Here is a 66,474-nt window from a genome sequence, read left to right as displayed (position 1 = left end):
TTTTTAATCTGTGAGTATCTTTTTGAATTAAATGTGTTTCTTGTATACTCCATATTATTAGGTTTTGTTTCTTGATCCATTCTGCCAATCTGTGACTTTTGCTTGGAGAACTGAGACCATTCATACTAAGAGATATTAATGACTGTTAAGAGACATTAATGACTGTCATGGCATTATTTTCCTGTTGCTGATTTCTTCATTTTTTTTTCCATTTTGTTTACTTGCTTATCCTGGCAGATATATTTATTCTTTTTGACATATTGATGTTGTCTGCTTCACTGTCTGTTTTTAAAATATCCTTAAAATTTTTGGAATGCTAGTTTGGTGGTCATGAATTTTTTGAGGTACTCCTTGTCATGGAAATATCTTACTTGTTCATCAATTTTAAAGGGAAGTCTTCCAGATACATAAGATAAGGTTGAAGTTATCTTTTGGGATTGAAACACTTCACGCAAAGCCTTCCTGTTCTTCAAATTTTCTATAGTAAAGTCTGCCATGATCCTAATCAATTAACTTCTATGTATGATTCATTGCCTTTCTTTCACAGTTTTAAAAATTTTGTCTCTAGGATGAACATCTGGAATTTTGAGTATAATGTAGAGTGGAGTTCTCTTTTGGTCATGACTATTTGGGGTTCTATATGCCTCACTTATTGTGTGTTTACTTATTTCCCTATATTTGAGAAGTTTTCTGCCAATATTTCTATGAACAGGTTTTTATGTCTTTTGTGCTATTTTCTCATTTTTCACTTACTCCAATTATTCTTAGATTAGTCTTCGCTGCATCATCTATCAATCTTTGGATCCACTTTTCATGTGCTCTTGTTTTTAAGATGTCTTTGATGTCATTGTCTTCTATATCTGAGATTCTGTCCTCACATTGGTCATTTCTACTGTCCATACTTTCAATATGGTTTTTAATCTCTTGGATTTCTTATTGAAACCTTTTCATGGACTCTAATTCTTTGGTAAACTAGTCATTCATGTTATATTTAGTTCATCTAGCTTTTTATTAGTGTCCTCTGAAAGCTCCTGCATCTTTTTGGTTATAACTTCCATTATCTGTTCAGTTATAGCTTCTCTAATTCTAATGGCTATTTCTGTGAGCTGCTTTCTAACTTCTCTGCTACCCTTTTAATTAATTTGGATGTATAGTTTATGGTATTCTTCCCTTTGGGACCCTCTGCATTGACTTTGGGGGATTTGGGACTTTGGGGAGGCATTTTATCTATTTTTCTTTTCATGTGTCTATTGTTTTTGTTTGTGCTTGTTTTGTGGTGAGGTTTGTGGATGCTTATAGTCTGAAGACTTTGTCACCAGCATAGAGATCTCTTTGGTTGCTTTCCAGTAATGTACTTTGGGTGTGTTTGACTACATTCCTTGGCCAAAGCCCCAAAATTTAACTGTGTTGGTCTATTTGAGACATGAGGATGTAGTGTAGTTAGCCCAGCATCCAAGTTCTCTGGGAATGTACTCTAGTATTGTTAATGTCATGAAGGTAATCTGAATGTTGGTTTACAGAGTGATAGCAACAAGTCTATGTCCCTGTTAATATCATGTGAGTCAACTACAATAGTGCCACTGACGGTACTGGTAGCCCTGAAATAAAGCTAACCCATGGCCACTCTGATCTGGCCACTTCTCTAACATGGCACCCAGGCACTCACTTCAGGGGATACAGAGGTCATTTAGGCTAGTGTCATTCACCAACTGTTGCAGCACACTACATCCAATGGTCCATCCCACCACTGCGTTTTTCTTGGAGGAGTTTTGGAGAACTGTAAAGCTTTTACTGAGTCTCTTGTAGAACTGCCCCTCCTTTCTTGCAAGTTGCAAGCCAGGAGCTGGGGAGAAAGTGTAGATTGCTGTTTCAATTTCAATACTGCTCTCCTGTGAATTGGTAGCAAACAGTTCATGGATTGCAGGGATCCATGGAGCACACTTTGAATAGCACTGACCAGAAGCCCTCAGTGGCTTGCCCAAGGTCCACTGGTGAGTCAGTGGAGAAACACCTTTCTTCTAGTCTACTGTCCTCTTCATTTCCTATTCTCACTCAGTTTCTTCTTTCCTTCCTTCCATCCTTCCTTTTTTATTTTTTGGTGTGTTGAGTCTTGAGGGTTGATTATAGTGGAAAGGCTATGTTGTTAGTATGGAGATCTATTTAGTTAGAGTCTATTTTACAGTGACATGCTCTAGGTATGGCTAATTATAGGCCTTTGCCTCTGTCCTACTCTCTGGCCACCTCTGTTAATTTGGGGAGGGAAGGGTGCAATGTAATTGGCCCAACTCCCAGCTCTCTGCAATACTGTTGATGACACAAAGACAAATGAAATATTGGCATATAGTAAAAATCAATTAATAGAGGAAAAGGGCACGCAGGGGTCACAGAGCCACTCCTGCTTGCATGTGCCCTTCATCTTCTGCTCCTGGGCAATGCTCTGGGAGATCCTCATGCAGGTGGATGGAAAAGCCCCAGTGGAGGGTCTTTTCAAGGTTCTGCAAGAGAGCTGCCATAGAAAGAAGCTGGCAGACCATGCCTGGGAACTGTGGATATGTAGCTTCTCTGTTGAGGGGTGCTGGGTAAAGGAGGGGAGAGAGAGGGAGAGGAGAGAGACAGAGACAGAAACAGAGCCAAAGACCAACTCAGCCTCCAGTTGCAGAAATCCTCTGGTGTTCCCCTTGCTGTTATCATAACTGGGACCAGGACCACCTAGGAGAGACTTGTGTTCTGGGTGGCTGGGATTATAGTAGAAAGTGCCCCACCATCCCAGCCAATATTCTTCACTTCCTGTTGGTTGCCCAGGTAACAGTTCCTGTTACTTCTGTTTCTTAGAAACAGCTGGTCACTGCGATACATAGCTGGTCACTATGTTGCATATTATAAGAACCAATCAAAGATAGCCAAGTACTCTCCTTTGTATACTTCCTGCTTGCAAACTCAATATAAGCCCTAGGCTCCCAGAGTTCAGGGCCTGACAATTTTTTCTAGAAGTCAGTGCCTGTTGATGTAAATAAATCTGCCTCCAAATCCTGGGTGTCATTTCAGTGTTTCTGTTCACCATTGCAAGACCAAATACAGAATGTTGGCCCCCAGTGCCACCCTACAGAGGCAAGATGAGTGCAGAATGAAATAAAGGAGCAAGGGCCTTTTCTGGCAAAAGAAAACAAAATAAAACAATGAGTAGTAAGAACTATGCCACCCTTGCAATAGCAATGAAATAGAGTCAACAACAATATAACAACAATAATATATTATATATAAAATTTCTCCATGTTTTGAATAATATAATGTAATATAATATAGCAACAATAATAAAGTGAAAAAAACTGGACATTGACATACCATAAGAACCAGTAAAAGCCACCACTGTATCACCCTCAATCATAGGAAAGAGATCTGCAATAATAATATAGACACAAAGACAAACCAAACATTGGCCTCAAACTTGCAGTGATCCTTCTTCAGCTTCCCAAGTGCTGCAATTACAGGCGTACACCACCATACCTGGGCACAATTTCTTTTAAAAATATTCCTTTACTTCCTACATATATGAGGTATAAATCACCTTACATTTAGTATTTAGTATCCTCTAAATTTGTATTTAGAGGATGAACATGAGAATCATGAGTGTGGTTTATTTGAAACCCTGTATCATTTTTATTGTTTTTGCTTTGTTTTGTTTTTGTCTATGTTGTTGTTATTTTGTTATTTTTATTCTCTTTAAAATAACAATAAAAAATAAAAGTGTTTATAGACCTAGAAATAAACATAACATTTAAAAACACGAAAAGGCATTAAACCTTGCTCACAAAAATAAAAATGCAGTTAGAACATGTTAAAATACCATTATTCACATTTCAAATCATCAAAGATGAAAAATTTTGGTAATGTTGTGTTGGTGAGGATGTGAGAAATCATTAACCCATTTATGCTATGCTGAAGACTGCAATTTTTAAAAATTTTTTTGCATGAAAGTCATATATGTTACCTAGAAAAGTTCAAGGAAAGACAATTTGAAGAGAAAAAATTGTATTATATTCCATTGTTATGAGTGTTACAAAGATGGAACACTGAACTTTGAAGGGTTAATTTCACAAATTATGATCACCTATTGTGATCACCTATTGTGAGTCTATGCTGGCCACTGGGTAACTAACAAAGTATACAGAAATCCCTTTTTTCCAGGAACATGCAGCCAAGCGAGTTTGGAGGCATATCCAACAAATGAAATAAATGAAAAAGACTCTCTACATTGGATAGGAAGTGCTCTAAAGAAAAATAAAGCAACATAAAACCTGGTGAGTGACCAAGGGGTAGCGTTACTTTAGACAGAGTTGTGAGAGGAGACCTTTCTGCTGGGTAACAGTAGAGCAGAGACCTCAGTGAAGTGCGGGGTGAAGCTTGAAGGTCCCAGGAAGTGTGAAGTGGTCACACAAAACCTTTCATTGATATGAATTAATAAACACTGGGCAAGACACTAGGCAGTGGTATCTTAGAGATGACACCCAAAGCACAAGCAACCAAAGATAAACACTAAAAACACTAAAAAACTTGGACTAGGGATGCTGCTTAATGAATGATACAGCTCTTGCCTAGCAGGTGGGAGGCCCTGAGTCTGATCCCCTTGTTACATACAAAACTTACAGTGAAGAATGTACACATGGGCCCAGGATGTAGCTCAGTGGCACAGAGCCTGCCTGGCAAGTGCAAGGTCCTCAATTTGATTCCTGGTACCAAAAAAAAAAAAAAAAAAATGTATATGCTTCAAAAGATATTATCAAAAAGTAAAAAGACAACTGATACAAATGATAAAAATATTTGTAAATCATGTATCTGATAAGGGTCTGGTATCAGAATATATAAAGAACCTTAAAAATCTACAATAAAATGATAAACTAGATAAAAAGTGTGCAAAGCATTTGAATAATTCCTCTAAAGAAATTATACAAACAGACATTAAACACATGAAAAGATGCTCATCATTAGTTATCAAGGAAGTCAAATCAAAACCACAGCGAGAGAGCATTTCACACCCATAAGAGAGCTAAAATAAAAATGCAATTTGGCAAGGATGGAAACTGGAACCCCATACGTTGCACCTTCCTCATATTATGAATATACAATGATACAGCTCCTTTGGATAACAGTTTTACAGTTCCTTAAAAAGTTAAACGCAGAATTATACAGTGCAGCAATTCCACACCTAAGTATATGCTCAAGAAAAGTGGAGACATATATCTATATAAAAAATTGTACATGAAAAAAAAATTGTGCACAAGTGCTGTTATAGTTTGTGTAGAGATGTCCCCCCAAACCCTCGTGTGGTCACAGGTGTGGCTTTTTCAGAGGTGGCTGAATCTAGATGCTAGGATTAAGGGTGTGTGATTACTAAATCAGCCCACTGATTGGTTTGGTGCCACCCTAATCCGGGTAGCCTGGATAGAGTATAAAAGGGGTAGAAAGAAGCTTCAAAGGCCCCTACTTGCTTGCTTTCCTCCCTTCTGCCTACCAGGGACTGTTTCTCCTCTGCTATGTCCCTCTGCCATGCTACCTGCCTTGGAGCCGACCAATTATGGACTGAAACCCCTATAAACCATGAGCTAAATAAGCTTTTCCTCCCTTAACTTTGGGCCTCGGATACTTCGTTTCAGTAATGAGAAAAGTAACTAAGACGAGTGCTCTAGCACTTTAGTCATAGTAGCCAAAAAGTGGAAATAACCCAAGGGCCCATCAACTAAAGAATGGGCAAATAATGTGGAATGTCTACACAGTGAAATACTATTCAGCAATAATAAAGTACCTTGATGCATACTGCAACATGAACAAATCCCCCAAAAACATCATGCTAAGTGAAAGAAGTGAGACACACTGGGAATCATTATATGACTCCACTTCTATGGAAGATGAAGGCTGTGGTGACTTGGTAAAAAAGTTCAGCAAGGTTTGTTCAGGAAATCATTTTTCCAGTGACAGGTTTTTCATAATGTTTGCAGTTTTCCCACTAGATCTTAGGGACTGTTTCAGGTACTCAAGAAGGCTTATCGTTAGGTTTTCTTTTTTCTCAAGATCCTTATTCAAATAAATGGTGATGTTTCCATTTTTAGCACTCCTTTTGCTTTTTATCACTTCACACCTGGTATTCCGTAATATACGCCACTAGCTGGCGTACAGGAGTCAGACGCTATGGTATTTTGCTTCCGTGCATTTTTCACTCATAAGTATTTATTATGTTTCATAAACTCATTACTGAGGAAGTGGCAGGAAGAAAATAAAATTCTTTTGCGTTTAGATTCTTGTCTACAGACGAATACATAAACAAATAAGAAAATAGCACTATCAAACATATTTTAATGTTGTAGTTTTTCATTGACTTTTTCCTGCCTACATATTAGCTGATTATATAAGATTCACATAAACCCGAGGCAGTTGAGCAAGGCAAATCAAAAGTTCAAGAACCAGCCTGGGCAACCTAGCCAGACCATTTCAAGATAAATATAAAAAGATTGGGGATACCTGAGGTGGTGCTTGCCTGGAATCCTAGGCACCAGGAGGGGGCGGTGCAAATCTAGGAGAGTGAGGCAGGAGGATCCCAAGTTAGAGCTCAGCCTGGGCGATTTGGTCATTAAGCGAGATCCTGTCACCCAAATTTAAAATGGGACGGGGATGTAAATTCTTGGTAGAGCTCCCCCTGGGTTCCATCCTCAGTAGAGAAAAAAGTCATTTATTACGAAAAGGCTGAAACATAAAGTCTATAGAAATGTCATTACAGTGAAAGTCATCATAAATGTTTTGGTGGTTTTATCAACCTCATTTTAATAAACTAAATTGGACGCTTAAAACTTTAAATATCAATAAAATCCCTAAAATTCCACAGATACTTTAATCCTCAGGTGAAATGTTTAAACAAGTATTTGTTTTGTTTTATATTTGGCTACGGGCTATGTAGGATCTGACCTGGATTCCAAGAGAGATATGTTAAGTTTGTTCAGAGTTTAGAGGTTATAAAAATAGCTCAGTCTAGAATAATGGGGGCCAGAAGTGCCTCAGGCAGCGAGATGGGTGACTAGGACCCATTTTATTCTCTTTGCAGCAAGTAATTTCAGCGCAGTTTAGAGGTTCAGTTTTTAAACAAGTAATGTTTTTCTCCCAAGACTGAGAGGGACCAGATACACTTATGATTGCTACTAGTACCTATTATATTTGCGATTTTTTTTAAAAGGAAGCATTTAACTTCATCTGTTTGTTAAGGACTGTACAAGTCTGCCTAGATTTAAAGTATATGGCAGAGCAGCAGCGGCTCCCGGGGTATTATCGTATTATCCAGGGAAAATTTCTAGCATTGACAGGGCACTTCGGGGCTATGTTGAGCATGATCTTGGAACCCGTGGGAGGCATTCCAAGCTGGTAAAAACTCTTCAGGGCAAGAAAGAATAACAGAGCTGCACGGACACTGCACCCTAGATTCTAGCTGTCACCGGAATTCCGAAGATTTGAGGACCTGCTGGGGTCCCACAGCTCTGCATTTTTTTTAAAACAGCTGGGAACCACGTGGCCACGGGGCCGTTCTCCTATTGGCTCTTCCAAATTTACGCTCAGCTTTGGCGCCGAACTTTTCCCCCATTTGTGGACGCCACCATTAGCTCCGCGTACGGAGGGAGGATAGGCCCACTTTATGGTCAAGACTTCTTCCGATAGAACGGCCAACTAAGCCTCAGAAAACAGATACACATTTCAGAGCCAAATGAAATCTACGTAAGAGTGGAGTAGAAGGATAGTTTTCAAAAATAAAACAACAACAAAAACGAAGAGCAGAACAGCTCTGGTCCCCTGCACCGCTGTTTGGCCTCGAAGTTGGTTCCGTCCAAGGCGCGGACTCCGCCTCCCCGCCGCCGCCATTTTCCTTGGCTGGAGGGGAGCTAGCGGCGCTTGGGGGGAGGGGTCTCCCGGCGCTTCTTCAGAGCCTGCGGCCCCTCGGTAGCTGCTCCAAGGGGGAGACCCTCTCCCCGGCGAGGGCCGCGGAGCCATGTACATAAAACAGGTAGCGGCTGCGCGTCCTGCAACCCTCACGGCTAGGTGAAGCCCGCCCCTGGAGGCGGAGGTTTTGCGCGCGAGTGGCGCGCGGCCCCGTCTCCTCCCGCGGTGGGCCGGGGCCAGTGGGGCGCGTGGGGGTGCGTGACTGGAGCGGGGAGACGAGGGCCGCTCCCGGGTCGCGGAGGGGCGGGCTGCGGGCGGGCCGCGGGCGGGCCGGGGCTTCCCTGGCAGCGGGCGAGGGCGTGGGGTGCGGGCTGCGGGCGGGCGGCCTCCTCGGCCTGGGCGCCGCTGGGGGCGGGGTAAGCTGTCATCCGGGGCTTTCGCGCTCCGGGATTCGCCTGGGAAGCGCGGGAGTAGGGACCTGCCGTGTTAGAGACCGCGGGGCGTCTCTGCGTGCGGTTGTTTACTTGTGTGGGAATGGTCTTCCCGCCGAGTCCGCCAGAGAGATGGGCCCACTCACGCGATTTTGCGAACGCTCTGCTATTGGGTATGTCGGCCTCTGGGCGCTCCTCCTTTGGAACGTTGACCCTTTGAGGCTGGCTAGGGTATCGCTGAATTGTGGAGCACGCACTGCACCCGGAGTCAGGAAGGCTGGGACCTGTCCGCCTGCGTGGGATAGCCTTACTGCAGCGTGCAGTGACCCAGTTAACTTAAGCGTTCTCAATTTCGAGGATTCCGTAGCGGCTTCCTCCCGAGAGTAAACGCTGCAGAGCAGTGAGACACAGGGATGGTTTGTAGCAGAATTTCCATCTCCACGTTCCAAAATGAATTTTTCTTAGGTGGAAGTCAAAGTTTTGTATTTTGCATTGAAAGAATAAGAAGGAAAAGATGTTGATTTGGAGTTTTGAAGTGTGTGTTCTCAAAAATGTCTCTTTCACTAGGTGATTATCCAGGGTTTTCGAAGTTACAGAGATCAAACAATTGTAGATCCTTTCAGTTCAAAACATAATGTTATCGGTAAGTGTTTCTGGTTGACTAGATCAGATTTATCATCTTTTACGGATAAGTACACTCTGTCCATCTGTATAGAGGCTTAGCTGTCTTTGAATGTTAAGTAAATGTTTTTCTATGAAATTACTTGTCTTTTATCCACGCTGGTGAATTGCTTTCTGTAGAGTATAGACTTCAAATGTTGGAGTAAATCAATCAGAAGTTACTCCTTTTGGGGCCTGGAGATACAACTGGGTGCTAGAGACTTTGTCTTGCAAAGTCAGACACCGTTGGGCCCTCAGTACCAATCCTCCCCACAAAAAGTGCTCTTTTTTGAGTATTGTTTATAACGTGTGAAAGTGTATTTTAGTAGCTTTAAGTTTATAAGGAACAATAACTTAGCATTTGAACCATTCGGTTCTTGATATGTCACATCATAATTCAAGTGCTCACCACTGCTTTATTTCAAAGATGATCGATCCTTCTTTATTTACAACTGAAATTGTTCTCAGATTTTTTCCCTGACAGTCCTTACTGCTACGTAGCTTTATGGAAATACCAGTAACAGAAAGTGGGTCAAATCTGGTTCTTAAATCTTTTTATTATTTTCATTATTCTTATTCACAAAGTATAGATGATACCTCAGGGCTTTTGGGAAGATTAAATGAGAAAGCATTTGTGTGAGGATATACCGTTACCAGTATTTAGCTTTATAGATACTTCAGGTGATGGTGTCTATTTTCCTGTTACAGCTAACAAAAATATTCTGTTGCATAATCTTATAAATGATCTCTAAAGTCATGACCATTATTAGCTAGAATAGTTACATCCAGAAGGTCTTAAGTATTAACTTTTAACTCAAGTTTTAACTTTTGTCAGACAGCTGTTTTGATGCTTTGGTTGCATCATGAGGACTAACACTTGGTTTTTATTTTTTTTTTAAAGAAAAAAATTCAAAACAATAATAGGGTAACAATGGTTAATAAATTGTGCATTGTTATCTTTAAATTAGTTACTCAGAGTACAAGATATTGGCATTTAATTGTCCAAACAATATTAGCACAAACCTTTTCTTTAGTGAACTGAGGGAAATTAGTAGTATAACTATCTTAATTATCTTTATATATATATATATATATATATATATATATATATTGCTTTTCCCTTCTTTCCTCCATTCTCATCCCAGTTTCTCTTTTCTTTTGGCGTTTCTTCCTGTTTTACAATGTCTGTTGTACATTTTGGATCTTACTTTCAGCTTCTCACAAGGGAGACAATATGATGTTTACACATGTGTATCTGGTTTATTTCACTTATGAGTATGGCCTCTAGTTGCATCCATTTATCTGTAAAAGTCTTCAGTTTATCTTTTGTGACTGAGTGGTACTCCATTGTATAACAAGACCACATCTTTTTTTTATCCATTCTTTGGTTGAGGGGCGTTTGGGTTGTTTTTAATATGTAGCTTACAAATTGTGCTGCTATAAACATGAGTGCACATGTATTGCTGTGGTTTGATGTTTTTAATTCTTCTGGGAAGATACCAAGGAGGGGAATACCTGGGTCAAATATGACCTCTAATCCTAGTTTTTTGGAGGAATCCCCACACTGATTTCTACAGTGGTTGCACCAGTCTGCACTCCCACCAATAGTGGAAAAAGGTTTCTTTTTCCCCACAGCCTCTCCAGCATTTGTTATTGGTTGATTTCTTGATAATAGCCATTCTTCCCAGGGTGAGATGGAATCTCAGTGTTGTTTTAATTTGCATCTCTCGAATGACCAGTGATATTGAACATTTTTTCATTTATCTATTTGCTGTAAGAAGTGTGTATTCATCTCAGATGCCCAGTTTTGTATTGGGTCTTTAAATTTGGGAGGTCTGATAATTTTGAGTTCTTTATATGTTCTCGATAGTAATCCTTTGTCTAAGGAGCAATTGGCAAACATTTTTCCCACACTGTGGGTTGTCTCTTTACTCTGTTGGTAGTTTCTCTTGCTGTGCAGAAGTTTTTTAATAAGATGAGATCCCAGGTGTTGATTCTATGATAGTTCCTGTGTGATGGGGGTTTTATTTATTAAGACTTTACCTACACTAATGTCTTCATGAAAGAGTTTTACCTAGTCTATCGTCCAGCAGTTCTAATGTTTCAGTTTTAATATTTGGATCTTTGATCCATTTTTAATTTAGTTTATAAGGCATGGTGAAAGGTAGGGGTCCAGTTATAATCTTTGGAATGTGCACGTTTGTTTGTTTTTTGAGACAGGGTCTCACTGTTTAGTTCAGGCTAACGTTGAACTCAGTAGCCCATGCTGGCCTTGAACTCATGGAGATCCTCCTGCCTCAGCCTCCTAAGTGCTGGGATTACAGGCATGTGCCACCACACCCGGCCTAACAAGTCACTTTTACAAAGGAAATTTGTCCAAGAAGTTTTTCTTTTGTGTTGACTGAAACACACCTAAGGTGACTTCATTGTTAAAAACAGGTTCCCTAGCCAGGCATAATGGCTCACATCTATAACCCAGCACTGGGGGTTGGGAGGCAGGAGGATTGCCATGAGTTCGAGGCCAGCATGGCCTATGTAGTAAGCTCAAGGCCAGCCTGAACTACATAGTGAGACCCTGTCTCAAACAGTGTCTCAAGTAATGTAAGACCAATGACAGCGTTTACTGAGATTGACTTTAAAAATATCTGGTGAAAGGATACCAGGGTTTGTTTAATGGTATCAAGATTTGAAAGCAAGTATCTCTTGTGCTGATGCTTGAGTGTTTGATACATGTACCAGACACGGCCTGTCCTCCATGTCTACTTGTTCCCAATCTTAAGGTTCAACCAAGTGTAAACTGGAACTATTAGAGAGAAGTCGAGCCTTTAGTGAACCTGCACAGACATTTTTTCTTGGCATTTTCTAAACATTACAAGATAACTATTTGCATAGTATTTATTGGCAAAGGTATCAATAAGAGGACCATTTTTACCTGACTTTTAGTCTCCTATTCAACCTTCAGTATATTATATATTACAAGTATTGCTAGAGGGGATATATGTAGGTTATGTGCCATTTATATAACAGACTTTTGCATTGCTTATTTGGGTATCCACTATGTGGGAGGGTTGTCCTTGAATCATTGTCCCATGGATATGAGGGATGACTATATACAGCTCACCTTTTTAGGGTTGTTTTAACCGTTTACTTATTTAACAGTACTAGAGATTTAACCCAGGGCTTCACACATGCTAGACAAGTGCTCTCAGCCACTGAACAACATTCCTAGCCTTTTTAAATTTTGGTTTGAGGCAGGATCTTGCTAAATTGCCCAGGTTGGCCTTGAACTTACATTGCTTCTGCCTGAACTTCCAAGTGGAGCCCCTGTGCCCAGCTTCCCAAGCCTTTTTACAAAAGAAATATATACTAATTCAGGATATTATAGGAGAATATAAAAGCTAGAAGGAGGAAACTTAAATTGTAATTCAAGCCACACATTAATTTCTTAATAGTAATAGCCTATGCTAGTGATGGCGAACTTTAAGAGCTTTTGATGATAACAAAGAACGTTCTGCTGCACGATTGCCACCATTAACCTGTACTGCCCAATTTTGTAGAAAACAGTAGGTAAGCTTAGCTGCTTGGACTAGGGGAGGTACTGTCTGAGGGCAAGAGTGAGGGGAAAAGCTAGTCAAGCTATGTGAAGAATGCAGCTTTTTTGTGGTTGTGTTGGATGACTTCCAGACAGACTTAGTCAACGCACCATGCCTTAGAAAGGACGGATGGGAGAAGACTGGAGAGAGGCTTGTTAGCTGGCACTTGTCTTTCATTGGTCAAAGTTTTCTACGTAGGTCATTATTCCCCATGCTTTTGGAACGTGTTGCTCTGGGGACTGACTGCCTTGAAGTAATCTTCACAGATCTGTTGTGAATGTACCCCTGGAATAGGTTAAGCAACCAAAAGCATTGGAATGCTGAGCTTCGCTGATCAGCAGCCAAGGCCTGGGGTGAGGCCGGTGAATCTGGGGCACATATAAACTGGGTGTGCCTCAGTATCCCTTCAGCTTCCTGTGTATCTGTAAGTATGCCTTTTGAGTAAAAATGGATCCATCATGTGATATGTTTGCAGTCTTATATTTCTCCTTCAGAATAAATCTTGAATATATTTCCTTGTTAAATATTCAGCATCCTTTAAAATTGCTAAATAGGGTTTCACTCTGGGTAGGAGTAATTCTTATAGGGAAATTTCAAAATTTTCAGCCAGGTGTGGTGGCACATGCCTATAATCCTAGCTCTGGAAGGCTGAGGCAGGAAGATTGGAAGTTCAAGCCTAGCCTGAGCAACTTGGCAAAACCCTATCTCAAAAAAAGGACTGGGGAAATACATCATTGTGAAGCCCTGAGTTCAGTCTCTTGTACACAAAAAATTTTTTTCAATTTACTTACGGATTATAAATCACATAGTTGAAGTCATATCTTGATAAATTATCTTTTAAACCTTTATTTTAAAATAATTTCAGCTTTACAGATAATTTGTCCCAGTAAGAATGGTACAGAGAATATTTAATATACCCTTTACCTAGTTCACCTATGGTTAACATTTTCTCTACTTGCCTTACCATTTGCACACACTCTTGTGTTTTTTGTGCATATTTTTAAGTTACGTACATTGTGATCTTTTGCTGATGACTTCATTGCATACCTTTTTTTGTACCGTAGTAGTGATTGAACCCAGGCGTGCTGCACAACCCGAACTGTGTCCCTAGTCCTCAGCCTCTTGAACAGCTGGGATTATAGGAATGTGCCATTGTGCCTGGTTTCAATGTGTACTTCGTAAGAATAGGGAAATTCTCTTTGATAATCATCGTACAGTTATCAGCTTAACTAAATTTAATATTAATAACATAATTTGTCCATTTTTTGGTTATGTTGATTGACCCAGAAATATTCTTTATGGCATTTTTCCCTGTATTAACAGGATCCAATTTAGGATCAAATGTTGAATTTAGTTGTTATGTCTCTTTATGCTCCTTTAATCTGGATCATTTCCATGGGCTTTTTTGCAGGGGAGGGTCTTTAACACATTCCTGTTGGCTTTAACTACCAGTGATACTAGCATGACACCCATTGGGTGGGTGGCATATATCACGGGTGTACCAATGGATCTAATCACTTTTATTGATCTTTTCAGTAATAAAAATAACCACTTAACAGTTTACCAAATGTCTTTTGGGCAGCGTGTTTGTTTACGTACCTACTATTCCAAGGGATGCTCAGGCAGGTGTCATTTCAACCAGTTGATTCCTGTATTGAATAAAAAACCACCTGGTAGAACAGTCATGCATGTACCACCCACCTGGAAGTATGCCTGTGCCATTAACGTGTTAGTACATTGTTATTCAAATGCTTTATCCTTCTCAGGGTAGCACATCTGGAGGCACTTAAGGTCTTTCCACCTCTTAGCGGTGATACTGTATCACCATGTAGTTACTATTTTTTCCCTTGGAACTAATGAACATTTAGGAAGATACTTTTGGATAGTGCAAATATTGTGCTTCTTACCAAAATTTTCTTTAGAGTTAGCATCCTTTGATGAGTCTTTTATTTGGTGGTTTTTAAATGATGCTATTTATAGCACTCCTTTCACTTTTAATTAGTTGACATGTGGTAGTCTTCTGTAATTAAGAGTCCTCTCTTACCTACTTATCGTTCTTTTTTATCAGTCTGAACTTCATGGATTATTCTCCCCACCAACAGTAAATATTTAGGAAGTTATTTTGGTGCTCATAGTGCCCTAGATTTAGGCAGTGAAAGCCCCCTTCATTTGGCTCTGCTGCCTGTTGTATGCTTTTGTGTATGTGTGTGCATGTCTGCGTGTGTGCACTACTGGGGATTGAACCTAGGGCCTTTTCACTGAGCTAAATCCCCAGGCCTTTTACTAAGTTGAGCTCGAACTTGCAATCCTGCCTCAGTCTCTCTGTGTGCTGGGATTAAAGGTGTATGCCACCATGCCTGGCATGTAGATACATTGAAGATAATAACTTTGGAGGTAAAGTGCTTTGGCTGTTTTGGTCAAAATTGAGAAAGATTAACATAGTTACTCATGAGTCTTCAACACTATTTCACTAAACCAACCCCTTAAGTCAAGAGTATTTGATATCCTTCTATATGTGCAACCGTTTACATTTGAAATCAGGTTGTGAAAAAAAGGACTTATAATTGCTTATATATTAGTAGTTCTGTGAGACCACATGATGTTTAGGGTTGATATAAATAGTTTAACATGAGACTATTCTAGGCTTTCAAGTGTTTTAGAATGTGAACTATATGTAAATCTGTAAATTGCTATAAGTTAGTGTTTTTTTGTTTTGGGTACCTGGGATCGAATTCAGGACCTTGTGCTTGCTGGGCAGGTGTTTGTACCACTGAGCTATATCCCCAGCCCTAATAATTTCTTTTTTTTCTTTTTTGGTACCAGGAATCAAACTCAGGACCTTGTGCTTGCCAGGCAGGCACTTGTGCCACTGAGCTATACCTCCCCAGCCCTACATTTCTAAATATACTATCTATAACTAAGTAGAATTGTACATCTATTGTTATGATTATAAATTATGAATGTCAAATAGCATCTTTACTGATTTCTATTTAAATGGTTGGAGAAAAGCAAGGGAATCAATGATGAAATGTCTTTTTAAAAAAATACATCTGAAGTTTATAAAAAATTACTCATTTGGTGATTAGTTTTGTTTATTGATTTCATTATCAATCATTTAATTTCAGGTTTTAAAATGTTAGAAAATTGCATTTAAAAATTTTTAGCACATGTAGTTTGTGTTACTGATGTTCTGTATAAAATAACATGTACTTTTTGAAATTTTATAGTGGGCAGAAATGGATCTGGAAAAAGTAACTTTTTTTATGGTAGGTATTATTTAAATTATAAATATATTAAGACTTAGATATCTTAAGTTCATTAAAATCATTGCTTTTTCTAAGATTATATTCATATGAAACCCATGAAATACTTCATACATGTTACAGTTATGGTTCAGTGTAGAGGGTAAACTTTCCAGAGTGTAAGGATCTGTATTCTACTCTATACTAGTGAGTAATTATGTGAGATTTAACACCTCAAATTATTTTCACTGTAAAAATGGAACTATTGCTTTTAGATGGGTTGTGAGAATCAAATGAAATAATATGTATTAAAGCATTTGTGAAACTTTAATACAGCAAGTAACTACAAATGCATATGTAAAAAGTACATAAATGAAGTAGAATAGTTATTAGGGAAAACTATTTGATTTACTGCTTACGAACATATTCTAAACCAGTCATTTTTATAAAGAATTGGAAGGGTATAAAGAACTTTATACTAAAAGACTATTGTCAGTTTGAATAGCGTAAGTAGAACTTTGAAAATTCTCTATAAAGTATATTTTAAGTATAGTGCTTCTGTTACCTTTTTTAGGAAAAAAAATTTTAACAATTGGATTGAAAAAAGGAGTAGGTTGAAAAAAATTTGAACTCCTTTGTTGGGTAGTACTTGAGAAAAAGAGGAGTTTAAAGATTCATAGTTTATTTTGTGCAATATACTGTAAACCCCAAAGATACTGTACATTGTGTACCCTGTAGTGATTGTAGTTTCATGATGGCAAGAGAGCAGATGGAGTGGAGTGTACATTTCAGGATCCCATAGATGTGGGGGCAGTTTGAACCCACCCAGGTACAATAATTACAAGAGATAGCCAGCCTCCTTCCCAAGCACACATCCTCCCTGACTCTCCCTGAGCCTGAACCAGGACAGCTAAATTAAGAGTTCAGTTTCTTGGGCACAGTAGTCCAGTTAGGTACTCTGGAAGATAGGAATGGATCCTTGTTAATTATAGAAGGTAAAGGTAGTACAGGCAGTGCAGGAAAGTTGGGAATCTAAAACATTTCCCAGTACTTTCTTAGTTTTGAAAGGTGCATTATACTGTGATGGTAATTTGGAGGTGATGTTACCAGGTGATACAGTTTTTTTTAGCTCTACTGTAATTCTTTGAGATCACTGTTATATTTGTGGTTTGTGGTTGTGGAGTGCGTGACTGTATAGTATTAACCTAACCAGTCAGTGTGTATTTTGATTGAGAGGTAGCTCCTGGTTCTGTGTCTCTCATTGCCTGTACCTCAGTGTCTTCTCTTTGTTTTTCTTGTCTCACATGTTTCAGTGAAAAATTTTCCTCCACACCCCACTTGGGGGTTGAACCCAAGACCTTTGCACTGGGGTACATCCCCAGACCCGCTTTTTATAAATCTTTTTATTTTTGAGACAAGGTCTCACTAAGTTGCCCAAGATGGGCTTAAACTTTCCATCTTCTTGCCTCAACCTCCCATGAGGCTACTGTATCCTGCTCAGTGAAAACTCTTAGTATTTTTTGTCGTATCATGGCCTACCTAATTAGTCCACTGTATAGGGAAATTTTCAGTGGCAATTTGGTCTATGTGAAACAGGTAATTTATCTACAGTGTTACCTGACATTTACTCTGTTAAGGTATGAGAAATTATGGAAAAATGATTTTTTATAGAGTATACTAATAACTATGCTTTTGTATTTTTAGCAATTCAATTTGTTCTCAGTGATGAGTTTAGTCATCTTCGTCCGGAACAGCGATTGGCTTTGTTACATGTGAGTGAGATTACTTTCTGTTATTGATATTGTGTATTTAAAAAACACATTGTTCGTCTTGGTTAATAAAAATCATTTGTTCAAGTTTCAGCCCTTTGTAAACATGATACTATGTGTGTTTTAAGTGTACTATTTGGCTATGAATTATAGGCTTCTATATGAATGCCAGATAAAGGCCTAGTTTTTATCAGTGGTTAGAAGAAAATTGTAGGACTTGCCTCCAGATGGATATGTCACCCATACAAAGTTTTTACAGGTGTGATCTAGTAAGAATTTCCTAGGAAGAAAGAAGAGTTTCAGATTGAGAGTTAGGAGTTAGGAACTTTAAGATGCAGAACTAGAATTATTGGTAACATAGAAAAACAGACATTGCAAACCAAAAACTAAATTGGTACTTAGTAAAATATGAAAAATATTTATTATAAAACAAAATGAGATTCCTCAATATATCTTGTTTGTCTCATACATGGGGAGTTCTTTTGTTTAACTCAATATCTTTCTTCCTTTTGAATTTGTAGACCAATAATCAGGATCAATACCTGAATAGAAATTTTTTTAGGTTTCTCAGATAGCCATTAAGACTTAATAGCTTCTTTAGGTATCATTCTTCATTCTGTTGAATGATTGCACTTTCTATAAACTGGAAATTATCTAGACTTGGTTTGTAATTGTATCATCGTTTGATCTAAATGTGTCACGTATTAATGTGTAAATTTCTATAGCAGATGTAAAACTGCATAAAAACAGATTTTCAGTAATCTCATGATTTCTTATTTCTTTCCAACATAAAGATGAGACTTCAAGAGCCTCAAGGTGTATTAGCTAATAGCAGCTGGGTAGAATTAGGTGACTGTGGAGTATTGTGATCTAATAAAGTATATAGTCTACAGAATCTAACTTCGATATCTTTTGCATAGTTCTATCAGAATCAAAAACTGATTGACACAGCGCCTGCCTGGCAAGCACAAGGTCCTGAGTTCAATTCTTGGTACCAAAAAAAAGTGGTTGAGAAGTTCTGTTATCTTGGTTCTGTGTCTCTGGTATCTTGACAAGAGGGCTATATACTAATCTAATAGAAATTTTTCTCCATTGAACGCAGCTTGTTACTGTACACTGCACTTTGAAAAGTGTTTAAAGACAGGGATGAGGGTGTGGTTCTGGGAGAGTGCTTTTATTGCACAAGACTCTGGGAGTGATCCCTAGTGCCTCCACCATCCAAAAACGTGTTTAATATGAAAATACTACTTAAATGATGAATTTCCCATTTTTCTCATGTTCCAGGAGGGTACTGGTCCTCGGGTTATTTCTGCTTTTGTGGAAATTATTTTTGACAATTCAGATAATCGGTTACCAGTAAGTAACTTACTTTTTAGTAATAATGCTGAGAGTTTTATTGACATAGCTAATTTATTCATATTTTGAAACATCAGCTTTTATATATTATTATAATTATATAGTTTAACTCCTAATTTTTTGTCTTTAAGTTGTAATGAATATTTTGGTGAACAACTGATAGTATTGTGAAAGCTACTGTGAAAAATATCTTTGTCTTGAGTATACCATCATCTTCAATGAGATAATTGAAACTTTAAAATAATCATGGTCAGGGTCTTTAAAATGACATTATTGTCTGAAAAGTTTCCTATTTTATGTTAAATTAACTTTGAGCTTTTACGTTTTTTATTAGATTGATAAAGAGGAAGTTTCACTTCGAAGAGTTATTGGTGCCAAAAAAGATCAGTATTTCTTAGATAAGAAGATGGTCACGTAAGCTTTTTTCTTTACCCTGACAATTTATTTTACTTATTTACTTGTTTTATTTCGTTTTGTTTGAGACAGGATCTCACTAAGTAGTTCAGGCTGGCTTTGAACTCACTGTGTAGCCCAGACTGGCCTCAAACTTGCAGTGATCCTTCTTCAGCCTCCCAAGTGCTGCGATTACAGGCGTACACCACCATGCCTGGGCACAATTTCTTTTAAAAAAAATTAAAATACTCCTTTACTTCCTACATATATGAGGTATAAATCACCTTACATTTAGTATTTAGTATCCTCTAAATTTGTATTTAGAGGATGAACATGAGAATCACAGGGTTTTCTGAAGCCAATACAGTGGATGGTTTAATAGCAGGTCTGTTGTACTTCTAATGCCATTTAACTCAGGAGCTAGTCTGCTTATTTATTATTGTTGGGTGGTTTAAAATTACCTAATGGGAATTTTGGTGTTTATCAACAGGAAAAATGATGTGATGAACCTCCTTGAAAGTGCTGGTTTTTCTCGGAGCAATCCTTATTATATTGTTAAACAAGGAAAGGTAAAACAATTGTGTGTTCTTTTATAGAAATTTTTTTCTGAGTGCATTTGTCTTGTGAATGATGAGTGTGGTTTATTGGTTCTGATTGTTAAGCTGACGCAAAAATGGACCTTACTGTCTTGTTTTCGTTGATTTATTTTGTATTGAAGTATTTTATGTGGCCATAAGGTACCAAATAGATTCATTGTTGAGACAGAAGTATTTCAGCAGACCTAAGTATTAAAGGCTTACGTTGAAGAAATCTACCACAGGGCTACGTACTATTTACCCTTAAGGACATTATATTATTTAGCAGCTACACTACAAACTTTCACCCATTGTTACGCTGCTTCCTCATATAATTTTCAAATATATCTAAGCTAATTACTTTTTCTCAGAACTTGCTCTCAAGTAGGGTTTTGTGGGTGTAGGGTTTTGTCTTTGGTTATTGCTGATTTAGGGACTCTGATGTGTACACTTTTGATAGAACCTGTTTCTTAACCTTAGTGCCTGGTCTCTAGAGTGTGAAAGTGATTATCCATGTCAGTTTTTATGTGGTGACAGTAGTTTCGAGTTTAGTGATGCTTGTTAAATTGCATGGCACTTGGGTTATACCATTTTCTCAATATTTAGAGCATGCTATTTCTTGTACTTTTAATTCTGTAGCTTTTTTAAAAATGTGTGCTCCTGTGATTTCCCCTTGTTCTTTGAGAGTGGAGCTCATCTTTTTATACCTTATTATTTTGGCCAAGAAAGAATGATGGCCTGGGATCATTTTCAGTTTTGTTAGTTTTATTCATAAAGACTTGGTGAACATATTTATTAGCTTTATTTGGTAAGTTTCATTTAAGGAGATACAGATACTTTAGTATATGTATTATATAAATTATATTGGCCAAATCATAATCTACTAAAAACTTAGCTTGTGAATGAAGATATATAGATATATATACACTCCTTTCAAGTAAAGTTCATATTCTTTAGTAGCAATTTACAGTTCTGCAATGATTGTTTTTCTAAAATCTTTAGATCAATCAAATGGCAACAGCACCAGATTCTCAGAGACTAAAGCTATTAAGAGAAGTAGCTGGTACTAGAGTATATGATGAACGAAAAGAAGAAAGCATCTCTTTAATGAAAGAAACAGGTAAAATAAATGGGGTACTGCATTATTTCTGTTGTTGGAAGTTATTTTATCATTGTACAGTTAAAAGTGTTCTCAGAAGTGTATGAAAATTTGCCTGTCTCCTGAATGGAGAGAAAATTATTTGGAGCCAGTTTAATGTTTGAGATTTCCAGTAATTTCTGTCCCTGAATGAAGAAGTGCTGTTGTTTTAGGACCTTTTGTAGGTGCTTTACAAGTTAGCTGCCGTATTTTGACTAGCTTCCTCATCACCTTTAGTGGTGACAGATTTGGGCACTCCCCTCTCCCTTGCACTCACGTACTAGAGTTAGCAGTTGGCATTAAGTTTAAATTGTCTAGAAACATATAAATGTAAAATTTGAACTTAGAATCTTCATTAGTACATTTATTATGGAAATTTTATTTTTCTTTCTTCTTTTCCTTTTTTTTTTTTTTGGCCTTTTTGAGACAGAGTTTCACTATACAGTTTAGGTTGGCCTTGTACTCACTGTGTAGCCCAGGTGGGCCTCAAACTCACAGCAACCCTCCTGCCTCAGCCTCCTGTGTGCTGGGATTACAGGCATGCGCCACCAGGCCCTGCCTACTTTGCTTTTCAAGTGCTATGTCACAATATGGTTTAGAGTCATACTGGGTTTAGAACCTCACTAATGTTAAACAGACATTATGACTTTAGAGTTATCTCTGATCCAAAGCCTCTCCCTGTAACCCTATTTGGTAGATTGCGGTGAGTAGAAGTGTAAAGTAGTCGTATGACTGGAATCATATATTCAGTATACGATAGCTATAGATGATGCTATTGTTAATAAAAATTGGGATTCGTAACATCAGTGACGTTAGTTTTTTAATGTATGGGAAGGCACGTTGACTTAAAAACCTTAAACTGAGGCCCTTACCACATGTAATACAAGAATCATTTTTACCATGTGTAAGTTTGTTCTTTGATTTTAAAAAGTGTCATGTCATTTTATATTTTATTATTTTATATTTTAATATCTTTAGTTTATTATTTTATATATTTATTATTTTGTATTTTAATATCTTAAATTTAGTTATCACATAGTATCAAATAAATAATGCTATAAATCTTAGTAAATTTAGTTCATGGTATATTTGTAGTTGTAAAATTACAAATTTTGTATTGTAAAATTACATTTAATTTTACAAATTAAATTTTACAAATTAAAATTACAAATTTGTATTGTAAAATTACATAAAAAATTTTATTGAATGTCTCTGCTTCCTCCTCATTCTTTTTTTTTTTTTTTTAAAGAGGGCAAACGTGAAAAAATCAACGAGTTGTTAAAGTACATTGAAGAGAGATTACATACGTTAGAGGAAGAAAAGGAAGAACTAGCTCAGTATCAGAAGTGGGATAAGATGAGACGAGCCCTAGAATATACCATTTATAATCAGGAACTTAATGAGACGCGCGCTAAACTTGATGAGGTAAAGTATTTATCTGTGCAATGAGATTAACTTTATTTTTATGAATATGTTAAACGCATCCTGTGTTTATAGTTTTCAGTGATTGTTAATTTTTAGAAACTTAACTACAGATCTCTTACTTCATTAGTGACCAGTTTTTTTTTTCTTTCAGTTTATTGTAAGGAAAATGTCTAGACCCGTGTGATCCTTGTTGTACTTGTATCTGAAATATGTGATGGTGGTGTCAGGCAGGCCAGATGAGACAAACTATCTTTAAAGCTTTATGAATGTTTTTCTTAGTATACTATAATGTATCTTACAAGATGCATTGTTGACACTTTGAACAAAAATTGTTTTAAAGGAAATTTTTACAAAATTTTTAAATGAATGGTCTTTTAGATTATTTTAGCAGATCTAAAATGTACTAGATGTTATGAGATATTCATTACAAAATAAGTTAAAAGTGCTGTGGTTTTTTTCGTTCAGCTTTCTGCTAAGCGAGAAACTAGTGGAGAAAAATCTAGACAACTAAGAGATGCCCAGCAAGATGCAAGAGATAAGATGGAGGTAAGATTATAAACAAGATTGAGCTTTACTTGTATTTCTGACCAGATTAAACCCTTTTTGTACCGGAGTTAGAGAATGGTAACCATAGGAGGAGTTGGGAATTAATAGAAGGAGTGGTACTAAAAATGTGAGTGACAGAACAGCAGGGAGCAGGTTAATGGAGTCATGATTCTGCTACTGTGCTTCTAATTGCCTGCCTTATTTTTCTGGTTGATTCTTTTTGCATAGGATATTGAGCGGCAAGTTAGAGAATTGAAAACAAAGATTTCAGCAATGAAAGAAGAAAAAGAACAGCTTAGCGCCGAAAGACAAGAGCAAATTAAGCAGAGGACCAAATTGGAGCTTAAAGCCAAGGATTTACAAGATGAATTAGCTGGCAATAGTGAACAAAGGGTGAGTTAATACGCTAAAAGTGAAAACCAAGCGTCGTGGTGCATGCTTATAATCCCAGCATTTGGGAGGGTGAGGTAGGAGGATCTGCATGAGTTCAAAGTCAGCCTGAACTACACAGCTAAACTCTGTCTCAAATAAACAAGCTAAAAATAAAAGACAGGAATGTTCAGGTGAGTAGGAATTGTAGAACTGTCTTTTCTGTAATAGTTTGTATGCTGGAATTTCTTGTAGTTTGATATTGCACTATTGGTTTTCTCATGAGTTTTGTATGTGAAAACATTACTTAAAAATTAAGCAGGAAATTTTAAACGTAGCATTTTTACTTATCTTGCTTTATTTACAGAAACGTTTATTAAAAGAGAGGCAGAAGCTACTTGAAAAAATAGAAGAAAAGCAGAAAGAACTGGCAGAAACAGAACCTAAATTCAACAGTGTAAAAGAAAAAGAAGAGCGAGGAATTGCTAGGTCTGGAAATTTTTACTAACACTTAATTTCTACAGTTCTACAGAGCCTACATTGTTAATGGGTTAAGAATGTGCTGACACAGTAATTAAGCGGGGAGCTAAGCGCCTCCCTCAAAGTCATCACAGCCGGTTTCGAACAGCTGTGTGGGTCCTGTGCCGTTGCATACATACCGCTTACATTGTTTCTCCTCAGAATCCCTGGGAGATTGACGTTCTCCTCCCTTTAAATTTAACAGGCTTGATTCTCCAGGTTTGTTCATTTATTCAAGATAGCATAACCAAATGATAGGCTTTTGAAAGCATTGTTTTAATTCACACAGCATTCTATGTTTTATTCTGCAATTTTCTTTTTTCATTGAGTGCTGGCTTAGTTTCTAGACATTTTGGAATCTGTCCTTGGTTGGACTTGCTATTTGTGAATTTTTCTTTTTTAGTGTAGTATGTTTTTACACCTCTTTACATTATTTTAGTGAGTTGCCTGTTTATATCCCTGGCCCAGTTTTTTTCTCCAGGTTTTTTCCTATAAGACTGTTTTGTGTAGACTGGACCTTGGTATTCTGTATGTTAGATACTGTTTTCACTGTTCATCTTCAGAGTGTCTTCATTGTGAGGAGTTGAAAATGTTGATGTAGTTAAATTTAGTTGAAACACACTTGAAGGTTCCTGAGAGTAGGGTACTAGCATTGTCTAGTTTTATTCACTGTGACCTGGAGTTTACTGGATCTGACTGAAATCCGTTAAGAGTATGGGCTGCTCTTTTTGACTCATGTTACTGTTATATAAAATTAATTCCCAAGAAGATTTATCATATAGCAGTTGATTTTTACATTTTCTTAGACATAATTTTTAAAGCTGGATTATTGTTGATGTTAATGATTGCAACTAAACTTGGTTATTTCCTATTTTTATTTTCGACCCATTCTCTTTCATCTTATGTAGATTGGCTCAAGCTACCCAGGAAAGAACAGATCTTTACGCAAAGCAGGGTCGTGGAAGCCAGTTTACATCAAAAGAAGACAGGGATAAATGGATTAAAAAAGAACTCAAGTCTTTAGATCAGGCTATAAATGACAAGAAAAGACAGATTGCAGCTATACATAAGGATTTGGAGGACACAGAGGCAAATAAGGAGAAAAATCTGGAGCAATATAATGTAAGACCTTTTATTATGGCTTTGTGAAAATACTTCAAAAGGGATAAAATAGTTTTATCTACATTAAATTTTATTTTTAAACAGGTTTACATAGTACTTTTTTTTTTTGGTCTTTTTGAGGCAGGGTCTCGCTATGCAGTTCAGGCTGCCCTTGAGCTCACTTTGTAGCCCAGGCTGGTCTCGAACTTGCAACGATCCTCCTGCCTCAGCCTCCCGAGTGCTGGGATTGCAGGCGTGCGCCACCACGCCCGGCTTACATAGTACTCTTGAAATACACAAAAGTTACTTATTTAGAAAAGGCCAGCACAATTTAATCTTCATGTAACAAGTTCTCTCTTCTTTTTAAAGACTATTTTTCTCTATATTAGTGGGCAATCATAGAGATTGAGTATATGTAGAATATTTTTAGGAATTGGGAATGTTTACCTAATTTACTCTTAATTTTAATATGTTGTACAAATCTAAAACATTATAATAAATTTAAAGATTTTTGTTTTGTTTCTGTTTTTGGCAGTGCTGGGCACTGAACCTGTAGGCACTCACCTCTGAGCCATACCCCTGCCCTCCCCCCCATTTTTTTTGAGGCAAGGTTGTGAAGTGTGGCCTCCTGTGTAGCTGGCATTGAAACCATATGCCACTGTACCTGGCTTCCATTTTTTTTTTTTTTCATTTTTGTATTCTAACATTATTTTTGTCAGTTTAGTAACTTACTGTACATACATTCTTTTTTTTTTTTTTTTTTTTTGGTTTTTCTCCGGTACCGGGAACCGAACTCACGACCTTGCGCTTGCCAGGCAGGCGCTTTTGCCGCTGAGCTAAATCCCCAGCCCCTACATACATTCTTTATTGGTTAAAATAATAGTAACTTTAGAAGCACTTCCTAAATGAATGAAACATTATGTATTATGTACATTTTTTGTATTTTCTTAAAAATTGGAGTAAAAGAGTCCTCAATTCTAGGAAGATCTCATTTAAAATAAATGGGGGAAATGCTTTCTTAAGTGCTCTTCATGGCTGTGAAAGATGATGGAACTTACGAGAAGGGAATGTGTAGGCTGGGTGCAGGGTGAGGAGAATGTATCTGTACATGCACAGGAGCCCTCCTGCCGCATGTGAGTTGCACCAGTTGCTTATGGATTGTTCTTCCAAAAAGGTCACTAAAAGCATAAAATCAAAATATATAGGGTTAGGTATATATTTTTAAAAATTTCTTTATATATCACAAGTTTTAAAATTTCAACAGATGAACATACCTTCTGCTAAACTTTTGATACAAAGTTCAAAATATTTCTTTTGACTGTGAGTAGTGTTCGGTGTCCTCTGGAACTTTCTCATGTGAATACCTTTCCTTTTTAACATTGCATGAAAACAGTTTCCAGGATTCAATCTAAAAGCTTATTTTGCATTTAGTAATCATATTTTTATCTGCTTTATTGTTTTGTTTTTTGTTTTTTGGGTTTTGGTTTTTCTCTGGTACTGGGAATCGAACTCACGACCTTGCGCTTGCCAGGCAGGCGCTTTTGCCGCTGAGCTAAATCCCCAGCCCCTTTATCTGCTTTAATCTGGACCAATTCTTTGTCTTTTCTTGACTTGACATTTTAAATTACTTTGTGGTCCATGTTAAATTCAGTTTTTTAGTGATAACCTGTGTGTGTGCCCAAAATTTTAATTAGGTTTTTTACCAGCTCTTCTTTATACTCATACATTATTTAATATTTAAATAATTAAATAGACAAAACAAAAACATAGTGGAGAATAAATACTACTGTCCCTAAAATGATCAACTCACTTGGTGGGTAAAGTGACCAAGAGTATGAGCTCAGTGGTCTCAAAAGTCTGTTGTCAGGATACTTGATGGATGAGGTAAAAAACACAGGTTAACCTAGGTAGTCCATTATGAAGAAGTTGGTTGTCTGCTTTCAGCTTGATAGCTTACACATCCTTTTTGAAAGAAGATGAATTTTGTTCGGAGTTTGTGGAGTCACCAACATCATGAAGATCCCGATGATAAAGCAGGATTTTTATAGTGAGAGGCTTTATTCATTCTCAAGCTTGGAGATCATTTTTCCCAATATTTTAGCCACATCTTTGATTATAAAAATGATCATTTGTGGAGCTGAAGTGTGTCCTGTGTTCTGCATAGAGATGGCCTCAAATAGCTATTTGCTTCTTGGCACTACCCTGAATTAAGTTTTTCAAAGTGTATTTTTAACACAGTATGAAAAACAGGACATCTTTTTGGTGATTTGTGTATTTTCTAAATTTATGTAGTATAATTCATACATACTTAAGTTTATACTGTTCAGATAGTAGTGTTATCTTGACCCTAGCAACTGCCGTGAAAACACTCCTAGATAGTTCCAATATAAACTATAGAATGTTTTATTTTTTTCTGTCTAGGTTATACCTTTTTCATCTAAAATTCTAAAGTGTATATTACAAGAAATAGTAATCACTATTACTAGCAAATAGTCATTTCATTTTAGCTATATTTTATAGAATAGTTCACTTTATGGTTTGTATTTTCTGGTATTATACTCTGCCCAACGATAGCTTTTAAAAATTGAAATTGGATTTTGTAGTAGCTTCACTGAGGTATAACTCATATGCAATAACTTTACATAAGTAAATATCATTTAATGAGTTTCAGCATCAACTACCATATGTAAAAGCATCACTGTGGACGTGTTCATCACTCAGAAATGTTTCTCATCCTTCCAGCATTTCCTCCCTCACCTTGGGCCTCTTTCCCCCATTCTTCTGCAATCATTGATCCCTCCTTTCTGTCATCGTGAATTAGTTTGATGAAAATAAATTTTAAATTTGTATTTTTTTATTTCCACAGAAACTGGATCAAGATCTTAATGAAGTCAAAGCTCGAGTAGAAGAACTGGACAGAAAATACTATGAAGTAAAAAATAAGAAAGACGAATTACAAAGTGAAAGAAAGTTAGTATAGATGAAAATATGCTGTAATTTTGTTGAGTAATTCTAGTTACTGGTTGTACCCGGTCTGTAGGTTAAAAATCATCTGTTCAAGTTTGATTTGAGTTCCTACCCTAGACTGTGTAGTCTGGGTACGTCTTATGTATGTAAAATTAAAGGCTGTCTGACCCTTACTGTTTAGTTACTTGTGGAGAGAGGAGAATGCGGAGCAGCAAGCGCTTGCGGCTAAAAGAGAAGACCTTGAAAAGAAGCAGCAACTTCTCAGAGCAGCAACGGGCAAGGTGGGCAGGTTCATTACCTGAGTTAGTCAGTCATTATCCTACCAGAATTTATTGGCATAAGACTGTAGGTTGTTAATTCCAGCAAAAGAATAGAGTCCAGATCCCTTTTTCCATGAACAGGAATTAAGCAGCTGTACCACCCATATTATTAATGGTAACACTTGATTTTTAGATGATGAACCCAGTTTTAACATTGGCATCATAGAGCAGAATGCATAATCTGAAATGTTACGTGGACTTGGCATGTTTTTAGGGGATTATGTATTTGTCTGGTGGGAGGTTCTCTGGCATATATTGAAATGTATGGCACAGTGGGCTTATTTCTTAGCAGGAGTGCCACTGGTGACAGTGTTTTTCACTGAACAATTTACAGGCCATTTTAAATGGAATAGACAGCATAAACAAAGTTCTAGACCACTTTCGTCGAAAAGGAATAAATCAGCATGTTCAAAATGGCTATCATGGCATTGTGATGAATAACTTCGAATGTGAGCCAGCCTTCTACACATGTGTAGAAGTCACTGCTGGGAACAGGTGAAATTTTTTGATTACTATTTTTGATTGCTATTTACAGTACTTCGGAACAGAAGTAACCCAAGACACAACTTTTTATAGTTTTGGTAAAATCTGTCTTCTGTGTTTTTCTTATATTCTTAGTTCCTTAACCTAATTAAAGAAGTAGATGCTAAATATTTGTTTCTAATTGTAGAAACTAGAACTTTCTCCACTCGAGGCTCCCCCTTGCTGTTAGAATTTTCTTTTTTTTTTTTTTGGTTTTGGTTTTTCTCCGGTACCGGGAACCGAACTCACGACCTTGCGCTTGCCAGGAAGGCGCTTTTGCCGCTGAGCTAAATCCCCAGCCCCCTTTGTTAGAATTTTCTAAGTAGCCTTTTTCCCCTGTACAAATTCAGTTGCATAGAAAAAAGTAAATTTTTTGCTTTAATGTATAACACTTTTAGTAAAGTGTAGTAAAGATGTGTCTTACTTTGTTTTGCGTAGGTTATTTTACCACATTGTTGATTCGGATGAAGTCAGCACGAAGATTTTAATGGAGTTTAATAAAATGAATCTTCCTGGAGAGGTCACTTTTCTGCCTCTTAACAAGTTAGATGTCAGGGACACAGCCTATCCTGAAACCAATGTGAGTCAATGTCTCTTACTGAGAAATGTTTTTATCATAGAATCTGCTTAATACAGGCTGGTGCTCAGGTACTATACATTGGGAATCGCTGGTTGAGAAGCACAACAGGTCACAGTCAGGAATTGAAATAAATTATTGCAAATGTGTAGATAAGATGAGGGAACTGAGGAAAAATTCTGAGGCACTGCCATTTAAAAGGTTTCTTTTAGGTTTTCTCGACATAAAATAATTTAGAAGAGTGGCTAGCAATTGATAGAGTCTGAAAGCATGTTATTTTTGTTACTAAGTATGCTTTAAATGAATTAAAACTATTCTTCAGAGATCAGTTTTGGAAAAATGTAATTGGTTTAAAGTGTTTGACCTCAGAATATTGATGGTAATACCAGCTTTCATTCTCTAAGGTTTAGGTTGAAACCATATTATAATAATCAACAATTTAAGTGGAATATTGAGACTCTTAGAAGCGACTAAAAGATCAAACTTTCTGCTTTTAAATATAAAAATGATGTTTAGCATGTTGGGGAGCAGAATTGAGCCTAACATGATTTATGAATGAAACAGGATATAGAAGAATTCTTGCAGTGTTGTCCCATTCATAAAACAGTTCAGATGACAGAACTAGAAGGAGGTGTAAGGAAGTGACAAGCAGTGTGACCGTAGGCACCAGCAGAAGGGAACCACTGTCAGTAACTGCCCTGTAATTAGGAAAGGGGCGCTTCTTGCTTTTGAACTCTTAGTAGGGTTCTGTTTCTTGTGCTGTACAGTAGTTATACTGGTGTTCCCTTTACTAATTTAACATGTTGTATTTTTCTATATATATCATAATTTTAGAAAAAATATCTAAAAATCCTTTTGCAGTGGGAAAAATCATTTTGGAAAAGAAAAAAATAACTTTCCATCTAAAAAAATTTCTTGTGAAATCTAATTTAGATACATGTAATAAAATTAGAATATTTTTGAGAAAATACTGTTTTACATTAATACAGATATCTGAGTGACAGGTACTATCCTGAGGGTTCTGCGTGTATTTAAGTAATTTCTACAACTTTACAATGAAGGTAGATAGTGTAACTTATCTAGAGAAGTTACTTATCTGCAGCACATGTGCAATAAGTAGCAAAACTAGGATTTAGAGTTGAGTACTCGGCTTTAGAGCCACTGAGCTCTTTTATCACAAAACTCTGTTACAAAAAGTCTTGATTATTATGTGTTTAAAATCTCTAGGATATTTCAGTTGAATAACTCTTGTAACTTCTTCAGTATAAAAACCAGTAGTTTTGAAACATGAGTATTTGAGTTTATATTCCATAAAGATGTAAATCATAATTCTTCAAGTAGCTTTTAATGAACTGTTTTGTGATCTCTTTGCTTATTGATGAAATACTTGCTTTTAGGATGCTATTCCAATGATTAGTAAATTGAGGTACAATCCCAGATTTGACAAAGCTTTCAAACATGTGTTTGGGAAGACACTTATTTGTCGTAGCATGGAAGTTTCAACCCAACTGGCCCGTGCTTTCACCATGGACTGCATTACTTTGGAAGGTTTGTAATAGTAATTCTTTGCTTTGAACAATTCTGATGAATCATTTAACCCATAAAATAAGCTGTATAATAATAAATCTCTTGAGCTGTGTAATGAATGTATCTTAATATAGTAACTGAATCATAGTTTTGAGAGTATTTGAAAATTTATATTATTTCATTTTTTAAAAAAAATACTGGTAAAATAAAAAAAAAATACTGATTTGTTCAAATAAAAGTACAACCAAAGTCCATGCTTGATATTTAGGGATTGGTATTATTTTTGATGCTCAGAATCCCAAATGTAGTTAGTGCAGATTTAAGCTAGGTCCTGTCCTGTGTCTTATTGACAAGTCCTCATTAGTATTTAGCCTTTCTTTTCTTTTTGAAAGATGTGCCGGCTCACCTAGAAGGCACATGTTTTTGTACATTGCAAATTTCAGCATTGGAAAGTGAATGTGGTAGCTTAAATTCTTTTTTAATTATTGTGTGTTTAAATTCTTTTTAGTTCTCTAAAGTCTTTTGATTACTGTTTTAGATTTTTAAGTCATTTTTATCATTGTATACAGTAGTTTTGTACAGAATCACTACCTTTCTTCTGTTTGGTTTATAGGTGACCAAGTCAGTCATCGCGGTGCTCTTACTGGTGGTTACTATGACACAAGAAAGTCTCGACTTGAATTACAAAAAGATGTTAGAAAAGCAGAAGAAGAACTTGGGGAGCTTGAAGCAAAGCTTAATGAAAATCTGCGCAGAAATATTGAAAATATCCTTTGGTTTTGTGCTTAATGACAGAGAAAGAACTGCATTTTTTATTGCAGTATATAATCTTTTCCATATTGGATGTAGTTTTGCATATGAATGAGGAGAAAGATGTTGCATGTATTCCTCTTCGGCTTTAATTTAAAGTGAAGAGTTTGTTTAATTTCTAAAGAGTAAGAGGAAAAACTAAAAACTAATATTGATGCTTTGCTCAATTATTAAATACTTCTTGGGGAGTCTTCTTTTGAAAGAAATGAGTCTGAGAAACAAAGATTTGAGGTGATTAGGCAAAGTGAAAACTGAAGACTAGTGAGTGAATTGTGCAAGGAAACTGGATAGTGTTTAAAGGAGGAGTAATGCCACATACTGTGTAGATGTCAAACATACAAGGATTGAAAAGCATCCATTAGATTTTTTTTTTTTTTTGGGGGGGGTTTTCTCCGGTACCCGGAACCGAACTCACGACCTTGCGCTTGCCAGGCAGGCGCTTTTGTCGCTGAGCTAAATCCCCAGCCCCACATCCATTAGATTTTATCTTGAGGACATTTGGTGCAGATTTACTGTTGGTGGGGAAAATGGACAACAGATACCCTAATCTGAATAACCAGTTATTCTTTCAAATAAAAACGATGCTACATAAAAAGTGGTTAGTTCAGTGCACAGCTGAAACAGTATGCATGTATTTTCTTAAAACAGCTGGTACTTGGTATAAGGTAAAAGTGCTTGCTGCAGTGTGCTTCCTATTTTGTCACACAGTGCTTAGGATACAAGGACTTGAGCCTTGAGAAAGCTAACTTTTACTGTTACAAGACTATGTACATGAAATTTTGAACTGCAGGTTTTTAGCTGTGTGCCATCAGTACAAAGAACGTAGAGAAAAAGACAAGCATCTTAGGTGTGATCTTACGGGAATCTGCGTCATCATACCGTCCAAGCTACCTAAATTTGGCAACACATTAGCACAAAGAAGGTAAGGGAAATACTACGAAAGGGGAAGTAGTACGAGAAAGAAGTTGGCGGACAGTGGCTGTCAGCCACCTTCCTCTTCTAAATAGTGTAGCTAGATTATTTTTCCACACTGGGCAAGACCTACTTTTCATACTTTCCTCCCTAAAATAGCGCCCTAAGCATACTAGATTTCTCAGTAAATATTTGTTGGATGAAAAGGTATTTAAAAATACCTAAAATTGTTTAATTTCATATAGCTTCTTTTAGGAGATTCCCAAGAGGTGTTTTTTGTTGTTATTGTTGTTTTGGTTTTTTTTCATAGCTATTAGTAAAATAAGTATACATGTTACTTTGAGAATAGAATGATTTGATAAAATGTTTTAAGATTGACAGCTTTTAGCATTTGTATTTAGTTGAGTGCTGTGGCTCATGGATTTTGGAAAATATCTCATGTAGAGGTAAAGAAAAGGAGATACCGTGGTATGGTGTCTGTCGTAATTGATGAGAATTTAGAGCATGTATTTGTAGCCTGGAAAGACTTTTCCTTAGCCTTGTATATGGATTAATAATGAAATTGATCAGTTAATGAACCAAATGCAGCAAATTGAGACACAGCAGAGGAAATTTAAAGCATCCAGAGATAGCATATTATCAGAAATGAAGATGCTGAAAGAGAAGAGGCAGCAGTCTGAGAAAACCTTTATGCCTAAGGTCTGTGAATATGTCTTTTGCTAAAGATTTGTTTTAATTATGTAGAGTTGAGGGGTGCTCTGTGGTTTGTTTTTTTTTTTTTTTGGTTTTTTTGAGACAGGGTCTCTCTATGCAGTGCAGGCTGGCCTTGTGCCAACTTTGTAGCCCAGACTGGCCTTGAACTCAATGATCCTCTTGCCTCAGCCTCCTGAGTGCTGGGGGTACAGGTGTTGTGCCACCATACCCAGCTACTGGGCTCTATGTCGTATAGGTTATCATTACATCTCATGTGTTCCATTTTTGTTTGGATCTATACTTTGGGATATCTTTATCTATCTCGGTCATACTTAACACTCACATACCCAGTCTTCCATTGTAGTTTGCATTCAGACTTTGCACCTCAATTGGACAAATGGGCATCTTGAGCTGTGACATAACAACACTTTCTGGTGGTCAGTATTTAATTTCTCAGTAACTATTTTTGTCTGTCAGGCCCTGTAGAGCTTTTTGACATTTGACTGTATTTTGTTCAAATTTTATTAAAATGAATCTTAAAAAGGATAGATTATTATTGTTTCAAACTTCAGTTTTGACCAAAATTCTTTTAGTATCTTAATAGTCCTAAGACAACAGGTGTAAAAAAAAAATTGGAAGAAGTGCCTCCAATTATACCGTCCCAAAAGATTCTGTTAACTTTTTGTTCTGATGAATGTGACTGAATATTTTTGGTTAAACTATAGTTCAGCTGTGCATTATAATCTGTCTCTTGCCTCGTCGTACTGCAGAGTAAATATTTTTCATGTCTACACAGTCCTAATATTCAAGTTTAATTAGTACAGAGAGTGGAGGGAGTAGCTCAGTGGTGGAACACTTACATAGTATTCATGATACCCTGAGTTCAGTTCCATAGTATTAAAAAATTATTTTTAATTAAAGTCAGTTACATTGGCACACATGCCTGTAATCCTAGCTGCTCAGCAGGCCAAGGCAGGAGGATCACCTGTTCAAGGCCATTCTGGGCACTTTAGCAAGAACCCTCTCTGGAATGGGAATGTAGCTCAGCAGTAGTCCATTGCCTAGCACATGTGAGGCCCTGGGTTTAATTATCAGTAACCTCATCCCCCAATTTTTTTTAATTGAGTAGAAATGCCCCTTTGCTTTTAATGGGATTGTATCCCAGTAAATCCATCTAAAGTTAGAAATACTACAAGTAAAAAAGCATGTAATGCTTCCAACCTACCAAATAGTAACAATGTATATAGCACCTAATATTTGAGTTTTAATTATTTAGTTTGCTTTAATACAAGTAGATTGTTTCAGCTTTTAACTATGAGTAATGGGTTGACTAATTTCTTTGTTACTGTCCTATAGCAACGTAGCTTACAGAGTTTGGAGGCAAGTTTGCATGCGATGGAGTCCACCAGAGAATCACTGAAAGCAGAACTGGGAACTGATTTGCTCTCTCAACTTAGTCTGGAAGATCAGAAAAGAGTAGATGCACTGAATGATGAAATTCGTCAACTGCAGCAGGCAAGTATGCTGGACAAGAAAAGAAAAATCATTGATAATTGGCTATTAAGAAAAGTGCCTTTCTCCCTCTGCCCCCCAAAAAAAGAACATTGAGAAAAAACAAAAATGATCTGAATGCAGTGGTGCACACCTGTTACCCAGCTACTAGGGAGGCTGAGGCAGAGGGATCACAAGATGGAGGCCAGCCTGGGCAATTCAGCAAGAGTGTTGTCACAAAAGAAATATAAGACATAGTTTCCTGATAACCAGAAGAGTAAGTAAGGGTGAAGTAAGTTTTTATAAGCCTTTCTGGATATGCTAGAGTTGTATAAGAAATCTGTATTTTTTCCATCTTGTTTAGTGCACATGTATTCACTAGTAAGGTGGGGTTGGTAGCGCAGTATGTCTATATATACACACATGTGCACACATACATTCTGATAACTGCCATATGTATTTAATAATGTTTTCATTAAACACTTCAATAACATTTGATATTTTTCAATGCATAGATGTAAACAACCAGCATGGGATCTAAAAGCTGAAAAGCAAAACAGTATTTGGCAGGATGTTTTATAAAAAGAACCAGACATACACAAAATCAGTATTCTGTCAAATAGGTAAGAGAGAAAATGAAGAAAGTATAGGACTTCTCGGAGGGACATAACAAAAAATTCTGTCTTAGTTCATGTGAGCACAAGTAGAGGAGACCACAACAGATTAACAGTGTGACTACGTGAAATGTTCATGCTTGTGCAGACAACTAATTTTCCTTTCTTTTTTCTTATTTGTAGGAAAACAGACAGTTGCTAAATGAAAGAATTAAATTGGAAGGTATTATTACTCGAGTAGAGACATATCTCAATGAGAATCTGAGAAAACGCTTGGACCAAGTAGAGCAGGTACGTTGTTCTTTTTTGAGCATCCTTTGGTAAGCATAAGCTATTGAAAGTGGTTATACAAGAGACTGTGATTAAAAGTGACAGTTTTGGAGACAGAAAAACCGGCTCTCTGACCAAAGTCTGTGGCTTCGGAGCTTTGGCACTGTTGTCTAGTGTTGAGATTTTGGGCAAATCATGTAATATCTCTATCCGGTTTTCATTTGTGTAAAATAAGCACAGTAATACTGCGTGTTTCATATGATTACTATCATGGCATGTTGTAGGTGCTCAGTAAATGTTAGTTAATGTTTTCTCAGTACAGGTCACATACTGAGACATTTTCTATTAATTATATTACTACTTTTTACTTTTAATGGATACTTTCAGTATTTGCAAATATATGTATATTTTTATTTGCCTGAATATTCAAACTGTGTTATTGAGCTTTTTGTCACTATGGTACAGTAGCTGAGGAAGTCCACCTAAAGGAGGAAAAATAAATGTTGTTTCACACTTTCAGAAGTTTCAACCCATGGTCCACTGACCCCCTTCCCTCTGGGCCTGTAGAAAGGCAGAACCTTTGTGGTGGGAGGGGATAGTAGAAGAAGGCTGCTGACCTGGTGGTAGTCAGGAAACAAAACAAGAGTATATGTGGCAGGCTTTCTCTTACTTTTATTCCATCCAGAGCCCCACTCCGTCGGATGGTGCCACCTGCATTCAGGGCAGGTTCAGCCCCATGAGTTTATGTCACACATGGCAGTCATCTCTGAAAACACTTGACAGATCCACCTAGACCAGTTGCCTAGGTGTTTCATAGTCCAGTTAAACTGATAATCAGTATTATCCATCACACATGGTAATAACTGTAGAAGCCCTTGGCCATCATAACATTTTGATACTAAGAAAATTGGTATTTTGTGGTTTAATGTTTTGCAGGAACTGAATGAACTAAGAGAGACAGAAGGGGGTACTGTTCTCACTGCCACAACATCAGAACTTGAAGCCATTAATAAAAGAGTGAAAGATACTATGGCACGATCAGAGGGTAAATTTTTATGTAGTAAAATTTGTGTTTAGCTTGTTTCATTAAATCACTTACTACAGAATGAAAAATCCAAATAGGCAAAATCATGTGTTCATAGTTGTTTTCCATCCATCAAACAGTTCATAGTGAATGAAGCTTAGTGAGTTGAGTATAAATAGTAACTTTGTTGAAATGTTTCTGGCAGTTTTGAGTTTGAGTGTTTTAACAAAGATAAATACCTAAATCAAGTTTCTTACATTTAATTGCTGAGGAGAAAATTTTTAGCTTTATATAAATGTGAACATTAAATAGTGAAAAGTTTAGTGGGCAGTTTCAGGATGAGTCTTCACTAACTCATGTGCTCTTAACTTTGTTCTGAAAAAAGTGACTTGTGAATTTGCATAGTAAAATTTAAACACTGAAAAAACACAGAGTCTACATATTGTGGGAGATCCTGTCATTAAAATCTTACGCAAAAAAATTTTGGCTTTGAAATTTATAGCCAAAGTTTTGTTTTTCTCATCTTATTTTTTTTTAAAGCTCTTTCCATTAGTGCATGTTTATAGTACATAATGATTATATTCATTGCGAGGAGCTGGTACACGGCATAACACCTTAATTCCTTTTTCATCCCTTCCCTTGCCTTTCCCCATCTTAGATTTGGACAATTCCATCGATAAAACAGAAGCTGGAATTAAGGAGCTTCAGAAGAGTATGGAGCGTTGGAAAAATATGGAAAAAGAGCACATGGATGCTATAAATCACGATACAAAAGAATTAGAAAAGATGACAAATCGACAAGGCATGCTACTGAAGAAGAAAGAAGAATGTATGAAGAAAATTCGAGAACTTGGATCACTTCCCCAGGAAGCGTTTGAGAAGTACCAGACACTGAGCCTCAAACAGGTAAATCTTGCTTTGAAGTTCGAAGTCTCATTGCAGATTTTCCTGCAGTACATGAATTTATACATATGTTTTTTCTCTCTTGTAGTTGTTTCGGAAACTTGAACAGTGCAACACAGAATTAAAGAAGTACAGCCATGTTAACAAAAAAGCTCTAGATCAGTTTGTAAATTTCTCTGAGCAGAAAGAAAAGTTAATAAAGCGACAAGAAGAGCTTGATAGAGGGTACAAGTCGATCATGGAACTGATGAATGTACTTGAACTTCGAAAATATGAAGCTATTCAGTTAACTTTCAAACAGGTACATTTCTACAGTATTTATAGTTACAGTGTACAACAGGACAAAAGCTCTTGATTGTAGGGTTGAGTAGAAATGTCCCTTTGCTTTTAATGGGATTGTATCCAATACACGTGAACAAATCCAGCTTGTAGTAAGGTGACATAGTAATGTAATGTTTTACACAACTCTAAAAATACTTTGATCAGTTATTCTTGTTCTTCAAGTTAAGTCCTTCTAGTTGCTTTTAAATATTTGTGTTTAAGCAATAATACCTATAATTCCACCTAAGCAAAATGTATATTTGAATTGAAACTCCTTTTTAAGGTATCCAAGAACTTCAGTGAAGTATTCCAGAAGTTGGTACCTGGCGGCAAAGCTACTTTGGTGATGAAGAAAGGAGACGTGGAAGGCAGTCAGTCTCAGGATGAGGGAGAAGGAAGTGGAGAAAGTGAGAGGGGTTCTGGGTCGCAAAGCAGTGTCCCATCAGTTGACCAGTTCACTGGAGTTGGAATTAGGGTAATACCTTTATATTGAATTTTTCGGGGAGCATTATTCCATAGTAGACCTTGTAGACCCTTATGCAAGTCTACATTAGTATATCACACGCAGCTTTATTTTAAGAAGGGATGGTGATTCTGCCATTAACTCAGAACTTTTTCTTAGGTATCATTTACAGGAAAACAAGGTGAGATGAGAGAAATGCAACAGCTTTCAGGTGGGCAGAAATCCTTGGTAGCCCTTGCTCTGATATTTGCAATTCAGAAATGTGATCCAGCCCCTTTTTACTTGTTTGATGAGATTGACCAAGCTCTGGACGCTCAACACAGAAAGGCAGTGTCAGGTACAGTATTGTTTGTTTGGTTTTTGGTGTTGGGGATTGAACCCAGGGCCGTGAGCTTGCTTGGCAAATGCTCTACCATGAGCAATATCTTTAGCCCCTCTGGTTTGTTGTGTACTTAATGGTGAGAATTTGGTTAGAGAGGAGAGACAGTGATTTCTTGTGCCTGCGATCTTGAGAGGGGGTGGTATATATGTTCAATACATAATTTCTCTCTTTCTTTTTTCTTTCTTTCTTTCTTTCTATGTTCAATACATAATTTCTTCCTTCCTTTCTTTCATTCATTCATTCATTCATTCATTCATTTATTTATTGAGACATGGTCTCACTGTGTAGTTCAGACTGGCCTTGAACTCGCTATGTAGACCAGGCTGGCCTCAAACTCATGGCAGTCCTTCTCCCTCAGCCTCCTGAGTACTAGGATCGTAGGTGTGTTCCACCACACTCGGCCAGGTTTTTTAGTATTAGACCTTTTTAAAAAGTTTGGGTATGTGAGAAATAAATGTAGATCTTAAGTCATACTCAGATTACATTTTTATATGTTTAATTTCTAAACTTGTTTTTCTCAGTGTTGCAGTAGTACTTATAAATAATGTTAAGCTTATATTACAGAATCTAATTCTTATAAATTCAAAAGATTTAGGGGATGGTTAGCAGATGGAAAGTGTTTTTAGAATGTGTGTGAACTTTGTTCTGACATTTCTAGAGTTGTACTAGTAGTTTCTTTATGTTTAGTAAAAACTTTATGTTCTATAGCTTTAGGCTATTGGAATTAGCCATGTGTAGTAGCACACATTTGTAATCCTAGCCACTTGAGGCTGAGGCAGGATTGTGAGTGTGAGGCCAGCCTAGGCTATGCAGCAGGACCCTGTCTCAAAAAAAAAGATACTGCACTTTTATACCTCATTTATGAAATTAGGTTGGTATTTTTTGTAGATGTATGTATGAGAACTATAAGTCATGGGCTCTTCTGATGGATTTTGAATTTTAGGTAAGAGTAATTGGATCTATTAAGGGACTTAATAAAATATTTCTTTTCCCAGATATGATCATGGAACTTGCTGTACACGCTCAGTTTATTACAACTACTTTTAGGCCTGAACTGCTTGAGTCAGCCGACAAATTCTATGGTGTAAAGTTCAGAAATAAGGTAATCCTATTTTACACAGTTTAAATTTGTTAGTATTTCATCCACTGTATTTGTTGAATTCTGATTTCAACAAATTAGTTAATTAGTGAAAGAAGACTTAAGTTATTGCTCGTTTGGTGTCTTTGTAAAGGACTTTTTCTTCAGATACCTAAGATGGAGTGAGCATGATGGCATCCTGTAATCGGGGCTACTTGGGAGGCCGAGGCCGGATGGTTTTAATTTTCATTGTGAGACTGTCTTAGGATTTTTAAAAAAGGGTTAGGGGATGTAGTTCAGTGGTAGGTTGCTTGGTTACTACAGGTATGTATGAGACCCTGGGTTCAGTCACCAGTACCACCAAAAATACCCCAAACACCTGTGAAGTTTAGCAGTTTTTTAGTAGCATTTTTTTCATTGATATTAAGAGACAGTATCTTCCTGTCAGGTCTATTTAACGCTTTTTTAATCCACAGTCTTTAACAAGTACATATATTAACTTATATTTGGTTGAAAGATCACATAGGTCTTCCTGGTATCTTCCAGCTTTTCAGTTCTTGGCTGAAATAGCAAAGTAATACAGAATGAACAGAAAGGCAGTTCAAGTGGATAGGCATAGGTACTTATCTGTGTCTTCAGAGCATTAAAATGTGGAATGTTTTTTAAACCCACAGGGAGCAGACATCATTGTAAATAAACATTTTAATAGTGCTTCAGAATCATTTGACGTGCTATGTAAAATTTATAGGTGATAGACTGTATATTTTAAATATTACCCTATATAATGGAAATACTGTTATATTTTCCAAGATTTAAGTTACTTCATTTCTAACATTCACTGTTTTTCAGGTTAGTCATATTGATGTGATAACAGCAGAGATGGCCAAAGACTTTGTGGAAGACGATACTACACATGGTTAATTGAAAAATACTACCTACTGTTTCGGAAGATTTGTACAGTAATACGGCTATCATACCCAAGAACTGTAAATTTAAACCTAAATATTTGGTCATTATTAATAATTTTCAGACTTTGGAGTATACATGATCCTTTTCTATTTCTGTCTTTGTATTTTGTATTCTGTGTAATGTTATATTTCTACTTATAGTTTAAGATTTTTATTTCTCTCGAGCGTTTTGTAAAGTGTCCTACTTTAAATCTTTTGAAACATTCTAAATATTCTTTCCTTAATTTTATCAGTTATATTGCCTCCTTTTTGTATAGCTTCAATTAAATAATTGGTTTTATGACACTGTTTTATGTGGCTTTTATTTTTCATTGTACTGATTAGAAATAATTTTATCTGAAACATGTACTTTTCATTCTGCCTAAGAAAAGGTGATTTTTCACTTAGAAGATTTAAAAGTGTACTTCTGTATGCCGTTCATTACATCAGTGGTTCTCAGTCCTGGCTGCATGCTTGGATCTGTGGGGAATTTTAAAGAGTAGCCGTGCTGGAGGTTGAATCAGAAGGCTTAATCAAGCGAGAGGATTCCAGTCATTGCTGTTTCTAACATTCCTCCAGGCGATTTGGACCTTAGTGCACATCAGAATCCCTGCTTCAACTAAAAATGTCCTTTAAAATGTATTTTTAAGATGTTGGTTTGTTTAATGGACTTTGGGAAGGTAGTTTTTTTATTTTAAAGAGACAAAAGAAAATACAAAATTTCAAGAAAGATGATAGGAAGTTAACAGTGGTTATTATATTGCATACTGTTACCTTCAAAGTAGTTGCTCAGATTACCAGATACAGGCATGCAGGATTGATCACACAGTGTAAGCACTAATGATGCCTTTCAGTGAACTAATAGAAATTAGTAGTACAATTATCTTAGCTATCTTGTGTATATATACATCTTTTACCCCCCGTCCCTTCTTTTCTCTTTTCCCCTGTCCCAGTTCTTTTCTTTTGAGCAGTGTCTTTCCCTTTCACTATATTTGTTGTACCTTTTGGGTCTTATTTACTCTTTCAGTTTCTTACACTGGGGAGACAATACAGTGTTTACACATGCGAATCTGATTTATTTCACTTAGGAGTGTGGTCTCAAATTGTATCCATTTACCTATAATAGTCTTCAGTTCATCCTTCTTTATAGCTGAGTAATACTCATTGTATAAAAATACCACATCTTAGGGGCTGGGGATTTAGCTCAGCGGCAAAAAGCGCCTGCCTGGCAAGCGCAAGGTCGTGAGTTCGGTTCCCGGTACTGGAGAAAAACCAAAAAAAAAATAAAAATACCACATCTTTTTTATCCATTCCTCGGTTGATGGGCATTCAGTTTTTTCCAAGATTTAGCAGTGACAAATTGCTGCTAATAAACATGGGTGCACAGGTTGGGAAAATAGTTTTAAGTGTAACTGAGGGTACTAAAGCCCAAAAATGAGCCATATAATTTCCTTGTTTTTCTGGATGAGTAGTTTGAGAAGTTTAGTTTGTTACTGAGTCTTCCAGCCCTCAGGGTGTTTGAGGATTTTTATGTTTTTAAATGGCTTTATTGAGATATAGTTCATAGACCTTAGGATTCACCCATGTGTACCTGTGTGCAATTTAAGTATTTTTAGTGTATTCACAGAATTGTGCAGCCATCTTGCAGTGTAATTTTAGACCATTTTGGTTACTTGCTGAAAGACTTCCGATTTTCGCAGTTGTTGCTTCTGTTTCCCTGAGCTCCAGAGGGTGCGGACCTCGTCACTCTGGACCATTGTCCAGCTCTGACTGGCAAGGGAGCAGTACATACGTGTGCAGGTGCTGTGTTAACCAGCTGCAGTTGGGAAAAAAAAGGCGCCTGTTCTCTGCCGGCTGTGGGATTCTGTGGACCCAGCTGAACGTGTAAAACATTTTTATTACCCGCCAAAGAGATGCAGTAGCTGTTAGTAGTTTACTCCTCTCAGTGCCTGGCGACCACGGTGGGCTTTCTGTCTCTCACTGTGGAGTTGCCTGTTCTCCTTTCACACCGATAGAAGGTGGCCCCTTGTGACCGCGCTTTCACACAGCGTGGTGTTTCCACGTTGGAGCATGTCAGCGCTGCTTTTCACTGCTGAACAGTTCCCACGTTTCTTTGTCCATTCACTGACTAGACTTTTTTTCCTACAGTTTTCCTATTCTAGTTAATTCTCTGAACATTGGTGAACAAGTTTTCACTGGATACACATTTTCATGTCTCTTCACTGTATATTTGGGAATGGAGTTGTTCCTGTGGTAGCTGTAACGTTTTGAGAAATTGCCAGACTGCAGAGGATCTGACGGTCGACATTTACCCGTGGAGTATGCGTGAGGGTTACGGTCTTTTCCCACCCCACCAGTATTTCTTAGGCTCTTTTGTTACAGCCATAGGTATGAAGTAGAACCCTGTGGTTCTGCTTTCCATTTTCCTGAAGATTGATGATGTTAAACATCTTTTCATGTGCTTATCATCCCTGTGTATCTTGGGTAAAATGCCTGTTTACATCTACTTAATTTTTAAGTTCTGTTATACAGTTTGTTTGATTTTTTGAGTCAAGGCCTCGCTATGTAGTTCAGGCTGACCTTGAACTTACTATGTAGCCCAGGCTGGCCTCTAATGTGTAGGAATCTTCCTGCCTCAGCCTCCCAAGTTCTGGGATTATAGGCATGCACCACTATGCCTGGCTGTATTACAGCATTTTAAGAGTTAAGTGTTTTTGGTAGAAACCCTTTATCACATGAGGCCTGATCAAAAACACAGTAAATTTTGTAAAAAAAATTACTATAGTAAAATACATGTTGCCATGAATTCCTCCCAAAATATTCTCCCTCTCACTTCACACATCATTCTTACCACTTCCTGAAACAGTTCTGAAGTCCTTTTTTGTGTCTTTAGTTGTACTCCTGTAGTTGCTTCATCTTGAATCAGTTCAAAGCGTTCATGTTGGCTTTGGAAGAACCCGAAGTCGGAAAGGAGCAGATTAGTGGGTGAAGCGGCTGAGGATACAGTGCAGTGTTAAACAAGCCTGCCTTTCTTTTGGACCACACTCAGCAGCAGAACTCACCCTGTTTTTGATCACATCTTACAAAAATGTGAATTTGCCGTACTTTGTATCAACCTTACCAAATTGTGAAAGGACTTCCAGAACTGCTTTAGAAAGTGACAGAAGTCATGGGATAAGTGTTTGAAGAGGGAATATTTGGAGGGGGACTCAGTTAAACCATGCACCTTGCATTTTGATCATGCCCCCATTGTTCTAGGCCATGGCTTTTTTTTTTTTTTTAACTTAATGGTGTCTTTTGAATCACATTAAAAAAAAATAAACTGAGGTGTCCATTTTCCTTTTCCAGAGTACCTGTCAGATTGGATTGACAGCCTCATTCTAACTTCATCACTTCTTTAAGGCCCTGTCTCAGTGACCGTCCCATTATCAGGTATTGAGGATTAGTGTTGCCCCATGTAAGTTTGGGGAGAGGAACATAATTCGTCCTTAACAGCTGCCTTCATCTGTTTATCACATCATGTCGTTACTCACTCACCTGGGTTTTATTCAGGTTTCACTAAGATTTATACTAGTGCCTGTTTCTCCAGGGTCCCACACTGGACACTGTGTTTTGTCATGTATGCTCCCAACAATTTCTCAGTTCCTTGGTTTTCGTACCTTGACAGTTCAGATGTTTCAGAATGTTCTTTAATTTGGGTTTGTCTGATAGTTTCCTGGGGTTAAATAACACCATGGAAGTGATGTACCCTCATCACGTCATGGCAGCAGTCCATATTATTATCACTGATGCTGTTTACCGTAACCACTTGCTCAAGGTTGTATTTGCTAGATTGTCTCACTGTGAGGTTGCATTTTTTTTTTATCCTTTCATACTCTGTTCTTTGGAAATGTATCACTAAGTGTGGGTCACTTTGGAAAACTAGTTGTAGTAGCTTTGTCAGAATCGTTGAGGTTTTCTGTATAGATAATTGTGTCACCTGCAAGTAGAGAAAGTTTTATTTTTTTTCTTTCCAGCATTTTTCCTTTATATTTTTCTCCCAAGAACTTAAAATATTTATCTACAGAAGAGTTAGGAGCTCCTCATTTATTGTGCCAAAAATACCTAAAGAAACACCTTTAAAATGGAGAAATATTAATGATAAGTTAAATTGAGTTGAGTGTGCCTTCACTTCGAGTTTTCATGTGGATTAGCTGAAATGAAAGATTTTGAGTATATAACTACAACTGCCGTAACTGACCATTTGTAATAGTGAATTTGATATATATTGAAATTTTTGAGTATCAAATGTTGATGCTCAAGAAGTTTCAGAGTTTTGAGGGTTGTTTTTTGGTTTTGTTGTTTTTGAGCTTTGGAGACAGGGTCTCGCTGTGTAGTTCATGCTGGCCCTGAACTCACTGTGTAGCGGCTTCAGACTCATGACAGTCCTCCTGCCTCAGCCTCCCAAGTGCTGAGATTAAAGGCGTGTGCCACCATGCCTACCAGATTTTTGAGTATTTTGAATTAGCAGATTGGAGCTGCTTAGCCAGTAAAGTCTACATAAATACAAAATTTTTTAAAAATCTGAAATACTTCTGATCCCAAGGAATATTCAACCTTCATCTAAGGTGTGTACTAAGATGCCGTTGAAAGGGTCATACGGCATAACCATAGTACCTTTGTGTTACTCCGAATGTTGCTTACACACCTGAGCAGTCAGTGAGCCACTAAATAACTGGGGAGAGGAGATGGGTGATGTTTGGTTTATGACCTGTAACGGCTTTGATATGACCAGTTCTCCATAATACAGAAATTAGGGTAGTGTAACGTGGATGTAAGGCTGAATTCGAGGGTTATAAGTACAGTACCATCTTAGAACTTCTTAATATTGTTCTTGAGCATCTCCCCAAGGGTACCACTATAATGAAACTCCATTTGTAATAATAAAGCACCTAAATAATGAAAAAAATGTGTTTTTAAAAGCAATATATTCTTTACTGTATTTTAGTCACAAATTATTAATTCTAATGAGATTGAATAGAGAAAATATGAAAATTCCACTACTTAGCCCACAGACACAGGTCAGAAATTCTCCTTGAGTTAGCCAGTGATTATAAGAGAATCTTAAGGGCTGCCCTGTAGCTAGATATTCCTTTCCTCAGTAATACTGTTTCTTCCACTTGGAGATTCTGTTAATCTGCTAAAATTTCTCACATTCACCATCATAGTTTTTAAGAGTAGATCTTTAAATCACCAGGCCAGCCAGAGTGCCGCTATTAACCTTTTGGGGCATTTCCTTCAAGCCTTCCTTAAAAGTTTTATGCTTTGTTTTATGTTTAAACCAGATAGGTAGGGCTGGTGATACAGCTCAGTGGCCTAGCACCTGCCTGACAAGTGTGAGGTCCTGAGTTTGATTCCCAGTACCCCAAAAACATTCTTCCTAAACTAGATAAGTAATTTCATATTCCGGATTTTCATATAGTAACAGTATGTACTTTTAATAACCATGTCCAAATAAAATCAGCATAACTTACTTAAATATTCCTTCAGGAGTTTAGATTGTTTCCTTTTGGTTATAGAACTAAAAACATTTTACACATAAAACTTTGGGAATTTATGATTATTTTCCCAACCAGATTCCATATCAATATCAGTATGGAAATATGGAGCATATCAATATGAAAATTAAAATCTGAATAAAGCTTTTTTTGTATAATTTTATACTTTTTTAAAAATGTGAAATATTAGAATAAGTTCAGTAGGGATTTGTATACTCAATAATTTCCTTAGGAAATGCTGCAATTTATAGTTACTTGAACAAAATGATAGAAATGTAAAGCATGAAAGCTGACTTGGAAGATTTTGTTCCTTTTTAAGTAAGAGAAAATATTTTTCAAAATATTTAATTCTTCAATTTGTCTCCTAATAGCTCAGGAGACAGCTCATCCGGCTTCTCACAAAGGAAGATGACAGGTGCTGAGCAAGGAGGGGTCTAACGGCGCAGTGTTGAGTTGCTGGGGTCCTTGCTGCAGAGGTGCAGAGCATTTTCTGTTTGAAAGATCTGTCACAGTAGAAATAGTATTCATTGTCTTCCCTGGTCTCTTCGTCAGGCACACCCCCTTGTGGAACACTAATCATCAGGTTTGCACGTTTATTCTGAGCTGACGTGTTAAGCAGGGGAAGACTCAGTGGAAGCCGGTTGCACACTAGTGTGGTTAAGAGTGCTGGTACGATAGTGTGAACCTGTATTAGAAGGAACTTGCTTTTCTAACTTGGAGATTTCTTCCTCCCTCCCTCCCTCCCTCCCTCCCTCCCTTCCTTCCTTCCTTCCTTCCTTCCTTCTTTCCTTCCTTCTCTCTTTCTCTCTGTCTTTCTTTCTGTCTTTTTGTCTTTCTTTCCAGGGTCTTACTATGTAGCCTGGGCTGGCCTCAAACTCACTGCATTTTTCTTGCCTCAGCCTGCCGAGTGCTGGGATTACAGGCGTGTGTGTCACCACACCCAGCTAATTAGTACTTTCTTGCTTTGTCTAAGCTAAAAATATCAGGACCTTGCAGACAGGATATATTTGGATTCAGAGATAAAAGATTTTTCAGTTTCATACTTTAACTTTACAGATGGGGAACTTTGAAGCCCAGGTTAGGTAGACAAATGAAATGAGTGAACAAATTTAGAAACTGACAGGGCCAGAACCAGAAAGCAGACCTTCTAATACATCAGCTCTCAGTTTCTCTCACGTTAGCTGCGGAGAGGGGGAGACGTGTCACACCTCGGATTGTGTTGGCTGATCCCACACATCACACTGAGAAACACATTCCAAGAGCCTCGGTCACTGCCGTTTTTTAGTTTGCTTTGCCCTTGCCCTCCCTACTCCCATTTTCCTCAGACCTCACCTGTTTAGGTACACTCGGGTCACTTGTCCCCGTGTCCTAGGGGGACTGGGTTACTCCTGGCTGTCAGTGTCACTCCATAAATCTGCCACCATGTGGCACTTCCTCGAGACAGAGAGGCTCCTGGGTGTAAGAGCCCTTGTGGCAGCCAGTACTTGCGCAGGGTGGTGATTAGGTTTGCAGAAAGCAGGGATATATTTATTCTCTCAGGTCGTCACATCGGGTGGTGGAAGTCCGCAGAGGATGGTCGCGTTTAAATGGTATCTTTTAGGGGTTCTGTGTAGTTCACTTTCCTGCTGTGCTGATAATCGAAGTCTGCAGTGATGACCAAGTGCTGCTTTGCCTCATAAATTCAGCCTACAATTTTTAGCCATTGGAAATGGTGGTAATAAACACTAGGAAGATTGAGTAAAGAAAAAACACAACACCATGGGACGTGGGTTAAAGACCAAGTCATTTGTGAATAAGGTTAACAGGAGGCGTTAATATACAACATAGTACGGGCCAGGGGGTTAGCTCAGGGGTGTAGCGCCTGCCTGGCAAGCGTGAGGTCTTGAGTTCAATTCCTAGTACTGCACCCCCCAAACCAAACACAGTAAAGGTCTGTGCCACTTCTAAGGTAGAGACCTTCCTTGGGAGAAGTTTCCAGACAGGAATCTATCGTGCCACCTCAGAGTTAGAAATTATGACCTCAAAGTTTGGTAAGATGATGGCTTGCTTGGGCTTTGGGTATGCTGATGTTTCTCAGGCCCTACATCCCAGATTGCTTCATTTTTTCCAGCGCGGACCACTAGAGGGGGCCCTTGACACGGTAACCCTCCTCTGTTTTTTCAATCAGACTTTCCTTAGCGTTCAGGAGCCCTGAGCTGGTCGCAGTGTGATACTCCTGTGACTTCTCTGGTACAGCAGTTTCTGAGCTAAGTGTTCACGGCGTGCGGCTCAGGCATGGATTGATGCTTTTAGTCCGAGTTAACTAATGCTCACCACAGGTTGTGTTACTGCTCACAGTTACCCAGCAGCTGCTCAGTGGGATCTGGTTATCAGATTGGCAGCCCTTCTTGCAACAGCCCTGCTTGTTTCTCCCCAGAGCAGCAGTTTCCTCTGCCCGTGTCTCCTGAAGACTTCTAAGTCCAGAAGAGGTGGTTCTGGTTCTTTCCTGTTCCTGTCTCCAACCTGGCCCGCCTTCGTCAAGTCCGCATCTGTTACACTGGCTTCCAGTTCACTGTTTCTAAGTGCTCTGCCCCATGAAAGTCTTGAGCTCAAGTTTGGGTCTCCTGTGTTCTCTCAGAGTGATGGAAACACTTGCTGATTTTTTGAATCAGAAAACTTACTGGTAGCCTTGGAGAAGGCACCGTTACCCTCTTTAGGACGGACCCAGAAGTCCGCATTCTCTGCTGCTTGAGGACAAAGGCTGCTCACCCAAGGGATGAGAAGCAGGCGTGCAAGCTGCGCCCACACTGCCCTGCTGCGTCACCCGGCCTCCGCGCTGCGGCGTCTGCCTCCATGCTGGTCTGAATGCTGGCGCGGGCACGGCCTCGTGCGGGACTGGGTGTAAGGAATGAGTAGATACGTGAGCAGCAGGGGGTTCAGTGCCTGCTTTGTTTTTGTTTTCTCCTGCCTCAGCCTCAGTCTCAGCCTGCAAAGTGCTGGGATTACAGGCATGTGCCGCAACACCAGCTGGTGGTTCAGCTCTGAGGTGAGTGTGTGTGTCCTTTGTCCCGTTTGTGAGGAATCCCAAGAAGTCACTGAAGCTGGATGCCACAGAGGCTTTTCTAGTGACTTTACTCTTTGTTTTGTTTTCTTGTGGAGGTGCTTCTGGGGTATCTGTCCATCTCCCCTCTGCCCTTGGCTGCGTAGGACAAAAAGACATTTGATTATGGGGAATTTTTTCTTTTTTTTTTTTTTTTTTTTCTTTTTTTTGGGTATCTTTTGAGACAGGGTCTTGCCGTGCAGTTCAGGCTGCCCTTGAGCTCACTTTGTAGACCAGGCTGGTCTCGAACTTACAACGATCCTCCTGCCTCAGCCTCCCAAGTGCTGGGAGTACAGGTGTGCGCCACCACGCCTGGCATTATGAGGGATTTCTTGATCCTTTGAGGCAGAGGCTTGGTCTTTCAGAGTCAGCAGCTTTGCTGTATATGGCTGTGGACGGGCTTCCCTCGTCTGAGGGACAGTTTCCTCCAAGGTACTAACCGCCCCTTCATTATCTCACTTCAGTGCAGCAACTCAGGGTAGTGGTAACCCCGTGCTGCAGAGGGGAACCCAGGTCCCTGGGGAGTGAAGTAATAATAACTTAGTGTTATTGGTAATAATAACTTGCCTCAAAATTCCTTTTGGAGATGGAGCTGAGAGTAGAGCCCTGGTTCCTCCCACCCCACCAGGCCCCTGTGGCTGCTGTCAGCACTCAGAAGATGTTCGTACCAAGGCCTGCAGGGAGAGCAGCCGCAGACCTGGCGGGTGTGTGGGGTATTTCCTGCGCTTGCCTTCCCTCCCGGCAGGAGTGGAAGGCTCGGTGTGAACGAGATCCTGGGGCCTGCAGCCTCTTTGCAGTATCTGAGAAGGAGCTGCAAGTCCAAAGCCAGCAGCCCCTTCCTGTCTGAGGGCCCACAAGTCTTTGGCAGTAGGTTGCGGGCCGCGCGCCTTTGATCCAGCCCTCCCCAGCGTTAACCTTCAGCTCCTCTTACCGCCCCCAGCCCTAGTCTCCTAACTCTCAAAGGGAGGGCTTCCGCCCCAAGCACCAGTCCACCACGTGGAGCACAGCTTTCCCGGGAGCCTGGGTCCCTTCTTACCCCCTGTCCAGTTGGAAAGAACAAGTCTGCGCTTCTGCCCCCTCTCCTTTGTCTCTTGGTCCTCAGGTCCACTGACTTTGCCTCATTTGTAGTTTGCAGATAGGGGAGCGTTTTAAGCAAGAACCTTGGTGTTTGAGGTAGGGAGGGATGTGGGAGTCGACACAACTAAGAGTAGTTCTAGGTCGACAAGCTACTGCTGGACGCAGGAGGTTAGGCTCAGGGAACTTGATTTGTCCTGCCAAGCTGCAGGCTCTGAGGTCTTGGTGAGGCTCGTCCCTGTCGGGGCCCTCTGTAACCCCTCTTCTCCAACAGGTGGCGTCCCAAGAGGGAGCAGGGAAGAACTCTCATCTGAATCGGCCTCTGTTGATTCCTCCACTGTTCTTTTCCTCTTGCTTTAAGAACAGAATCCTTATTATTTTAGGGTGAAGTGTTTCTTCATGACCTACCTTGTGAGCTCTGTGTGTTGGGACCATGTGTCTGACTATCTTTTGTTGTTTTTGCCATTTTTATCCAGTGTTTATTGAATGGCTAAATTATTGGTAATAATAACTGGCGCTTACGAGACTCTCTACAGAGTGATTATAATCTTTCTGGCAGACGAGCCTCACAACAGCGTTGAAAGAGGACCTGCTGTTCTCCTCATGTTCCAGGAAAGGGACTGAGCGTCAGAGAGGCTATTACCCACCTTGACCATGCAGCTGTGCTCGGGAAAAGGCAGCCTCCAGCCCAGGCCTCTTCAACTCCAAAGGTGGAGAAATGTGACTGGGGCAGTGAGGGGGCTTTCAGCTGCAGGCGGCAGCTCCTGCAGCACCCCAGGCTTCCTCTTGCCTAGTTTGTCTTCCTCGTGGTTCTCTTTAGGTCCTACCCAGGCAGTAGTGGGGAGCAGGTACCAGAGAGCAGCTGTGGGCATTCTGCGGGCCCACTTTCCCTCACCCTAGGTGTGCACCTGGTGGCCAGGTAAGATTCCTGAAGAACTTCACCATGCAGTTGTGCGGGAACGTGTGCAGGACCTACTTGCGACTTCACGCAGGAGTCTGTAGCATCTTAGCCAAGCAGAGGGCTCTCGTCTAACCCCACGATGCTCAGGCCTGCCACGTCATTAGATACACTTGCAGGGGCTGGTGACGTGCGACTTGCCCAGTCTCTGCCCTCAGAGCTTAAATCAGCAGGTTTGTGGCAGGGACCAGGCGGGCCCTGGGAGAGACCTGCTAACCTGAGGAATCTGTTGGCCTCTGGGGTCAGGTCTACGGCAGCCACTGACCTCTGGGGCAAACAGTGGTCTGCACACCTGGGAGAAATCCTTCCACAGTCTCTAGGGAAGTCTTGTGAAAGCCAAATGAGGGTGACCACATCAGCGCTGGGTCCTGTAGCCCAGCAGGGTGAGTCCCGCTCCTCGGCAAAACCCCAAGGGCCTGAACAGAAGTAACCTTGATCCTTGGGCCAGAGGAGCAGATCCTCACTGTCTGCCATCTGCCGTATTCGCTCACCTCCCCACCAAAAGTTGGCATTAGTAAGCTCTCCAGAGCCTTCAGCCTCTACCCCAAGCCCTGAAACCTTCCTCTTACCTCCTGGGCAGTTTTTCTGATCTCAACCTTGAACCCCTCCTTGGTGGATGCCAGGTTTTCTCATCAGCCTCCTCTCTTACGTTTAGGGAAAGGGACCAGCATGCTGGCTTGTTGACGCTTCAGTTCACCATTCATGCTTTTGTTCAGCAATCACGCTTTTGTTGTCTGCCCCCGCGCGCCCACCCTACACACTGACACCATCACACACCCACGCGTTTCTGCCGCCTCCTAAGCGTCACCTGCCTCCTCGGCGCAGGTGCACCCCACCTGGGGCTCGGCCTTTCCGTCCGTCCTTGGGAGCTGCATGGCTTCCCCCCTCTTGCTCCCGCTCTCTGTTCTCCGAGGCACCTGCCCTGACTCTGTCCTCCTCCTGAAACTTGAGATCAGTGATGAAGCATAATTTCAGAAAGCTGGAAACACGATGCTCGATGCTATAGGGAGCATGAACCGGGGGTTTATCTCATTAATTGGAACCAGCAGGAGGATCAAAGTTAAAGGGCAATAAAACCATGTATCTTTTCCCACCAACAACTCACTTCCAACGTATCAGTTCTCTGTTTCTCTGTAAGTTGATATCCCATTTTATAGATACAGGTTTTAGTCAGTGGAAGAGAGTGCGTCAAACAAAGCCACCTTCCCCTAGTGCAGTGATGGCAGACCTTTTAGAGTGGGGTGAGTGGCCCACTGAGGCACGCATGCCGTGGGTTTGCCACTGCTGTCCTGGGGTGTCTGCTGCCCCTCAGAGGCCTGCTGGACCATGCTCCTCAGGTGGCTCGCGGACTCGGGGCTGGCAGGCAAGCCCAGCTGCGCGGGTGTGCAGAGTGGTAGGAAGGGGAAGCGTGGCAGTGAGTGTGTGTAGGTTTCTGCCCCAAGGCGTGGTAATTGGGGGCAGGGAGGGAGTGCGCTGGTTTTACTTAATCATTCAGTGAAGATCTGGGATATAAAAGCCTGTGAGGTAAGTGGGATGATTAACCAACTTTTCAGATGATGAAACTGAAGTTTGCATTAGGAGCACACCCAGGAGTCACCAAATTAAGTAAATCTCATAATCTAGGCCTGTGTCCCATGAGCCAGTAGTGTGGGGGCCTGGGTGGGAGGTGGAGGGGATTGTGTGTGTGTGTGTGTGTGTGTGTGTGTGTGTGTGTGTGCACGTGTTCATGTACTGCGTAGGAGGCAGGGGGAGTTTGCTGCAGCAGCAGGTGCAGAGCCCAGGCCTGGTGTGACACTGCCCCTTTAAACAAAGCCAACTGCAGGAGTCCACACATCCTGCTGAAGGGCCTTGGGCCTGGGATGAGCTCCAAGGTGGGGCCACGTTGAGGATGGCTGCTGGCTGCGCCTGTGACAAATTGGTACTCTGGCGTCACCATTGTTCCCAGGAAGCGTGGGCCCCTACCCTCCTGTGCACTTCAAGAAGGGGTTGTCTGTAACTGGAGTGGAGGCTGTGATGGTGGCAGCTGTGACAGGGGCCCAAGGAGGGGGCTGGGGTGGGGGGAGGAGGGCTGGGGTGGGACTTGTCTTCACGCGTCATCCTGAGGCAGCTCTCCGGGCCCTTGCTCCGGTGTCTGCCTCAGCGTCCCCAGTGACGGCCTTATAGCCTGTCCCCTGTTGTCACATTACGGGAGGCCTCAGGAAGCTCCACCCACCAAGGGAGCAGTCCACATGGACTCTGGAAGGCGTAGGATTTGAATCCTGGCCCTACAGGTGTCAGGTCTTTATCTCTGTTTCTGCTCTGCTAAAATGAGAGTACACTAGGGGGCGTAGTAGTGCATGCCTATACTCCCAGACACCAGAGGCTGAGGCCGGAAAATCGCGTATTCTAGGCCAGCCTGGGCAATTTAGCAAGACCTTAGCTCAAAGTAAATTAATAAGGGCTAGAGATGTGGCTCAGTGGTACAGCACTTGCCATGCAGTGCAAGGCCCTGGATTCAGTCCCCAGCACTGTACAGACAAAACAGAGACATCATGGGAAACTGTCTTTAAAGGTGGATGAAGAATTAAGAAGAATGCCTTGTACACAGTGCTTTCTCCATAAGAACAAGGCTTACGTTTTTGTGCCAGATATTATACAAATCACATTCTTAGTACTGGGGCCAGGAAAATCTTAAGAAAATCTTTTTTGAGATCTAGGCTAAGGTCGGAGGGTTGCTTGAGCCCAGGGGTTCAAAGCCAGCCTGGGCAATGGAGTAAGACCTTGACTCAAAAGCAAAAATGATAATAATTTTTTTTTTTTTTTTCCGGTACTGGGAATTGAACTCACGACCTTGCGCTTGCCAGGCAGGTGCTGTGCCACTGAGCTAAATCCCCAGCCCCAATAATAATAAATTAAAATCCATGCTCACCTGGGCATGGTGACTCATGCCTGTCATCCCAGCACTCAGGAGGCTGAAGCAGGAGGATTGCCATGAGTCTGAGGCCAGACAAGACCACAGAGAGAGTTCAAGGCCAGGCTGAAGTACATAGCAAGACCCTGTCTCAAATAAACCAACTCAAACCAAACCAAAACAAAACCCATGTTTACAAAACCGAGGGGTATATATGCTCACTCTGGAAAGGACTTGACAGGCAGCTTCTCAGGATGGTGAGTTATCATACGTGCATCTATTTTTGGGCAGCAAATGACCCCAAAACTCAGGTCAAACAACCCCCATTTTACTGTCTCCTGACTGAGAACCAGGCAGCGCTCAGCGAGGTGGTATTAAGCGTGGTCACCTAACTGGGACTGTGTGGGCAGATGGACTGGAGTGTCCAAAATGGTGTCACTCCTGTCAGGTGAGTTGTCGGGGGTGACCAGAAGTCTGAGCACCGTCACCCCAAGGTCTCAAGGGCTCTCTCTGGCCCGGAGGCTCCAGGGCAGCTGGACTGCTTACACAGCAGCTCAGGGTTCCAAGGAGAGTGTCACCAAATGGCTAAGGTGGAATCTGGTGGCCTTCTGATAGTCCAGCCTTGGAAGTCTCACATCCAAATCACTGGATTTTCCAGGCATGGCGCTGTGTCCAGCCTGGCTCCAAGGGAGCGGAGCTGGGCCCCTCCTCTCCATGGAAGAAAAGCCAAGCTTTTGCGGTCATCTTTAATCTACACTGGTGCCCTCAAAAAGGATCTTTTGAAGTGGATTGTTGTACAGCATCCTCCCAGGGTCATCTTGGGGAAGTAGAAAGAGCCCTGAATTGGCCACCAGGGAACCTGGGTTTGCACGCAGCCGGTCATCGCTCTGGGCTCTGCTACCTTCAGAGCCCCGCACCAGACGCTGCGACCCTGAAGGGAGGACAGGCGATATTCTTGCGTTCTAGATCTCAGCACGGGCCTACCTTTGATGTGGTGGCTTTCCAAGTCCCGTCCCTTCTCATGCCCGCTTCCCTGTGAGCAGAGTGAGGAGGAGGTTGGAACTGCTGCTCCCAAGCTTTTCCCCAGCACAGCTCCTTGGGGTTGCCTGGCTTCATCCCGGCTTTCCAGTTCTAGAGGGGCCTGTGGGCCTCTCAGCAAAGTACAGAAAAACAACTCTGCGAAGCTCATCGGGGAAGAGGCAGGTGGCCTGTTTAGAAATAAATTCATAGCAAGACACCTTTAAATTCCCAGATTTCTCAGCATTCAAGAACAGCAGTGATTGTACCAAAATGGGAATTACTGGCCACCTACTCTGTGAACACTGGGGTGTGGGGGCCTTGGGGTTTGCAACGCTGGCTGGGCCAAGGTGGAAGGAGGAGGCCCAGGCGATGCAGCGCTCTGCCACTGGCTCTAGACTGCTCTTGCTTGGAGCGGTCCCCAGAACAAGCAAGAAGTCCAGACTGGGGTCTCCAAAGAGCCCAGCAGACCCGAAATGTCCCTGGCTCTGCCCTTGAAGAACACCCTAAAGTCTCCATTCCGCTGCACATCCACGGGCCAGACCATCCCAGAGAGAGGAAGGCAGCCATGCCTGGCCACCAGTGCAGAAAGTGTGTGTGTGTGTGCGTGCGCGCACAAGGAGTATTCTGGCCTGCAGCCAGGGCTGTGGGATTTACAGTCATCCTGGGGACTGTAAATACTTCAAGCAGCTTTTTTATTTTGAGGCCATGAGTAATAGAGCCAGCTGTGTGCGGTATCCACAGCCAGCCGTGCCTCTTCCAACTTGCAAACACACACACACATTTACACCTGTCGCACTCACACCTGCACTCACAGCATGCACAGGGAAGCATCTTTAAGGAGAGTTTGTATCCTGTGCTAGGTGTGTGCTCAGTGCTTTCATTAAGGACAGCGACTCTTTCAGGTGGGGCCTACTAGCCCCATTTTGTGGATGAAGAAACTAAGCCAAAGGGAGTAAGTTAACTTCCCCCAAAAGATCCACAGCTAGTAAGGAGCAGAAAAAGAACTGGAGCCCCTGGCCCCTTCCCACCAGCTTAGGCCCATCTGCAGACCCAGTCCAACACAGCTGGACCTTGCTTAACGTCATCTCTTTTTGGTATATAATAAGGAAATTAGACCTAAGATGCATCACAAAATAAATGAGTGATAAATTCAAATGCATTTTAAAAAGCCCTGCACGGCCAAAAAATATTCCACAAGCAAAGCTAGAAGGCAAACAAGCTTGGACAAAAGGTGCTACTAATAGTAAAGCAAAAGACTAACCTCCAGAATATATAGAGTTCCTAGTCATTTGTAAGAAAAAGACCAAAACCTGGTTTGGTTTTGTTTTTTAAATGGGCAAGGGGTGAAGATGGTTTCAGAAAAAGAAATGGATCTTAATCTAATGATTAACCTAACCTCACCAAAAGATTAAGACAAATGTAAGCGATGGTGACATTTATATCCAACAAATGGTGCAATTCTACATCATTCAGAGAAACCCTACAGATAGCTCGCTTTTCATTTTTAAAACGGGCAAAAGTTTTTCACAGACACATCACAAAAGCCAGTGCAACAGACAGTCTTAAGGGACCGGAAGTGGAAATAAGGAGTTAGCGCCGCACACCCACCAGCGGGGCCGAAGGTGACACACCGGAGAGCAGTCCTGCCTTATCCTTTGCTTTGCTTCCTATGCGCTATCAGTTACCCACAGCCAACCCCAGTCTGAAAATATGAAATGGGGAGTTCCAGGAAGAAGAAACTGCTCAGCTTGAAGCTGCTTGCTGTTCTGACACGCGCAATGAGCTCTGGAGCCTCTCCTCTCCCTGGCCCTCGGGATGTGAATCATGTGTTTGTCAGGTCTCCACCCTGGCTGCCCCACCCCTCACTGGTCACCCAGGCTGGATCTTAGTGATCAGATCCATCGTGCTGGGGTGCTTGTGTTCAGTGGCCCTTATTTTACTTATTAATGGCCCCACAGTGCAGGGGTGGTACTGCTGGCAATTCTGCTATGCAAAGAGGAACCATTAGGCGCTTCCTTTAAGTGAAAAGGTGAAAGGTCTTAATTTAATAAGGAAAAACTGGTGGGCTGAGATCAGTGGTCAGTATCAATCTATTCATGAAACTGTGAAGAAGGACAAAGAAATTTATGTTAGTTATGCGGTCACACCTCAAACTACAAAAGTTCTGGCCACAGTGAGTGAAAAGCGCTTAGTTCAAATGGGAAAGGCTTTAAGTTTGTGGGTGGAAGGCATGAACAGAGCATGTGTTCAGGTGGGCAGCTCCGGAAAGCGCTGAGCTGAGTGCCTCTCACCACGCAAGCATTGCCCGGCCCTCTTCCACAGGGTGGGCATGGTACAATGGCTATTTTGACAGAGTGAGCAAGCCTGCTCATGTCACTTTTATTTCAGTATAGTTACCCTTGTTCTATTTTATTATTGGTTATTGATGTCAATCTCTTATTGTACCTGCTTTATAAGTTAAACCGTAGTAGGTACAGGAAAAGCTCTAGTACAGTATGTCTGGGAGTTAGTGTGAGCCCCTGGGTGGGTCTGGGTCACATCCCCCATGGGTAAAGGAGGACTGCTGCAAACGGAGGCTGTCGCCTTGCATGGACAGGGAGGGCAGTGAGGGAGGCTTTGTCCCAACCCTAAGGGAGAGCTGGGGGCTGACGGGGGTGAGAGACAGCAAGAGTCTGACCCTGAGCCCGAGGGTCAGGTTGTAGTCGTCCCCTCACTGCCTCTGAGCAGGAGTTAATTAAGACCAAACAAATTATCCTTCGTGCATTTTATTTGGGTCACCAAAGGAAGACAAGAGGTGTCAGGGAGAAGCAGAATGCAGGAAGCAGTGCCTCCTGGAACGCCAAGGGCAGTGGGGTTGGCTCCCCCTTTGCTTGGGGTGACCTGGGAGAAGCGGGAGAAGCTGCTCTTGGAGGGGTGCAGGAAACCCTTCTCGAGCACCCTGGGGAGCCCAGCGAGGGGCCTGGGTTCGCCTGCTCAGTCCAGAACGGCTGCACGGTGGCCTCAGCCTTATGCTGTCTCCTTTCCTGACTCCCTTAGCCTGAGGACCGTCCAGAGACATGGACAGGCTTTCCGCTGGCTGGCCGCACTCTCCAGCTGCCCGTGCCTCCCAAGGCCCTGTTTGTGCCGGTGCCCTCAAGATACCCGCAGACCAGGACATTGTACAGCCTGCAAGTTCAGGCATGCCTACCCCTGAACCCTGGTACATGTTGTGTGGCCTAGGCCGAGTTCCTTCACCTCCCCAGGCCTCAGTTTCTCTGTCTGCAAAATGGGGCCAGTCATGTCTACCGGCTATGGTTTTTGTGAAGGTTAAGCACGTGTCCCTAATTATTGAATCAGTCACTACTGCGGGCTTGCTGGCACTAAGATGGTTTGTTTTCAAATCCTGACTGGCTACTAACTGGCTGGAAAATCTTGGAAGAACTCGCTTCAATATCTCCCATAGTATGGGATTACTGGTGATTAATTCTTCCAGCTTTGGTAAACCTGAAAAAGACCTTGTTTGATCTCTGTTTTTGAAAGATAATTTTACTGGAGATAGAATTGTGGGTTGCAATATTTTTCTTTCAGTGCTTCAAAGATGTCAGTTTTATTTCTTCAAATACATTTTGTTTCCATCTCCTCTTTCAAGAATTTCTATTGCTTATGAATATACATTAAACTGCTTAGGCTATCAGTACCTCTCATGTGCTTTTTTTTATTTTTGCAATTCTGATTTCTTTCTGGGATTCATTTTAGATAGTTTCTACTGTTGTGCCTTCAAAATCACTAATCTTTTCCTTCACAATGTGTAATCTGCTATTAATCATATCAAGTTTATTATTTGTCTCAATCATTGTAGGTTTTAATCTCTTTAGATTCTGTGAGTCGTTTATTTGTTTATTTATTTGGTTTTTGAGACTGGATCTCACTACATAGTTCAGACTGGGCTTGAACTCATTATGTAGCCCAGGCTGGCCTCAAATTCACAGTAATCCTCCTGCCTCAGCCTCTCAAATGCTGGGATTACAGACATGCACCACCACGCCTGGTTTCCGTGAGTCTTTTAGTGTTTTCTGTTTCAACTTTTTGAACATATGGAAAAATAATTCTTTTAATATCCTCTGATAATTCGGATACCTGTGTGACTTCTGGGTTGACGTCAATTGATTGATTATTATCTTCATGGTGGGTTGCATTTTCCCAGCTGTTTGCAGCCCAATAATCAATCAGTGGCTGGATGCCAGACACTGTGAATTTTACCCTGTTGGGCACTGGATATTTTTGTGTGCGTCTGAGTCTTGCTGAAGTTTGTCTAACATCGTTTCTGCTGTTACTTGGACAGTTTGACTCTTTTGGGTCTTACTTTGCGATTTGTTGATGGATCCAGAGCAGTGCTCAGTCTTAGGCTAATCGTTCCCTGCTAATTAGGCTAGATCTTTCAGAGCCCTGCAGCCTTTCCCTGGGAGTGGGGAGTTTCCCATTCCACCTGGTCAAAGGGGCCTCGGTACCATCGTCCTCCGCGAGCGCCAGGCACTGTTAGCTCTCAGCTCCCAGGAGGCTCCTCCTTGGCCTCAGGGGTTTGTCACGCACATGCACTGATCATATACTGCTGGGTACTCCAGATATTGATATATACATTTGGATAACCTAAACATATTACTGAGAGTTTCTGTAAGGTAATATTTTAACTTTCTACTAAATTTTCTTTCCTATTGCTTGATTTTGTTGACTTTCTCCATTTGGGCTAGATTTCTTCATGTGCTTAAAAAGTTAGTGTTCAGGCTCACTTCAGATAGTCCATGGAGGTGCTCCCTGTGCTTTTGAGCAAGTGTAAATTTCTCTGTGATATGTTCTTGGAGCGGCAGTCATGCCTCGTATGAATTTACACAGCGATCTTTAAAGTCCAACACTGCGTGTTTGTATGGTGGAGCCGCAGAAAGAGCCAGCTCTCCAAAGCCCAGAGCGCTGGCCCTGAATCCTAGTTCTGCTGAGTGATTCTGTTCAAGTTTGTGAACGTCTCTGAGACTCAGTTCCCGTCTGTAAATGGGCATAATGATACTGGGTAAGGTTTTTATGAGGATTAAATGAAAATGCTTGACAGGGCTTCCCAGATGCTGTTGACTTTGTAATTGAGACTATGATTGATTCACCCACTCGGGATGAATGACACAGAGAAAGCTGAGCCTCTGCCAACAGGTGCAAAGGAGGCTGCTGGGCTTTTAAACCAAATGCACTGGAATACTCATGACTGTTTACACGTAGCACCAGTGGTCTTTTAATCCAATTCTGTCTGTGTGTTCTCAGAGGGAGCAGGCAGAGCACCGGCAGGCGGGAATGTGTGCTATTTCTGGAGCCAGAAAGGGACACACCAGCAGCAGGAGTAACTTTCCTGGTGCTAGTCAGTTGCTGTGACCCTGGAAATATGCAGAATTTAACTAAGCAAGACCTATGTCATTCTCGACCATTCTCAACCGTGAGTCAAAGGCTCATGCTACTCGGATTCAGACAGCCAGGAGAAATGATAGGCAGGGTCCGGCTGGAGGCAGAGGCAGGGAGGTGGGAAGCAAGAGCTAGTTTTGGCTGATGGCTCAGGTGAGCCTTAGTGAGCATCGAAGGATACTTCCTTCGGATTTCTTTTGGTTTCCCGAGTCTCAATGCTATTTTGAGACCAAGTCCTTCTTAAGGTAGGGTGTAGCCTGGGAGGTTTGTCTTCACCGTCTGGTCACAGCCAGATTCTTTCTGTGGGTCTCTGTCCTCCTCTGGCCCTAGCTGGCCCAACCCTCAGAAGCCACAGGCAGCCTCACACTGGCGTTCACGTGAGTTATTGCCGCGCTCTTTTTTGGTCAGGGTCTTCTTTATGACCAGTGAAGAATTCATAAGGACGCCAGAGGGGGAAGTTAAGGCAAGAGAGAAAAAGAACTGGATAAAATTGGCAGCCAGACTCAAAGCCCTTTCATATAGGGAAATTCATTTGATTTACCAAAACTCTACAAAGCAAGTGGAGCATAATACTTATTTTTACTTTATTAACCCTGCTCATAGTCATAGAACTCGTAATAAACCCAGGTCACTTTGACTTTAATCAACAAATGTTTGAAACTATAGAAAAAAGAAATACTGTATTTTTATGGCACCAAACTGGAGCCACTCAAGACACTTTGATAGAACTTGAGACACTGAGGATGCCAGGAGGTCAGGTTTGACTAAAGGAGTTAGGATTTGAGTAAGTCCTAGTGAGTTTTTAGATCCACATTTTTTAGCTACCTTAGAGGAAATGGCTAGAAATCTGCCATTTTATTAATTGGAATTCCACCAGCCCTAAAGGAATTTCTGTTCATTTTTTCTTTCACTTACTTTTAAATGACAACAAAATGACTGCTGTAATGGATACAATACTGACCATTTTATCTATGTTCTATTTTTTAATCAGCACAATAAAACCAATAAAGTAGATGTTAATCACTTCATTTGCTACATGAAGCCAAAGGAAATCTAAGTAACTTATCCATCACTTAACAGTGGGGGAGGTACCTTCATTCATTTCTTGAACAAATACTTGATTAGTACCTGCTCTGCTGTTGGGTGCTGTGTTGCATCCAGGAATACAGTGGTTAGTATGATAAAAACACTGCCTCACAGAGTGGCTCGCAGCCTCTCTGGGGACATTGCAGGCAAGTGGCAGTCACAAGACAGGGTGGTAGGGGTCTCCTGGGTGCTGTGGGGAACACAAAGCAGGGACCCCACCTCACCCCAACAGTGTCAGGAGAACAGCTGCCGATTAAGGCCTAGGAATGTCTCTGCAGAAAGAATAAATTATTCTGCGGCCATTAATTCATCATATGTGAAATTGATTATGGCCCAAACTCGAGCCACTCAAGACGCTTTGATCTAACTTGTACGCTGGAGGTCCCTGGAGATCAGGCTGACTAAAGGAGTTAGGATTTGAGTAAGTCCAAGTTCGTTTTTAGATCCAAACTATTTTTACTCACTGGTTACTTCATCAAAGACTTGTTTGTCACCCCCAGTGCCAAAGGGGATCCAAACAGCAGCGTTCAGGCCTTTACTGTCCCGTGGATGATGACGGTTGTGGTGGAGGGTGCTGGCTTTGACAGCTTTCATTACCTGAGCTTCTCTCCATGTGTCATGTGCTTTACCTGTGTCACTGTGTTGAGCTTCACAGCATCCCCGCAAGGTGGCTTTTTCTGAGACAGGGTCTCACTGTGTAGTTCCAGCTGGCCTTGAACTCACTATGTAGCCCAGGCTATTCTCAAACTCGAGGCGATCCTCCTGCATCAGCCTCCCAAGTGCTGGGATTGCAGGCAGGCACCACCATGCCCAGTCAGAACGTGGTATTTTAAATCTTCATTTCTTTAGTTAGTTTAGGAACTAACAGAGAGGTGAGGTAATTTTCTCAAGCTTACCTTGCCGATAAACATAGAAGGAGCCAATTGTCTAACTACAAGAGTCCTACCATTTAGACTGTTTTTTTTTTTTTTTCCTTTGGTAGTGGGAATTGAACTCAGGACCTTGAGCTTGCCAGGCAGGCACTTGTGCCACTGAGCTATATCCCCAGCCCATTTAGAATGTTAAGAGCAGTGAAAGTGCTGGTTTTTCACTAACAGTGATAGTGGTGAGCTATTATGTCTCATTTATATATAGTCTACAATTTTTAGAAAGGACTAGAGGTAAATTACAAAAAGCATACCACTATGGCTGAGACATTTTAAAGTGAGAAAGTACTATCAAGGGGGAATAAGAGCCAGTGGACTAACTATAAGGCTTAACTCATCTGCTCAGATAGGACTCTGAATCATGGTTAAAAATAAAGGCCAGTGCAAGGCTACCCTGTTTCACCCAAAGTAAGACCTACCTGGAAAACAAGTTCTAGCCCGACTTAAGAAGAGACAGCCCCTGGAAAGGAACGCTCTTGCATCTTTTGGAGTAAAACCCATTAAGTTAGTTTTCAGATCCAAACTATTTTCTTTCATTGGTTACTAAGACAAACTTCTCTGTTAAGTTTTGCTCCAAAAGACACAATAGGGCTCATTTTCAGGGGATACAGTTTCTAAAGTGATGCTGGAACTTGTTTTCTAGGCAGTTATTTTTGGGGAAACAGTATTATTATAAAGAAGCAGTGCATACTTTTCCAAATTAGTGTAACTAATTTGGAAAAGTAAGTTTTCATAAGGAAATTAAATAATATTAAAATATTATCCTCAGTAATATTATTGAAAAAGTAAATACTTCCCTGCAGCATTTTATATATATATGTATTATATATATTATATATTATATGTATGTACTATATATTATATTCTTGTATTATATACATATTATATATGATACATATATACATTATATGTATTATATATCATATATATGATATATCATATATCATATATTATATATCATATATCATATATCATATATATAATATATGTGTATGATATATATATATATTTAGCGATGCCCCTATAAAAGAACAATGTTAGTTGTCTTTGGTTTGGGTTCCCCAAGAAGTAGCCTCTAGGGCAGATTAGTAGGAGGTCGACTGGGAGTACTGTCAGGAAAGAGACCTATGAGAACTGAGGGAAGCAGGACTGAGCAGAGGAAATAGTTGAACAGCGATGCATTTGCAACAGAGGCCTTACTCTTCTGATCCTATGGGAAGCACTGGGGCTAGCAGGGCCCTTCAGAGATGTCCTACCTTAAGCCCAGGAGGTCAGGATTACATCCTCTGACACTGACTAATGGGTGTGGGCTTCTATAGGTGAGGCAGCTTCCTTTCGTTGAGGACAATTCCCATTAAGGGACTCCGTTGTGAGCCATCACAAGCCAACACCTCTGGCAGGCGAAGGCGTACATGCTTTGGTCTAGAAAGGAGAGCTCAAGTGGTTTCTGACAGCTACCATTACACTCCACCCCTTGCATCTTGCAGTTCCACTTGCTTTATGCAATACCGTGGTGCCTCAGTTCACGAACTTAATTCTTTCCACAGTTCTGGTTGCAAACTGAATCAGATGAGAACCAAATCAAATGCCCCCATAAGGTCAACATTGACTCTAGTCACTGAATTTAATTTGGTTCTCATCCAATTTGATTTGCGCCCAGAACCATGGAAAGAATGAAGTTCGTGAACCGAGATACCACTGTAGACCTACTCATCTTGGAACAGCTCCTCTGGGATTCCGGTGGTGCCTTTACGGGGGAGATTTGTAAGAGGGTGGTTAGCAAGACAAACTTCAGACCTCCTACTGGCTTTGGTTGAAAGCTGCAGCTGACACTCACCATGTGTGAGAAGCAAAATGACGGCCCCGCAGACATGACGATGTGTCTGCATGATATTGCTCTCTGGAGCTGTCCTCTCTGGTGCTGTGTCAGGGCCTCGGCTTTGGCTGCTGCTCTTGGCATACGGACATCCAGCAGTGGGTCTGCACGATGACCGGGAACCTGTGCTGCTGGGTTCCTACAGGACCTCCAATATACAGGGCCTCCATGCCTGGTGCCCCTGACATTTCCTTCATACACTCACTGGGACAAACCGGGGTGGTTAATGATAGAGCCTGAAACCAGCCGGCCAAGTCATGCTGGGTACTTGGCTGCTCAGTGCCTCTTCCACGGTTAATGATTTCCTGCTGGGCAGTTACATGTGAAAATGGTCTCCACATTTTGTGTGTGTGGTACTGGGGATCACATTGAATTACATCTCCAGCCACCCTCCCCACCTTTTATCATGTATTTATTTATTTTTGGTTTTTAAAAACTTAATTACGTTTATTGGTACATTTTAGGTATACAAAATGCCCGCCTTTAGTTTTTATTTTGAGACAAGATTTACTAAGTCACTAGGTTTCCCAGACCAGACTCAAACTTTTAATCTTCCTGTTTCAGCCTCCCAGAATACTGGGATTACTGGAGCGAGCTATCTTGCCCAGCTATGAAAGTAGCTGCAGACATGTACTTATAAAGGACAACTTACTTTGCGATTACCTTAAAAAGGTAGTGGAAAACTCTCGAGATCCTCAGGCCACTTGAGAAACAATTCCATACAAGAAACAAAAAAAGTTGTTAACTATCTGTCTGTCTATCTCTCTGTGTGTGTGTTTCTCTCTGTGTCTTTCTCTGTGTGTGTGTGTCTCTCTCTTATATACACATACACACACAGACAGCACCAGGATCACACGATTTTACAGCTGATTTTTCCAGAGACTAGGTAATCCTAATGTTAGAGCATAGAAAAATAAAGAAAACTTCCAAGCTTTTTTTATGAAGTATAGTATTGATATCTAAATGTAATAAGAATATATAGAGATCATTCTTATAAATATTTAGCAAAAATCTCAAAGTATTAGCAAATGGACTTTAACACTATGTAATGATCTGATGGGACTTGATTCAGGCATGCAAGTTGACATTATTTTCTAATTCATTCATCATCATCATCATCAATTTATGACTGTACCTAGGACTAGATAGATGTTGTCAAATGCTTTTGACAAAATTAAGCACCTATTTATGATTAAAACATTAAAATCAGGAACTACCATATGTTTTCAATATATATATATATATATATATATATATATATATATATATATCTTTGCACAGCGGCAGCATCATAGCCAGTAAGTTTATCCAAGACACGGTTATTGTTAACTGAAAACTTTCTCCAGTACCGTGTCAATTTGAAACATAGTTAGCATCAGTTGACAATTTTGAAACTGAACAAAAAAAAAAACAAAAATGAATGTGTAGTCCATCACTAAACCCAGCATCTTACTTACTGGATCAACACACAAGGTCAGGAACAAGCTAAGGAAGCCCTGTATGTCTATTAATATTTAGCATAATACTAGAGATAGTAACCAATGAAATTAGATAAGAGAAACTATTAGTGGCATCAGAATTGAAGATAAAAGAATAAAACTATCTTTGCAGATGACATGATAATATATGCAGAAAGTTCAAAAGTTATAATGTTAAAATTAACACAAGCAAAAATAATTCTTAGTATACATGTACAGCTTTACATACAGAGATAAATAATACAGAACTATAAATATGCATGCTTATATTTATATAATC

The 66,474-nt window shown here is 40.1% G+C and overlaps 1 protein-coding gene and 1 long non-coding RNA gene across 2 annotated transcripts; both read left to right on the top strand.

Annotated features, from left to right (window-relative positions):
* The first annotated feature begins 7,880 nt into the window (after window positions 1-7,880).
* Smc3 (structural maintenance of chromosomes 3) lies at window positions 7,881-41,161 on the top strand. The gene is made up of 29 exons (XM_005403754.2): window positions 7,881-8,038; window positions 8,913-8,988; window positions 15,826-15,864; window positions 17,545-17,612; window positions 18,894-18,965; window positions 19,300-19,379; window positions 19,849-19,927; window positions 20,936-21,053; window positions 22,321-22,496; window positions 22,962-23,042; window positions 23,271-23,435; window positions 23,779-23,900; window positions 24,839-25,052; window positions 27,898-28,001; window positions 28,180-28,279; window positions 28,653-28,813; window positions 29,279-29,420; window positions 30,815-30,965; window positions 31,558-31,710; window positions 33,214-33,365; window positions 34,716-34,874; window positions 35,648-35,755; window positions 36,671-36,779; window positions 37,417-37,664; window positions 37,750-37,962; window positions 38,266-38,457; window positions 38,605-38,782; window positions 39,823-39,929; window positions 40,755-41,161. Exons 1-29 carry the CDS (start codon window positions 8,024-8,026, stop codon window positions 40,824-40,826), a joined length of 3,654 nt encoding a protein of 1,217 aa, XP_005403811.1. The 5' UTR covers window positions 7,881-8,023; the 3' UTR covers window positions 40,827-41,161.
* A 9,944-nt stretch (window positions 41,162-51,105) lies between these two features.
* Window positions 51,106-52,416, top strand: LOC102015726. The gene is made up of 3 exons (XR_263902.1): window positions 51,106-51,252; window positions 51,363-51,461; window positions 52,156-52,416. It is a non-coding gene; the product is annotated as an uncharacterized LOC102015726 (long non-coding RNA).
* Window positions 52,417-66,474: the final 14,058 nt, after the last annotated feature.

The sequence above is a fragment of the Chinchilla lanigera genome, unplaced genomic scaffold, assembly GCF_000276665.1.
Source record: "Chinchilla lanigera isolate Chin_1 unplaced genomic scaffold, ChiLan1.0 scaffold00084, whole genome shotgun sequence".
Taxonomy (NCBI): domain Eukaryota; kingdom Metazoa; phylum Chordata; class Mammalia; order Rodentia; family Chinchillidae; genus Chinchilla; species Chinchilla lanigera.
Note: the sequence above shows the minus strand (reverse complement) of the source record. Positions and strands in the feature narration are given on the sequence as shown.

Bases quoted from the DNA above. Each gene is read 5' to 3' on its own strand.
- Smc3 (XM_005403754.2), top strand. The intron at 19,928-20,935 runs GTAAAACAATTG...TAAAATCTTTAG, and splicing joins ATATTGTTAAACAAGGAAAG to ATCAATCAAATGGCAACAGC. The intron at 28,002-28,179 runs GTTAGTATAGAT...CTTACTGTTTAG, and splicing joins GAATTACAAAGTGAAAGAAA to TTACTTGTGGAGAGAGGAGA.